Below are 71,656 nucleotides of genomic sequence, written 5' to 3'. Positions count from 1 at the left end.
GGGGGTAGGGTTTTCATACTCGAACAAGACATCTGATTACAATACAAGAGGAGATGGAAACACAGCCCAAGATAACTATGTTTTCTTGGTCAATTGGTTGGAGAGATTCCCAGAATACAAGACCAGGGATTTCTATATAGCTGGAGAGAGCTATGCTGGCCACTAAGTTCCTCAACTTGCTCATACCATTCTGCTGCATAACAAGATTGCACCAAACAACACCATCAATCTCAAAGGGATCATGGTACTCTCTCTCTCTCAGACAAATATTCTTAATATTCTTGTGGGTTATTACGACACAAGTAGTATATACTATATAGTAGGGCTGTCAATTGGACAGGATTTGGTCCAATCTGGTCCAGTCCAATATTGATCCATTTATAAATGGGCTGAACCAAATCTAATCCAAACCTCATACAAACCGGATCTAGTCCAATCCAATTAAAATGTAAATGGACCGGATTGGATCTAATCCAGTCCATATTAAATGTTTTCCCTACTCACAGTCCGTAAGAGTCCACAGCGGTCACTATGAAATAATAACTACAATCAACGGATGGCAGCCTCTCAACACGTACGTGTCGTCTTTTCATTGGTTAAGAGTTTTGGTAAAGCAACATTCCTTCCAAACCACGTAAGACCCTGGAAGGCTGAAAACTTTGCCCCCTACCCGATAATATCCCGTCATCCATCCTTACAAATTTGGAGAAATCTCAGCCGTAGCCTATGGCATCGCTTATTATAAAGCGAAGCCCTCAGACCTCTAGCTCCAGCTCCCCACCTCCTTAAATCCGACAAGGACCACAACTGAAAGCTCCCAATCTCACAAACACAACAACCACCTTCTCTTTGTTTCTCTCTCTGGTTTCTCTGGTTTTCACAGAAATGGTAACGATAATTGCACATCAAATTGGTGCCCTGTCTGTGACGCCTGTAGCTTCATCACAAACCAGGAAAGTGTCAGGTGATCAGCCTGCTGTTGTAGTGCATCGACTCTTTGGAAGACACCCTCACGGCCTACGAACCTACGGCCTAGAACTCAGAAAAAAGGGCCAGTGGTCGGAAGAGAGGTGGAGGCCAGCCTGTCAGTGGAGTGTCAGGTGGTAGTGGCGGAGACGGCGGTGGTGGAGTGCATAGATGGAGAGGTGGGAGGTGTGCAGGTTAAGGGCGAGAGGAAGATCGCTGAAGAGAGGGAAATGCCGCCAGAGTTCGTCCGAAGCTTCAAACAAAATACCACCGGCAAGACTTTGAGATGGAGCGATGGAGGCACCGAACTAGCCTTCGAAAGTTTCCATGCTTCAAGCCTTCAACGTTCAAAATTCAAACAAAAATGAACGGACCAGCGGGCTTGTTCGAACTTTTGGCCTTGTCCACTTTTGGTCCATTCTATGAATGGATGATTCATGTTCGGACCGGTCTGAGTCCATATCAATTTTAGGACTTATGTTTGGACCCATGCTCTATCTTCCGATGAAACCAACAACGCAATCAACACATACTGCGATTTCAATGCCACCAAATTGAGTGAAAAATGCTTGAACAGTCTCATTGAAGCTGAGATGAATGTGGGCTTTATTGATATCTACAACATCTATGGTCCCCTGTGTTTCTCTTCCAATCTAACAGAAAAACCCAAAATGGCCTCGGTAAGATTGGTTGTACTTGTACAACAGTCTTCGTTGTTATATATCCAAATTATAAATTAATAGCAGAGAAGAGTTGGTACTTGGTTGTTAGTTCCTTTGAACAATATTTGAAAAGACAATTAAACAGACTGCTTGTTTTAATTTGCAGCTCATGAAATTCGATCCATGCAGCGATTATTATGTGATTGCTTACTTAAACCATCCAGATGTCCAAGAGGCTCTTCATGCCAATATCACCAAACTCAAATACAAATGGCGACCCTGCAAGTAAGTAACAGAAAGGAAACCAGTACTTAATTGTGCTGATCATTTGTTCTTCTCTTTCTTCTTTCCACAACTTGAGCTTTTTAACGGAATTCAGAAAAACCGCAGCCACGAAATATACAGCAACTGGTCAGACAGTGCATCAACAGTTCTTCCCCTCTTACAGGAGCTTATGGCTGAAGGAATTCGGGTTTTGGTTTTCAGGTAAAGAAGAAGTTTCCTTAGGCTCAGTTTGGAAGGAGTATAAATGCAAAATGTAAATATATACTGTGCAAATACATATTTGCTTTTATACTCCTTCCAAACTGAGCCTTATTTTCTTTAAAAATTAATAAGATCTAAGCAATTTTGACGATCGATCTGGGTCCAATTGATGTGTCTTCAACTTGTCTCCTAGATCTATATCAAAAGGGTTCCACTTGATTCTTCATGAAGGTCCAAACAGAACAAGATGAATTACTGAAGCCTATAATAAATAAGAAATAATAGGTTTTGCACTGTAGGTATTTGTATTTCTATTCCTTCCAAACTCAGTTTGGGAAGAGTAATAATACAAATATGTACGATATAAATACAGGTTTAGAAAATACAAAATACAAAGCTTTAAACTGTACATAATCATACTGTCAAAGTACCTAATATCGAACGCTCTGAAGATGGTGGGCGTTGTGCAAATATAAAAAAAATGTTGGATCATAAGAATTCTGAATTAAACTGTATATCTATAATAATTCAAAATTATAAATGCCTTCACCTATAATATTCATATTTGTCCGTAAATTAACATCAATTCCGAGCTAGCACCTACACCCAATTGTACGGTGAAATTATAATTTCTAAGGGTAAACTGAACAATAAAAACCCTTGATCTTTAGAAGTATAATCGAACTTTATTTAAGTCCAGTCTAGATGAATAGGCACAATGTTGTAAGCATGTTAATTGAAAATTTACTGACACATGTCATTTAAAATATTCTCATTCTACCTTTTGTCAGAATATTTCTTAAGTTCTCAGTATATTTATTGCAGTGGCGACGTAGATGGTAGAGTTCCTGTAACTTCAACCAAGTATTCTCTGAATAAGCTTCAACTTCTAGTAAATACGTCATGGTATCCTTGGTACACAAACAATGAGGTAATGTTTTCTTAATCCTCTTATAATGGGCTTGATTTATTATATATCCCACTTTCCTCTTTTGTTCAAGGAATTAATAACCTACTAATCAGATCTTCTAGCCCCATAATGACCATCTTTTGGATGGTTCAAATCAGATAGCTTGAATTAGGATTGTGATCTCGGTCCAAATTCGGATGGGATTTGGCAACATCAGAATTTGATCGGTACATAAACTTGTTATTTTTGCTAAATTTGGAGTTAAGGGCAGCTTAATAATTTATGAAGTCAAGTGGTCGAGAGTCCCACTTGCAAAGACCCAAAAGACATTAAAGGCCCTCGGAGTAGCCTTAGGAGTGAGAATTCCGATGATCAAGTTAGCCGAAGGTTATAAGATAGTTGAGGTCATAGTAAGAGAGTAAAAGAAGAGAACGTGAGTAGTGTGTAAGAGTCTGTACCTTTGGCTATGATGCCCTTTTATAGTCGGAGTTGCCCAGGGGCCTAGCAGTGGGCGAAAGGTAACGATCCTATGAATCAAGGTTATGAATGCAATGGTTACTCGGGCGAGATCCTAGTTGATGAGGGCAGATTTGGCCCTCCAGTGAAATTGCGACACGTGGCACTTCGTAACAACTAGACAAACACCCAGGCAACAACTTACCAAGTTGGTGACCCACCTGAGCACCGGTTCGGTCGGCCTGCACGCGGCCTGGCGCGACCTGAGCGCGGCTTGCGCGACCTGGCGCGACCTGAGCATGGCCTGTGCGACCTGGCCGACCTAGATCAACTTAGCACATGATCCGACTTAGCCGCCCAGAAGACACCCACTGATAAACTCGGCATGCATACCCCACGAGTTCGGTAGCTCACCAAAGAGCTCGCCAAAGAGCCAGGCAGCTCCGCAGAGCTCGCCACAAGCAGTTCGTCATAGCTCCCCCGGGCAACTCGCCACTTGTACGGTAGCTCGGTACAGGAGTAGTTTGGCGTATCTCAGGAAGATCTCCTGCCTGACAACCTGGCCTCGACACGACCTGCCGATTGACACAGGTGCCGACCTGACAACCTAGCCCAGATATCGACCCGCCGCCTGACACAAGCGCCAGTCTGACGACCTCAAGGAGTTCACCACCGTACCCCGGTTCTGACGGGATGTGACAAGTCTTACCTTTTGGAGGCTTTTCAACCACCTAACCCGCGAGGACTCGGGTATATAAAGACCTCACCCCCCAAAGGATGGGGGATGGGAAAAAAGGGAGGTAATCTTTGCTCTCTCTCTTTCTCATTTCTCCAGTATCATCTTCAAAGCTCTCTACAATCAGAATGCTAACTTAAGCGTCGGAGAATCCCCGCTGGGAAAATACCCCCGGGTCCTCTGATTCAGTTCTCGCAGGTCCCTCAGCTCTTGCCGTGTACAAAGGAGGAGGGAAAAAAGGATGTTCTCGCAGGTCCCTCAGCTCCCGCCGCCTACAAAGGAGAGGAAATCACCTCATGCAGGGGGTAGTCGGGTTGCGCTGCACCAGGGAGCCCCACCGTCTGAGTTGCAGGCCGCCTAGGAGCAGGTCGAACGACGAGCTCGCCACCAGGGAGCTCGCCACTAGGCAGTTCGCCACCAGGGAGCTCGCCACCAGGCAGTTCGCCACCAAGGAGCTCGCCACCAGGGAGCTCGCCACCAAGCAGTTCGCCACCAGGCAACTCCACTAGAGAGTTCGCCACCAAGTAGCTCATCACCAAGGCACGTCACCACCGGATCAAATAACGAGGTACTTAGCCAAAAAATTTATATCACAAAAAATGGTACGTGACCAGAAACGATTACATCACTAGTGGCTGAGCGTTACTCCATAATTAATACGTGGGAAGAGACTTCAGCTGAGATCATAACGCTTATAGTAAATGTCGTTACAGTAATGACCCCAAAAGGTTACAGTGTTGCCCTTAGGTGAGGTCGAGGTGACGAGATTATCTTTAGGGTGTGTCACGTGTCATCATCCAATGGGGTGATCAATTATGCCTATATCACTTATATACATAATATAAAATATCTGTATATTTATGTATAATTATATAAATTTTATATAATATAAAATAATGGAATTAGAAAGCAGAGTTTCAGACATTGTTGACTGCAGGTTCCATGAAGTTCGGAGATCTCATACTAAATCAGTAAATTATTGTCTGGAAAATTCTCAAACCAAACTAAACTATTTTATGACGGTTTGATGTCATTTCTAATATAGTTTGGACAATTTTATGATTCTATTGGGCTTTTAATACAGTTTAGAACATTTTATGATTCTATTGGGCTGGACCCAATTAGAAAGCCCAAATAACACCACCCCAACTTTTCAAACTAGCATCTTCAGAGGTTAGAGAGAAGAGAGTTATTTTATTATAAAATAAGAGACTGTTTTGAAATGCAAACCGAACCAAATTGCATGTAAGTTCAGTTTGATTCAGTTCGATTATGCGGTTTGGACTGTACAATGAACACCCTTATTTGAGTGACTTTTGAACTTGGAGATCTCTTATCTAGAATTGGCATTTCACTTGTTGGTCATAGGTTGGTGGATACACTGTCGTGTACAAGGGTGGCCTAACATTTTCTACAGTAAGAGGAGCAGGTCATGAGGTCCCAAGCTACCAGCCACTGAGGGCACTTGACCTTGTTAAGTACTTCCTCCATGGAAAGCCCCTTCCCCCACTTTAAAGCATTTCCCTAAAGCACCTTAGAAGAAATGGAGCCAATAAAAACCAAGTATTTGAAATGATGTAACAGAGACACAAGTAATCAAAGCATGTTGTTGTGATGGATCTGTTGCATTTTATAATGTTGTAGTGATGAATGCGTTGATGCATGACTAAAATAAAATATTGTCCAACTGTTCATGGCAAGTATTTCAAAAATTTATCCAAAAAAAAAACTAAATACCTAATTTCAGATCTTCTTTTGTTTATTAGTGTCTCTCGGCATGCAATTGAATTCGATAGCCAGATTGATTAACATGTGATCTTGACAAACTTTTTAGTTTGTTTAACTTTCAGCCCATACCACCTCTTGTGAAAAAGCTCACTTGTTGAACCACTAATCAATTTGACTGGGATACATTAATTCTCTTTTTTTATTTTCTTTGTATTTTTAGCCATTTTGATTATTAATAACATTAATTCTCATTTTTTCTCATATATTTTCAATATTGTAAGATTTGGATTGGACATGAAACTGGAATGCCTTCTAAGTCATGGGTTAAATGGCAGGCCTAACCATTGGTTCAACCTGATGACCCGTCACATTATATACAAAAATTGGTCGGATGTTTTATAATTTACAATAAATTAATGACTTGGACTGGTCATCCAAAACTGGTGGATCATTGAAACCTATATGGTTTCCAATGGTTCAAACCAGTTCTTGAACAAGTCATCCATTTTTTCAAAAATTTGAAAAACTAATGTTAAAAAAATAATGCATATCAGTTCTCAAATTTCAACAGATCATCCAATTTTTTAGAAATTTGAAAAACTGGGGTTCTAAAAAACCAAAATATCCACTAGCTCCTGATTTTCATGGTCCAGCCATCCGGCCAAATCTAAGTGTTAGTACCTGGATGGAAAACCTATTTTCTTTTAGATTTATTTTAAATTTTGCATTCTATTTCTTTCATTAAAAGACAGCTTTTTTTTATATTTATTTTTATTTAATATGATGAATATGCAATATTATAAATTTGTCCAAATATTTTTTACAAAATTTCTATACCTTTCTCTATGTTTGCATTTCTAACTTTCTATTTTTTTAAATATGTATTATTTTATCATGAAATCGTGGGTTTACCCATTTGACCCAAATGGTTGAACTACTAACCCACCATCCAATAAGAAAATGGTTGCATTCCCAGTTCAGTTTTAAATTTTGTATTCTATTTTCATGATTAATAAAAATACTTCTTATTTATCATACATACTTTTGTTTATTATGATGAGTATACAATACTTAAAGATGAGTTTAAAATTTTCTTTATTTTTTGTAACTTTTTATATTTTTATTTATTTATTTGTGGGGTTCAACTATTCTATTGGAAAGTCATGATATCCCAAAAAACTTGTGACCAATCAACAGATATCATAAAGTGTTTATCAATTAGATGGTATTTACCAAAATTCATTCATCATTTTGATTGGTCAAAGTTCTTCCAGTATGATATCTTTCTAGCATCATAGATTTTTTCATAATTATGACATCAAGGTTTGACCCATTTAAATTAAATAGGTTAAAATGCTTTTGTTTTCAAGTTAGATTTAAAAATATGGGTTTTATACCATTAAAATTATTATGTATGGATTTAACTAGTGAATTTACTGATGAAAACAAAAAACACCTCAAATATAGGATTCAATGAGAAAGAATGAGGATTAATACCTTAAATATGAAACTTAATGATTGGGAGTTGAATCAACTGAAAAGTAGCATTCAAATTACATTTCCTATCCTCACAAAAGAGAGGGACCGAATTCAAAAAGAGAAGTATTTTAGTTAAGAAAAAATCCAAAACTCTCAAACTTCATTTCCACTTTTAATAGTAGCCTAAATATAAATAAAAACTATAGAGAGAATGAGAGTTAATAACTCAAATATAAAACTTAATGGCAGGTAATTGAATGAACTTAAAAGTAGCATCCCAATTATATTTTCTATCCTCACAAAAGAGAAGGAACAAATTCGAAAAGATAGGTATTTTGATTAAGAAAAAGTCCAAAACTCTCAAATACCCCATTCCCACTTTTAATAATAGCTTGAATATAAATAAAAATTATGGAAGAGAGCGCAATCTTTGCCATTACCTTTGCAGTATCTTTTTTTCTTTTTACCTCTATATCCAAAATGTTATCCTCAATAATAATTGGTCATTCAATCAATGTTATCATACCAGCGGCCGAATTGTTATAAACAGGTTTGTGTAAAATTGTTCTCACTCATAATTAGTCAAGAGAGGTCGATTGTATCCTATTCTCTATTTACAACAATATATAAATAGACTTTTAGTAATAACGTATGTTCTATATGCATAATGGTCGAAGATGTGAGCTCTCATGGACTCTATTGGAGTGTTCTAATTAAGTAGTTAGAGTATCCTTAACATCCCCCTCAAGTTGATAAAGGCAGAAGTAACAGACTAACAGTCAATCTTGTAATGGAAAATGGCAAAATGATCATAATTGAGACATTTGGTAAGGATGTTTGCAACCCAGTTTTTGGTAGACATAAATCGAACCTGAAGAAGCTTGTTAGTCACACCTTCGCAAATAAAAACCCATCACGACCCATTGGGTGCCCGTGACCCATCCCACCCTGACCCTCTTTTCCTGACCCTATTGGATAATTTGACCCATATGACCCATTCCTGAAATGGGTGGATTTTGAAGCGGGTGGTTGGATGGATCAAAAGGGTCAGGGTCAAGATTGCCACCCCTACTATTGGTACATGGGAAATCTGCATAAGAGTGCTGACATGGCACCCTGCAATTGAGAGTGCAGTAAGTTATGCAGGAGTCCTGCCTGAAATAAAGCCTGAATATTCGGCCTAAGTAGTCACAGTCACGCGAAAGCAGAAGCCCACTCATGGCACCTATCACATTTGACTCGTTCCTGACATTAGAGGTGATATAGAAATCTGGTGCACTATTATAAGTTTGGATTTGACAAGAAGCGCCTCTTCATGGTTCATACAAAGAGATGCGTTTCCATTCTGCTAGTTGCCAAGTTCTCTTCCAGATACGGCAATGGGGTTCATTTGAAAACCTGAAGGTATGGATGTCTATTGAATTGGATTTGGTCCAATTTAATCCGATCCAATATGAATTCATTACAGATAAATCGGGTTCAATCAAATTCGATGAAAATTTTGGATCAATTTAATGTATGGATCATCCAATTTATTCAAATTAGTTTTATTTTAGATCGGTTTCAAGTTCCAAACTTAGCACATTGACTGGAGGCCTTTCTTCTTTGGTCTTGCCGTTGGTTTTTGATGAAGACCAAAGCTCTATTGCTCCAGTTTAGTTCATTTTCTACCTGTCATGTAAATAGGAACTTCAATATTCCTGCTCATCTCATAGCTCAGAGGGCAAAAACTTCTACCCAAGACTATAAATCTTTTGCCATAATAATATAGTTTATTTACCTAGCAATAATAATAAAAATAAAAAAAAAAAAAAACTTAGCCCGAGACTTATATTCTTATCTTCTATAATGGATTACGGATGGATCAGGTCGAATCCAATCCAATAAACATTTTGGACCTTAAGGCCGAACTGGTATGATTCAATAATCCATCCAAATTGATTTTGATTTAAATGACCCAAAATCGATCCATTGACACCCCTGCAAGAAAAAAGAGAATCAAGAGGTTAATATCTCTTTTATCTTATTTTAGCAAAAATTGTGAGGCTTTGGAATTCTGCACCACTCTTTAGCGGTGATAGACAACTCCATAGCATCATCACAGCCACAGGTCAAAAAGGGCAATAATCTAGGCCCAGCAGAATAGGAATGGTCCCAGCATGTCCACCAGGCCGTGGACCTTCCTGAGCTAGGCTATGCCTTTAAATTGGCCCGTACTCTTTTAAGCGAGTTGATTGTTTTAAAAGTGAAACCCACTCTCTAATCTCTATATGGAAGCTTTCAAGCTGCATTTTTCATTTTTATTCCACAAAACCTTATAGTTTATATCATTTTATATGTATTTGCACTGTTTGGAAGGAATATAAATACAAATATGAAAAGGGTAAAACATTGTACTTATATTATTTTATATGTATTTATATTGTATATATTAGAAATTATACCCTTTTTAAACTGAGCCTCAAGTTAAAAAAAAAAAAAAGTAAGTGAGAACCAAAATGGGATTAATTTCTGGGATTGAAATTATTTTTCTCCCCTTTTTTAGAGTGAGAGAGGCCTAACCATTGTGAAGCCCTCCGGTAAGAGAAGGATTGATTCTGGCTCTCTGGATAATAAACAGAACATACTACCATGTTGTCATACCATCAAAAGCAGACAAGTACCAAACTACCTACGCAATGTCCAACTATTTTGTCGCTGAGACACGGGCCTTTACACGCCTAGCCTAACTTGACCCATCTGTAGATGGGCGTGGATGTGGGCCAGGTAGGCTAGGCAAACTGTTTCCACACCCATCAAATGTGAATATGGATCCAATTATAGAGTTGTACCTGAAAAGTGAAAATCAACATTATTTGGCCCCTCAAAACAAAATGGGGCCAAACAAGATTGTTTTGTTCTTATGATACTACTGGCATAAGGACATTATTTACAAGCTTCCAAGAAAACGAAATGGCCTCTTGGATATGAGACGTGCCTCTTTCCATAATTTACTAATTTAGGGATGCCAACAGGCCGGATTTTGCTACATGCTTTGCTCAACCTGAAACCAATCCAAAAGCCACTCCAAGCAGAAAAACCTGACCCAATCTGATAAAACAAATTGGGAGTAGGACTGCAACTTAACGGCTTGAGCGCGAAAGATTGCGGAGAAAGCAAGTGAGGGCTAGGGCGCCTGAACTTGCTGCCCAAACGGGAGTTTTGCACAAGTTGAGCCTGTGCATGTCAGACTGCTGAACACTCGGACCTCACTTAAATTTGGGTTGACACCTTGGGTGGTTCGAGTTTGATTCTAACCCGGATCAATCCAATCCAAGCTTGTTCAAATACATACATAAATACATGTATTTTATTTATATATTTTTTTCTAATTATATACATGTATATATATATATATACATATATTTGTGTATATTTTCAATCAATTTTATTCCTATATTGGGCTATAAAACCCAATAAAATGGATAAAAATCATATTCATAAATTCTTTTAAATCCAACCGTGTGACTAAGCCCAACCTTACTTGTGTTCACCTTCAACCCGACCCAATCTTCCCAAGTTGCACCTCCGATTGGGGTACCAAACCTGTGCCTACCTCATTCCATTAATGATATTGATACCTTTATATTCAGTAAATTCTTTTTATTTACAAATGTTTCGGTGGCATTACATAAATGGGATGGATTTAGTGCAGATCAACCTCCAGCCAACCCGACCCAATCCAACATTGTTAGTTGGGTCAAGGCGGGTTTATCACTTAACCCGACCCACTAACATCACTAAAACCAAATTGTAGAAAGAACTGAAGACATGGTCAGGTTTATAATCGTAAGAGAACTGTTGTTTCATTTATTTATCTATAGAACTTACGTATGAGAACAGATATATACAACATCAAGAAGGATTCATAAAGATCAAACAAAACTTTAAATCAATCCCAATAAAAGAAAAGAAGTTGGTTTATTAATTAATGTAGAGGAGTGGAGTGATGACTGGAAGAGGTTGCAATGTCATATTCCCATATTTTTGTTCAACCTTTATGATTGACATCTTGATTTGTAGTGTGCCCACCAGAAAAGCTAGGAAATAAAAAAACAGAATCCACTAAAAAGATGAAATATAAAATCAAAGTTTTTAAAATTGAATAGGATAATGAATCGATCAGAAGTGTGGTCTTTGGGTCGAACAGTCTGGTCGTTCGAATTGAATGAATAGCCCGTTCTGACAAAAAATAAAAACTTTCAAAACCACTGGACATTTTGAATTGTTTGATCACTTGGATCAGCGATTTACTAATCAAGTCAATAGTTTTTGACAAAATAACGATTTTGGGGTAAAACAGAACCGATCACCTGACCGATTCCCAATTTTTCCAGTCCAGTCCGATTTTAAAAACCCTGCATAAAACTGAACATCAGATCAAAAAACATCTTTTTCTCTCAGCTATGTCAATAAATTGCAAAGATCATGCTTTAATTTTGGCCTGTATTTTATTTGTAATGAACATAAGCATTAATTTTAGGGGGGAGGAGAGAGATTAAATGGTGGGTCATATCCTCTCTTTAACATGTGACCAACTCCATTTGTCCCCGATTAGTGCCAACTTCCAAACCAAAGAGCTCCTTTCCTGGAAGGAGCAGTATTGTAATGGGAGGACAGTCATGATATACAGCGCCTATGATGTGAACTTCAAACGGCCACACATTCCATGTCAAGGATTGGTATCCACCATTAATGGGTCCAATTAAAATAGCATATAGCACATGACTTTAACCATCTTCCTCATACTAATCATGGAGCTATGGTATGATCCATTTAACAAAGAGAGAGAGAGAGAGATTGGTGCATCCATGAATGAGCCATTATATTGGGTGCCCTCTCAAATTTCATGTTATCCATGTATAGAGCATCAGACAAGGCACTAATTAAGTCCAGCTTAAGGGACAAATGGATCAATTGTGGAGCTCTAAACATTTCATGTGAATTATTATTGATGTTGAGGAGAAATTGATAATTTTTGTTGTCTGGATTTTCAAGCCAAACAAGTAATAGAAGAATGGGTTCTTACCCTGAGGACAGTGCCATCTCGTCAGCACTCTTCCCATTCTATCAAATCTGGTCTTTCTGCAACTCCCAATGGGAATGACACAAACTTTACCAAAGAAGAAATGTAATTCAAAATTCTGCCACAATAAGAAGTCATCCTCTTTGAAGCAACCAGATCAAGAATTATAAATGGTATATGTGATGGTAATTCTGAGCTGTTGAAATTCAAAGAGCAAGTGTGCCTTGCAAAGAAATACCAGGAAAAGTCCATTACCCAGTTTGTCATTTTCCAAAGAATTCCTGAACCGGGACCTGGGTTTTTCCAAAACAAATGAATTGATAAAGTGATAAATTTGTGGATTGAACCAAAACAAGCAAACATCAGACACATGTAAAGAAAAGTCATTGGAAATAGACCTCTCTGTTCATGCCAAACTAACATGAGTGGTTTCTCTAAATCTAGCAAATTTCTTTGAGTTTTTAGAATTTTGATGAGAAGATCTGCAACTCTTTTTCTCTATTAATTGAAATTGGAATTATACGCTCCATAACAGCTACGAGGTATTTCACAGATCCGGCCAAACCCCCAAAACAGATCGGATATCACTGCCCCTTCCATAACCAACCCTGGGAATTGGGCCCCAAGACCATGCTTTTGAGGAATTTATCATCAAGTCATCAACTACCTGTTCAATGGGCCCCCACCAAAAACCTCTTCTTCACGAGCATAGGTCCATCCATTGTAAAAGAAGTCAAATAATTGGGTTGGATTAAGATTTTAACAAGTAACAGCCTAGACTTGGGCTCAGGTTTTTTGCCATCTCTCATGCTTGCTTAATGGATCCACCGAGCAGGATTTTGGTGGGGGCCCAAAACATGCTTTTGGTTAAAGATTTATCTGCGGTGGGGGTCATAAAACCGACTAAATTATTATTATAAGAATGAAATATTGCTGCAGGCTCATGGCTAAAAGATTAGGGTTGTTTACTAGAACATTCTTTATAGTTTGAAATGGATTTATTTAATGGGTTTTTCATTAGATGATAGTGAAAAATAATGGTTTTGATCTTGAATAAATTTAATCAAAATAAAACAAAGATAAAAATATCATTTTTGTCCCTAATAAGACATAAACAACCACTCTATTTAATTTTATTTGGTCACTTTTGTTTACTATTAAAAGAAGTGTTAGGGATACTTTTGGAATAAATAAATATGGGTTCATGGCTTTAAACATTTTCAAGTCAGCTTAGCTGTTTAGGTGATGATGTTGTTATTTTCAGATGGCAAAACAAAAACTTTTTAATAATAGATTGCCAACTACAAGGGTGTTTCAGTAAAATAAAAATTATAGCATAGGTTTAAGTAAATCCGTGAAATTATAGGGGTGCTTAAATGATCCTAATGATTATTATTTGCCACATGGCAATTCATAGGTCACAAAGGATACGGAAAATCATGGAATCTTTTACTCTTGAGGTTGTTGGACTCCGCATGAAGACACATTCAGAGACATGGCTGTTGTTAGCTTGTTGCTTGCTTCTTATAATATAGAGTTGGCATGGATGAGGAGTGTTCCAAGTAACCAGTTTGTAGTTAATCTCTTGTGTCAGTCATCCAATCACGTTACACAACATCAGATCTGTAAAAAGGTCCCACATGACTGGCTGATGCTCTGGCTCATGATTGGTCCAGTATCCTCCGGTTACTGTAGAGGATTTGAAATAGGAAACCCCTGATAAGTAAGAGGGAGGCAGTTACAGCGACTAGAAATGTGCTAACTTTACAGTTTTGACCCCACTGGGAAGCTCAATTTCGGTTCGTTTTGGTCTCTATCCATTGGGTGAGACATTCGACCCGACCCGACCCGTTTGCACTGAATATGGACAAACAATTTGGTTCAACGGTTCAACGAATCGGAACTTTTAGTGGGAAAGATTGTGAAATTTAACAGCTAAATTTTATCAAGATTAGTTGTGAGGAAGACTGAGATATATAAATAGTTGTCTTCTGTGATGAAACTTGTCTCATATTGAAGCTTGTGAGAAGAGAATAGCAGATGAAGAAGGTTGATCTTGTTATTTGCTTTCTTCTCTCTCTCTCATGCTATGTTGCTCAAAGCCATGGAAGGCAAGCAGATGCTCTTGCCCGTCTCTATCAGGCGAAGCTTCAGAACAAAGCTGGAATCGACCTGACCAGTAGTTATGAAATGAAGATGACCCAAATCATAAATGAAGCTGAAGTCCTTCCACAGGAAGGATTGAAGGAGAAGGATATGATCGAGAGGTTGCCCAGACAGCCTCCTGTTGGGTTCAAGCAGTATGGAGGTTATGTCACGGTCGATGAATCAGCTGGTCGGGCTCTTTTCTATTACTTTGTTGAAGCTCAGTATCCCAAATCCAAACCTCTACTTCTTTGGCTTAATGGAGGTACTTTGATCGATCTCAATCTTCTGCTTCACTTTCTTCCTTTCTTAATTCCCTTCTTTCTTTGAAATGGGTTTTTCATTTCTGTGTGGTCCATTTTTCCTACCAGTAGGTCTAAAACTTATAATACATGAAAATGACTGCAATGGGGGCTCTTCATGTGTGCGTGGGGACTGATGAGGGGTCCCTCATTTCATGTCAAAACGAGGTGGGGAGTGGGGCCCCTCTTTGAACCAACCTTGCTTTTCTATGTGAAAAGAATGTGAACCATTTCTTTAACAATCAATCATTCTTGTTATTATTATTGTATTGATACTTCTTTGGTAGTTCAAAAATGCTGATGGTTAGTTCATCTGTTTTCATGTCCTCAATCTTCTATGATTAATAAGTAATGATTTAAAAATAATGGCTTTTGTTGTTAATTCTAGTAGTAATTAGTAGTCAAAATCAGAGTGATTTGAACGTTTTTGGTGTTTCATCTCTTTCAAGGTCCCGGGTGTTCTTCACTTGGGTATGGAGCAATGGAGGAGCTTGGTCCATTCAGAGTTCACAGTGATGGCAAAACACTCTACGAAAATCGATATTCATGGAATAGAGGTTGCGAATGTTTCAATCTTTTTTCCCTTGATAGAGGTTGAGTCATTCACAATGATCTTAATTTCCTCTCTTCTTTCTTGTTTTTAATAGTGGCCAATGTTTTGTTCTTGGAGTCTCCTGCTGGTGTAGGCTTTTCTTACTCAAACAGAACATCTGATTATGCTACAAGAGGAGATCAAAGTACAGCTGAAGATAACTATGTCTTCTTGGTAAATTGGTTAGAGAGATTTCCTGAGTACAAGACTAGAGATTTCTATATAGCTGGAGAGAGCTATGCCGGCCATTATGTTCCCCAATTTGCTCATACCATTCTTCAGCATAACAAGATTGAACAGAACAACATCATCAATCTCAAAGGGATCATGGTACTCTCTCTCTCTCTCTCAGACTGGGTTACACAAGTATCATTCAGAGCCATTAAAGAATCAATTTACATCTTTACATATTTTGTTGTCTATGCATATATTGCAGATTGGCAATGCAGTGATCAATGACGAAACTGACCAGAAGGGCATGTATGATTATGCTTGGACCCATGCTCTGTCTTCAGATGAAACCAACATAGCAATTAACAAATACTGCAATTTCAGTGAGAGTGAGCTTGAATGGAGTGACGAATGCATTAACAGTACTAATGAAGCTTTTATGAATGAGGTCTTAATAGATATCTACAACATCTATGGCTCCCAGTGCTTCTCCTCCAACCTGACAGAGAAACCCAAAAAGGCCTCGGTAAGATTAGCTTTATAAAATAACAGCTGAATTGGTGGTTAGTTCCTTGGAACAAAATTTGAAAAGGCAATTAAACAACGATGATTTCTCAAAAGAATTTCATCTCTTTAAGAATCTTATATGAAAGTTTTACTGACTCAGACAGATTGCTTGTTGTTTTGCAGCTCATGAACTTCGATCCATGCAGCGATAATTATGTCGTTGCTTACTTAAACCAGCCAGATGTCCAAGAAGCTCTTCATGCCAATATCACCAAGCTCAAATATGATTGGCAACCCTGCAGGTAAGTAACAGGAAGGAACCCCTCTACTTAGCTTGCATGTTTTCATCATTCTTCTCACAACTTCGGCATTTTAATAGAATTCATAAAAATCGCAGCGATGTACTCACTAAATGGGATGACAGTCCATCAACAGTTGTTTACCTTCTACAGGAGTTTATGGATAATGGAATTCGCGTTTTGGTGTTCAGGTCAAGTAGTTTCCTATTTTTCCATTGAAAACCATTAGGATCTAATCATGAACAGAACATATATAGCATGAATTTTGAGGATTTGAATCAAATTGACTGGGCCTCATCTTAATTATAACCTATATCCTCTAAATCAAAAATGGCTTCACTTGATTCTTCATGAGAATTCAAATGGAACTGGATGAATTACCACTGAATGTCTGAAACCATGTATCCGATAAAGATTGGCATACTAAAGCATTGGTCTAGACCTTCGGTTTTTGTATTTTTGTGAACCATCAATGATGTCACAATTTAAGAAACATAACCCACTAAACTCAGTTGATCATTCCTGCTAAAATGGTATTTGCATCACTTAACATGGTTCTCACTGTATGAATTGCAGTGGCGACGTAGATGGTAGAGTTCCTGTAACTTCAACCAGATATTCTCTGAATAAGCTTCAACTTCAAGTAAATACGTCATGGTATCCTTGGTACACAAAACGTGAGGTAATGTTTTCCTAATCACCTTATAATAGACTCTCTCTCTCTCTCTCTCTCTCTCTCTCTCTCTCTCTCTCTCTCTCTCTCTCTATATATATATATATATATATATATATATATATATATATATATATGTCTGTTTATTAATTAATTCTTATCTTCATGCAAATTAAAAGGACCTGAGCCAGCTCATTAGCTAGGCCAGGTTTTCAAGCGCACTGAGTGTTGGGCTTGAGCCCAAACACAAATGAGTATCTTTAGACATTATCCAGGACTATTGGGCCATAGAAAACTTTCTCATGAATTAATGTACACCACCAAGCAGATCTTCTAGCCCTCACAAAGCCATCTTTTTGGATGGTTCAGATCAGATCACTTGATTGACTTCTGGGCTTGGACATCTCTGGCGGCAAATCATCTTCTTATAATGGGAATATGTGGATTTAATTACTGAAATCCACCCCTCAGTTTTCAACTTTTCATGTAAAACCAAAACCATATATATGATGATATATGTAGATGTGGCATTTCACTTGGTGGTAACAGGTTGGTGGATACACTGTTGTGTACAAGGGTGGCTTAACGTTCGCTACAGTGAGAGGAGCAGGTCACGAGGTCCCAAGCTACCAGCCACTGAGAGCACTTACACTTGTTAGCTACTTCCTTCATGGAAAGCCCCTCCCCCGCAATGCCTGAAGCACCTTATAGAAAGCAAAGAAGCCAAAACTACCCAAATATTATTTGAAATCATGAATATATTATTTGTAGTGTCCTCAATTATACTTTTGCCATTTAATCAATGTTATCTCAGCAGAGGTCGGATGGTTAGACCGTCCAGTCAGTCCAGTTCAACCATTACCAATTCATCCAGAATTTTCCATTTTATGTCTTGCCGGCATTATAGATTTTTCTTTCATTTAATAACTAATAATCATGGTGATGCATAGGTTAAGTACTTCCGATTCACAATTAATTAAGAATCCTCATTTCACCTCCAAAACATTGATAACAAGAGGGACCCTGACTTAATTTCAAATTTGGCTTGTTTCAACACAATGAGAGAATTGCAGATTATGAGTAAAAGAAAGGAACAAGTGGTCTCAACTTACATACAGGGGCGGAGTCAGAAATTTTTTATACAAAAATGAATCGGAGAGAGGAGGGGGGAATAAATATAGATGGCCATAAGAAGACCAACCCATTAGAATGGGAAATGGGGGAAGGAAAATTTTATATACAAAAAATATTTATAAATAGTGATTTCTGGAGTATAGGGGGCCAATGGGCCATGGCTCCCTGGGTCCCCCTGGCTACTCCCTTCCAACATAAGGTCTGAACAACCGGTTCCAACAGCCATTGCTTCTGTTCTGTGCATTGAGAACAGCCCTTGTCCGGTTCCACTTGTTTTGAATTCGCATGGGCTTCCCACAAAACATGCCTTGTACACATTTAGTTCCTTTTCTATATTCTTGTAAAGCGGTTGGTATAGTAGCGGCTGTTTCTGAAACCGGTGACGAGGGCCAACCATTCAGTACTGAGTCCTACGTGGGGCTGGGAGATTAATTGGTTCATAAATGAACTTGATTTTCTTATCCTAAACGTGTTCTCTAAGCAAACATTTGATGGCGATTGGACGTCCAATTTCAAATTTTGGAAGTTGGAACCTCTCAAGGTGTGAGGCATTAATCAATCAGATTATCTAAACAATAGTGGACCACGTATATCCCTTAATATTTTCTCACTCTCGGTGGATCATTTCATCTCTAGATGGGATTCATCCAAATCCAATAATGGGTCTGATCTTTCAAAGGTCTGCTACTTAACGTACCCGAAACCACAATTATAGCAATCTGGCATCCTCAATCCAATCCCTTCAATAAACAACATCATATTCCAACCAGTATTCTTGTCTTAGTATTAGGATAAATTATTGAAGCATCCCCTCAAGTTTTTTATGGTTGTTGAAACCTTCTTGCAAACATCTTTCTGAACTTTCTGATAAATAGTTACAAATAGATCGTCTTCTTTGTTAGAATCCTCTAACAACAGTTACAAAAATGTCCAAAATACTCATAAAGTTAATATTGGGATTCGTTTTCATGGAAAAAAATAATACAAATTTATAAACAATAAGAAAAAGATAATTTAAAATTGTAGTTTTCAAAAAAGAGATAAGGGTTTGAGGTAGTGAATCATATGAAGAGAAAATTTAGAAAATAAATATTTTTGTCAAAAGTAATTGAGTGGGTATTTTGGACATTTTCATGACTCTTTTTAGAAGATTCTACTAGAGGGGGTCTACTTGCAACTATGTCAGAAAGTTCAGGGCTGGTGATTGCAAAATAAAATTTTCATTTATTAAGAATTTGGATTTGCTCCAAACAAAAAACGGTTTCAATACATTCCAACGTAATATGTGTGCGTACATCTATACTACTATAAAAATTACGAATAGCTTCAAAAATTTATGGGATTTTTATTGACTAAAATACCCCTTTTTTGAAATACAATCCCTTTGTTGTGAGGGTAGAAAATGTAATTTGAATATTATTATTCCATTCAGTACCTTCTCGTTACATCTCACATTTAATGTATTCTCTCATTTACCCTCATTGAATCATATATTTAAAGCATTAATTTATTCTCGTCACTAAATTCTACTAATTAAATCCATACATAATAAATTAATAATTCTAATAACAAAAAAACTTACACTTTTGAAAGCTACATGGAAAATAGTATTTTTCATCTAGGTGGTGGTAAGAAATTAAACCATTTTGGGTCAAATGGGTCAATTCTTGTTGCCACAATTATACAATAAAAGTAAAAAAATAGATAAAATGAAAACATTTTTAGCATCATATATTTAACATATTAAACAATAATAAGGGTATGAAACTTTCTTTTTTACTAAACTACCCCAATATTTGAACTTAGTCCTTTAATTGTGAGGGGTCAATTGGGTGAATCCATGATGTCATAGTTAAATAATAAAATATTTAAAATAGAAGCAAATTCACAAAGTAGAAAAATAGGTCATCTCTTTGATATTTTATATTAATCATATTAAATAGTCGTAAAGAAGAATTATTTTTATTGATAATGGAAATGAAATACAAATTTTAAAACCAACCAAAAAATGAAATTGATTTCCTATTCGGTCAAGGTCAATAGTTCAACTTTTAGGTCATGTGTCAATATTTAATGTCATAATTAAATAATAAAAATAAAGAAAATGAAAAAAATAAAAAACACATCAATTTTGCAATAAAAACATTTGGGTGCATCTCTAATATCGTATGTTCATCATATTAAACAAAACTAAGTGTGATAAATAAGAATTATTTTGATACAAATGAAAATATAAAAATTGTCATAAATGTAATTTGAATTTAGTCACTTTTTAATTGTAAGGGCAAAAAATGTAATTCGAACTATTATTTTTTACCTCGTTCAAATCCCTCACATTAAGTCATATATTTGATGTGCTAATGTTCATTCTCTCTTATTAAATCCTAAATTTAAGTTATTTTTTCACTAATAAATGCTATTAATTAGGTATATGTCCAATACTTTTAAGAATATAAAACCATAATCCAAGTGATGACTAAGCAATTCAACCATCATATTAAACAAAATGCGTTTTCTGAAAAAACACTTGAACCATGGGCATACCTCGTAAATCGGGACCCCACTGATACATGAAACGTCAAATTTGGCATTTCATGCATCAGTGAACCATTGCCCCCAATGGTTGACTGATTGGCAATTACGTGTATCCTATGTGCTGCTTACCTGTCAGCACATACATGAAAAATAGTGATGAAAATCACCTTACCAAACAGCATAGTGTTGCTCACTGCATATGTGGCTGAAACACTCCCAAGCAAAATCAAGGCATTTTTTTTGTGAAAAACGGGTCTTGGGAGCATGGGCGTTTTTTCTTGAAAACCAGTCCCAGAAAAGACCCACGCTTCCAAACACCATCTAAGTTTATAAGTGATAAGTTTCAGTGTTTAAGCATTAAATAAAATAATGCCTAATCAACTAATGATTATAAACATTTTATATTTGATGTTAAATTCTCAAATTATTCAAATGGTCAATTTAAAAGAAAGAAAACACAAGAAGAATCATCCATATAATTGATATTTGATTTATGATTATCCAATAGTTTAGAAGAAAGGAAATAACTTAGTTAATGTGAAAAACAATAAAAAGAAAAAGATTCATTAGGAAAAGAAATGGCAAAAATAATAAACTAGAGATGTTATATTTAGAATAATAGGTAAAGTTGATTTATTCAAGAGAAATTAAGAACTTGATTGGCCCTTTTTGCATTGGATTCTCCTAAAACACTAAGAGAACTAATAAAGTTTATTTGTCTTAATGATTTTTTCATTTTTATTCTTTTTATTTGGCCCTTAATTATTGAAGTGCTTATTCCATGTATTTTAAGCTATAAAAATGCATAAAATATATATTTTTTTGCTTACACCTTTTTACCCCTCTAGCTACAACTAACGCCTTGAGGCTTGAGGCTAGCTTATGCCTCATTCTGACAAACACTAGGAGTGTTCACGAGTCAGGTTGGATCGGTTTGAGTAATTTTCTTCAACCGACTCGACCTAGTTGGTTTACTTTTTGACTAAACCGAAACCGACCAAACCTTAAGCAAAACCGACCCAAACATGAAGGACCGGTTTGGGTCGATTGATATATATATATATATATATATATATATATATATATATATATATATATATATATATAACCAAAATATCTATTTATGTTTAAGTTTATTTCTTTTTATTTTTTATGCAAAATCAAAGTATATATTTAAATTTATTAGTTTTTTATACAAAACTGAATTAAATATTGTACCATTGTATTACATTTGTATTGGTTTTACTTTTTAGTTTTTATCATAAATAACCAATATTTTCAAAGTTCAAACAAAACGCAAATAAAATATATCAAAATTTAACATATAGGGTAGAGACTAATTAATAATTACTTAAACAAATATAGGATCAGTTCGGTTCGGTATGAAAACCGAAACCGAACTGAGTTGTCAGTTTATTTTCTCATCAAAATCGAAACTGACTGATGGTTTTGAAAAACCAACCTCCTCGAATTGGGTCAGGCCGGTTTAGTCGGTTTAACATTTAATGTGAACACCCCTAACAAACACTTAATTCTTACATCAAGTTGTGAAGCTTAAGCCTTAAGACAAAATCTATGTGTCTCGCCCCTTATGTCTCAAAGCTTAAGCTTTTTAAAACAATGTTGACACATATCATGTTTGAACAATTTTAAACAGACTTTGTTGGGTGCATATCTGGTTTTGTTTCCTAAGCTCATTTCCCATGAAACTATCAATGACCCTCTACTATGTTGCTAATTGTTGGAAACATGTAATTAATGATGCAAGTATCATTTAGAGCAAATCAGGGGTTAAGTTCCAATACATGACTAACTTTGACAGTGTTGCCAAATGTATGGTTTGGATTGCTAGTTTAGTTCATCATTATGATGGTCTTTCTATTATATTTCTATCATAAAAAAAAAAACAATTATTCTTTGTCACACTTATTTTTCTTTAATATTTAATATGGTTAATTAATAAAGGATTCAATGAGAGAATGGGAGTTAATACCCTGAATTTACTTAATGAGAGGAAATTGAATGAGGAGATATGTAGTATAAATTACATTTTGTGCCTTCACAGTTAAAGAGAAATCAAGTTAAAAAAATTGGGGTATTTTATTCGAACAAAAGTTCCACACTCTCATTCGCACTTTTAATAGTAGTATAAATATAAATATTAATATAAATATTATATTAAACAAAAAGAAGTGTGACGGATGAATATAAATTATTTTTATTAATGATGAAAATGGAATATAAAAATTTTAAAAAGCAAAGAGAATTAAAATGCAACATGTGATATGTTGACCAGGCTAAACAAATTCAACCAATTTTATTTTTTAAATTGATCAAGTCAACAATTTTTTTGCAAGCAATAAAATTTGGTAGTGAAATGGATACAAAACCCTACTCGGGTGAAAGGTCAACCGTTTCAATCCACAAGTTGAAAATATTAACAAAAACAATTGGAATTTTATTTCCTTGTAGGTAGTGAGTCAACCGTTCAACCATTGAAACAAATATTAATTTCTGTTAATATATATTATTTTTATTATCAGCTTAATCACTTAATTAACTTTTTAAGTTACGAATTAAGCTAAGCTCTCAATTATGTTAATTAATTAATTAAGTTAATTTTATTAAATTTACTATTGTTAAGTAATTTCTATTAATTTTTAATATTCTTATATAAACTTAAATTGATTTTATTTTTTGTTAACTATTTTATTTTTTTAGTTTCTGTTAGAAGAGTTTGTTTTACATTTCACTAATTTGTATTAATATTATTATTTTATAATAGATTTTAAATTAATAAAAATTAATTCGAAAAATAATATTTGTTGAAGTTTGTTAATAAAGTTGCATTAATTCATATTAGATTCTATTATTTTTATTGAAGGGAAATTGTGTAAAACTCACCATGAGTTTTCAGCATTTCTCTTAAACTCACAACTTTTCAAAATGTTTAAAGCTCACCATGTCACTAACTTGATGTTAAACAGACTAATGGGTTTAATATATTACCATTTTAACCTTCATAGAACAATATAAAATATATACAAATTAAATTAACGGGTGTTAATATATTACCATTTTAATATTTAGACATGAAGAAAGAAAAAAGTTCAAAAAATATTTTCAAATATAAAATACATAAAAACAAAAAAATTACAAAAAAAATATATAAAAAATTATATAAATTGAAAACAAAATAAAAATTATTTTCAAATTATAGAAAATGAAAAACAAAATTAGAAAATAAGAATCAAAGAAAAACACCAAAAAATATAGAAAACACACAGAAATTACAAATAAATAACAAAAAATACAGGGAATTTTATAGATTATAGAAAATAGAAAATGTAAAAAAAAAAACAGAAATTATAAAAACATTGGAAAGTATAACAAAACACTAAAAATGCAAAAAAAAAACAAGGAAATTGAAAAATAAAAAAGACCATTTTCCCTCTAAGTCGCCATTCAAGGGTAATTTGGTCATGAAAGTTGTTACTTATGCTAACATGGACAGCTTTGTTAAGAAGCATTAACGGTGCGCTAATGGAAGGTAAGTTTTGGAAAATAAAAACTTACTGACATGGTGAATTTTATACATTTTGAAAAGTTGTGGTGAGTTTAAGGGAAATATTGAAAACTCAAGGTGAGTGTTAGACAATTTAAATTTAATTAAATGCTTACCTTAATTAATTAAGTTATTAAACTTCCTAATAAAAGTGGGCATTATCCAGATAGATGAAAAAAGTGGGCATTATCCAGATAGATGAAACCAAATTCAAGATGGAAAGTAATTAAGGTAGAGTTGTATGGAGTATTGGAGTTCTTTTTTTTTTTCTAAAAAGTCGGTTAAAAATCCCTAGAATTTTGATAGGGTAGGGAAGTAATACGAGAGAGAGAGAGAGAGAGAGAGAGAGTAAACTGACGTGAACAACTGCGTTTTATATACATAGATAAATCTTTTGTTTTTACGTTATTTACGACTTATCTCTTATCTTCTGATTTAGTAGATCCATTTATGGTACATCTTTCGAATTGACACGCGACCCGATCCCTTTCCAATCTGGACGAAAATATTGCGTTCATTCAATAATTTGAAGAACGTCACTGAAATATAGAAGAAACTGAGTATATCCTTTCACAGAGCTTGGTTCTATAAATTGTTCTCCTCGTATCGAAATCCTTCCATTCGAGAGGATTGAGGAGAGAAGGAAGGATCGAGGAGAGATGAAGAAGCCCAGTCTCGTTATTTGTTTCCTTTTCTGCCTCTCTTGCTTTATTGCTCAAACTAATGGAAGGCAAGCAGAAGTTCTTGGCCGTTTCCGTATGGCGAAGTTGCAGAGGAAAGTCGCAATCGATAGGAGCTTTGATGAGAAGATCGAAATCATGGATGAAGCTCGAGTGCTCCCGCAGGAAGGGTTGAAGGAGAAGGATAGGATCAAAAGATTGCCCGGGCAACCCCCTGTTCGGTTCTCTCAATATGGAGGCTATGTCACTGTGGATGAATCGGCTGGTCGAGCTCTTTATTACTACTTTGCTGAATCTCACTACAATAAGAAGTCAAAACCTCTCCTTCTCTGGCTTAACGGAGGTATTGATATTCTGTTGAACTGAATGATGTTTATTAGTTTTATCTTTTAGTTTTATTATAAATTTTTGTGGGTGTGCATCTAATTCACTAATTCTTGTTACATCCACTCCAATGGGTTTTATGTCGTTTACTTAAGTTGGTTGCTCCATTCCATTGGGCCTTTTAGTCAATGCACGTCGGAAAAGGACAATATGCCAGGGGCAGTTTGGTCAAAATCTGGTTGGTGTTTTGTCCTTTTGCTCAGCTGTTCTGTAGATGTAGAACTCTAGGTGGGGTCTGGGTATCCAGTTGATTCCAGTCTGAAAGTGGACCTTCTAAGGAAGATTCCAAAACTTTGTCATGTGACGATAATGATATTGAAGGTGATCAATCAATTTCTTCCAGCAAATTGATTGTTGTCCTTACCATGTTAATGGGTCAATGTTTATATTTAGTTCATGTAATGCCTACAGGGGTATAAGAGCTAATTTGCCCTTATATTTAAACAATAATTGTTGTCCTTACCATGTTAATGGGTCAATGTTTATATTTAGTTCATGTAATGCCTACAGGGGTATAAGAGCTAATTTGCCCTTATATTTAAACAATAATTTCTTCCAGCAAAAATTAATGGGTCAATGTTTATATTTAGTTCATGTAATGCCTACAGGGGTATAAGAGCTAATTTGCCCTTATATTTAAACAATAATTTCTTCCAGCAAATTGATTGTTGTCCTTACCATGTTAATGCTAAATATTATTGTTTATATATAAGGGAAAATTAGCTCTTATACCCCTGTAGGCATTACATGAACTAAATATAAACATTGACCCATTAATTTTTCATCATCTTATTGGCAATTGATGAGCAAAGAAATTTGGGTACTCATGTTTGGTTTGATATCTGTTCTCTAAGGTCCTGGTTGTTCTTCACTTGGGTATGGAGAAATGGAGGAGCTTGGACCATTTCGAGTGAAGAGTGATGGCAAGACACTCTACGAAAATCCATTTGCATGGAACAAAGGTTGATCTTGGCTGCTTATTGCATTCATTTTTTGTTTTTTGTTATCTTTTGATTCAACCAAGCTTCTATTATTGGCTGATTAATTTGTTCTTGTTGTGGTCTCAGTGGCCAATGTTTTGTTCTTGGAGTCTCCTGCTGGTGTAGGCTTTTCCTACTCCAACAGAACATCTGATTATGCTACAAGAGGAGATCGAAATACAGCTAAAGATAACTATGTCTTCTTGGTAAATTGGTTAGAGAGATTTCCTGAGTACAAGACTAGAGATTTCTATATAGCTGGAGAGAGCTATGCTGGCCATTATGTGCCCCAACTTGCTCATACCATTCTTCAGCATAACAAGATTTCACAGAAGAACATCATCAATCTCAAAGGGATCATGGTACTCTCTCTCTCTCTCTCTCTCTCTCTCTCTCTCTCTCTCTCTCTGTGGGAAATCAATTACAAGTCTACTCAATCTGTTGTCTGTGTTGCAGATAGGAAATGCAGTGATAAATGATGAAACTGACACCAAGGGAATGCTTGATTATTTCTGGACCCATGCTTTAACTTCTGATGAAGACAAATTTGCAATCGACAAGTACTGTGATTTCTCTCCTGGTGCTAACATAACTGACAAGTGCTTTGAAGCTGTCAATGAAGATTATGAAGATATTGATCCCATCGACATGTATAACATTTATTCCCCACTTTGCCACTCTTCCAACCTCACAGAAAAGCCCAAGTTGGCCTCGGTAAGATTATTTGCTCAACATTATTTTCTTGAATGCTCCCTGTATTGATTTATTGCAATGTCTATTCTTGGCTCTGTTCTAGAATCTGAATTCATATTTTGAGAGATTTTGTTTTATTTTTTATTTTGTTACAGATTGAGGAATTCGATCCATGCACCGATTATTATGTATATGCATACTTGAACCGTCCAGATGTGCAAAATGCCCTCCATGCCAATGTCACCAAACTCAAGTATGACTGGCAACCCTGCAGGTAAGAAGGGAAATCCAATCCTCTGTTTGTGCAGATTACTTGTTTATGTTTTCTTTCCCTCTGTAAATTTAAGAGTTTAATCAAAATCCCATGATTCACAGCGACGTACTCAATAACTGGACAGACAGCCCGTCAACCATTCTTCCTCTCTTACAGGAATTCATGGCCAACGGACTTCGTGTCTGGGTGTATAGGTATATGTATATTCATTTCTGGCTTCCTAATTTCTTTCTTAACGTTGGTTGCATTCTGTAGTCTGAACGATGGAATTTGGAGAAAGGAATCATGAAATGGGGTTTCCTCAATTTGGATGGATTTTAAGTCATTTGATTTGTTATTCATTAAAAAAAAAAAAAACATAAATGGGTGGAATTTAAAATGATCAAAACTTCATTGTTGATTCAGTAGAGATGGACTTTTAGTAATTTATTAAATGAAATATGATATGTGAGATTAAATATTTGATTCATTGGTCGTAATGCAGTGGCGACGTAGATGCTAGAGTTCCTGTAACTTCAACCAGATATTCTCTTAATAAGCTTCAACTTGCGGTGAATACTTCCTGGTATCCTTGGGCCCTGTCAAATGAGGTAATTTCTTCTTAACCAACTTATCATATGTATGCATGTATGGATGAATTAAACAAGTAGCCTAATTGGGCCAAAATTTTCCATGTTGCCTACATGGAAGATCCCGGGCCGTTTATAATTGTCCAATGAAACCCTATGCATGGGCCAAATTTCAGATGTGGGTAGAACCCAAGTATCATACGCTATCATTTCTTGTACTCCTTAGTCCTTACAAATCCATCTTACACCATACAACTGGAATATTGTGACGGGACCCACTAGTATTAACGAATTGGGACCCACTTGAAACGACAGAATGTTCCAGATTAGTGGTATGTATTGGGTGCATTAACGTGTAATGGTTAAACCCATCCTCATTCATCTACTGAATGGTATTGATTATGCTTGTCACAGGTGGGAGGATACAGCGTTGTGTACAAAGGCAACTTAACATTTGCCACAGTGAGAGGAGCAGGTCATGAAGTCCCAAGCTACCAGCCTCGCAGAGGGCTTGCACTAATTTATTATTACCTCCAAGGGGGACCCCTACCCAAAATGAAAATATCTAATTAGTTTTTACCCCTTTCTCTCCCAATTCCTAGTGAAATTCTTATTTTGTCTTTGTTTCTTTTACATACAACAATGATGTCCAAAAGCATTTATAGTCAGGTCAATTGATTGTACCTTACCATTAATATCAATTGAAAATTTATTAGCTTATCATTAAGAATTTCTTTTTCTTTTCTTTTTTAAGCTCTAATGCTGATTCTATTCAACGACAGAATTTATACATCTCTCCCTGACAGATTTTCAACGAAAGCAAGGGAGATGACCAATAAATGGAGATATAGAATCCAGCGCACTCAAGGGATTTTATCTGAATTATCCCTTGACTCTTGATAAGGAAAGCAACGCCGGGTGGCATGAATTAAAACTTAAAAATCGCTAAAGCAATTAATAGCCAAATAATAAAAATAGAAAGCTGCTAAAGCAATTTATACTACTGAAAAATGTATTGCACCATAATGTAGAATTCTGAATTCCACTGCAACCCTATATAATTTAAAATGACAAATACTCTCACTCTAAAATATCAGTACCTGCCTTCCCCAATTATATGGTAGGTAAATAAGGCTAAGAACTCTTAGGGTGTGCTGACAGTCATTCTCTCCGAGTTATTTATATAAAGTTGTATGACAAAAGTTACTTTTAACTGATCATGTCAACATCAATCAATCTTCTTCATTGGATCGATGGACTTAGTATAAGTACAACCAATTTCATCAATTGGTTGTTCCTACCCAATTTTGGGTCCTCAATTATGACAAGTAGGTTTCGGATCTTCTTTTACAGTTGCTGAAATAGCTGAACTGAATCACTAACTGCTGTCTTTTAGTGAATAAGCTGTTAAAAAGGATGTGAACTCCTCAATGACTGAAACTAAAGTTGGGTTGATTACAACGGCCCTGGATGTGGTGATGGTTGAGGTAAAGAGAGGTCAAGAGAGATCAAGAAAGACCATCCAACAATCTCAGTCTCCTATTTGTCCAACCAACCAACTTTCAAATTTAGATGATATAAGCTCCCTACATTCTTAACGAACCCCAGAATTTGATATTTTGTTAGGATGGCTAGTTCTTCTAAAGCTTTTTATAAAATCTAACAACACAAACACAAACACAAACAGATGGAAATGACTTTTCTCATTTGAAATTTGAAAAAGATTGATGAAGAATTATTACATTCTTTCCTTCTTTCCTTACCTTGTTTCGTTATTTCTTACATTGAATAGCCATGGCTTACACGGGGATACTCCTGCTAAGCAAGCAGATGCTCCTAGACGGATTATCGAGGCACAGCCAGAGATGTGTTTTGTCAATGGCGTCTCCAACCTGGCCACAAATAAAGATATTAACGTCAAAGTTGAAGTTCTATCTCTGGAAGGATTTAAAGAGCAATGTAGGATTACAGAGCTACGAGGACAACCTCAGAAACTAAATTTCGCCGAAGCGGATGGACCCAAGGATTCCTTGCCGCTCATCCTCTGGTTTAATGGAGGTTCATTCAATCCCGATACTGCTTTGTAGCGTTAGAAAGGTGAGTTTTGGCTTATTGTAGTTGTTCAATACAGGTCCTGGTCCTGGTTGTTCTTCTTTGGATGTTGGAGCAACTGAGAAACTCGGACAGTTTCGTGTGATCAGCAGCGACTGGAAAATGCTTTATGAGAATGAAAATGCGTGGAACAAAGGTAGGATTATGTTCGCTTGGTCTTGGGTTTAGATTCTCCTTTCAGTTTTACACAGAGAAAGCAGAAAGTGAGTGAAGAAACAATCTTATTGCTCTTGTTCATTTACGGTTCTGCAGGTCAAATGTTTTGTTCTTGGAGTCACCTGCAGCAAGGATGGGGATAACATTTCATAATTCATACAGTCAGAGGTGCATGTCGATCATGAGGTCCTGAGCTACAAGCCCCGCTGAGCACTTGAATTTATCAAAGAACTTCGTGGAAGAGAAGCCATTTCCCATATTTTTAGGAGAATAGAGAATCTTTGATCACTCTAGTTTAATTTCATTCTATTTGTAATCAATATTTTTGGTATTTGATCGTTCTTTTCTTTTCTGAAATGTGCTACAGTGAGAGTAGCAGGTCATGAAGACCCAAGCTACGAGCTACCGAGAGCATTTAATTTATCATCAAAGACTTCCTCAATGAGAAGCCCTTCCCCAACTTAAAAGAAATTAGTGAACCTTTGTTCACTTTAATTTCTTTTCATTTGTAAATTGCCTGTATATGCTACGCTTTTTTCTTAATGCATGATAATTAATAATTCTGCTGAAAATTAAAGTAAAATATGACTCTATTATAAATTGGTCTTTGGTTGGTTCTCTCATTTTCTTGTTTAACCAAAGTGTATGTGGATCCATGTTCTCAAAACCAGAAACCAAAACAAAAAATTGTAGCCAATTTAACTGCCTGCTGGATGAATTCGGATTTGGTTCTCACAAGACTGTCATCACACCATCCTCACATCCCCTGCAGTAATTGGAGTATCTTCCTATGAATAAAAATATATAAATATGAAGATGTTTCCGATGCATGACTGCAAAAGACTGTAAAGACTGTGTGAAGACAATTTTGTGAAGACCAAATCTGGTCTCATGTTGGATGGTCCAACTACCTAAGATGTTTCTTGGACCTGTTAAGGTGTGTATAGTCCAACAGCTCGGGTTCAAATATTTCTAAAGCAGGCCTAGGTCCAAATTTGGAACCAATTTTCAAGAGTTCTAAACCATGGACCCGACCTGGGCCAATGTTTTTTGGAATTAATCTTGGATCACCTAGGGCCCTACTATGAGGACTGGGTAATCAGATAGCCATTACTGACATCATACTAGTTATATGGATTAACTAAAATGGGGGTACTTCAACTAACCTGTGTTTGGTTTAATAGAAAATAAGAGATAAAGAGAAATTCCTGAAAAACTTTACTTCAACTTTCTTGTTTCTCTGTTATTTTCTATCAAACAAAGCATAACCTTTGTACGATTTATCTTCCAATGTATAAATACTGGATGAGATCTCATAACCTTGTATGGTAACTGGCAAGGCATTTCGTTGTATTTGGGAGAACTCATGAATTCGAATTTTCTCCTCATAGAAGATGCCTCAGACCAACCTCAGCCGTGCATTGGGAAAATCTCCCCATGAATGATGATACGGCTAAAACAAACCATTAGCCAGAAACTGCTAAGTGGCAGCATGCTGGGGCGGGGCAAAGTAGTTAATTGATCATGCTGAGCATACTTGAATTAGACGAGATGACCTGGTACCAGCTCATAACAGGTACACAAGTAACACGTGGTGAACTTATCAGAACATCAATGTTAATGCATTCTATGCAAGCCCACTAATTACCATGTTCATAAAACTTGTATACAACATTTATACAACGTATCAAGGGCATGACAAATGGACCAAGCTCTGACCATGTGTGAACGATGTATCGGTTCTTGGATGAAGCCCGTCTCCTACAAATAGGTGATCCCCTCATTCATTTGGACACACAACACAACAGTATTATGCTACTATGCACAAGACATGTTAGACACCTCCATACACACATCATTGAGCTCTCCATCTCACTCCACCAATCTCTCCAACTCTCTAGCTTTCCAGTTCACTTCACTGAGCTTTTTAACTCTCTCACGAGATTTCACCTCATTTTACTAAGTTCTTTGGCTCACCTTCTCTTCTTTTGGCATTACTAACTTAACCATTGGAGTCTACGCTCTTGAGATATCACCTTGGGGCCTTTAATGTATTTTCTAATTGTAGGTCTCCCTTAGAACCAAGATTCCAAGCCGATGTGACACTCTACTCCAACAACTTTTCATCTTCACCCTTATAGCCAATTTCAACGTCAACAAATGATAATTTACAAATACTGAGCAAACGAGTTTCATGTCAAAATGCATAAAACCATTGCCTCTCTAAAATGTATCATATGAATTTCAATTGGCGATGGCACCAAAACACAGCCTATACTATTGGGGTTTGACTATGATACTGGAAAATCTTGTAACCAATGAAGGGGCGTCATACAACAATCACGTAGTATCATGTCTCTCTGGCAGTATAGATTTTACCAAATTATTATACTCATACGCCTTCATTCAAGATTAAGAAAACTTGGGCTGATGATATAAGCTCTTCTCACCATAAATCATTATCTAAGGGAGTGTTCTACAAAATGAATAATCTTTCCATTTATTTTTGAAATTACCACATCAATAAAAAGCATGTTATTAAGCTGTGTTTTTATTTTGAAAATATGAAACAAGCTAGTTTTGTTTGAGAAAGCAATTCATGTTTTTGAAACCATGAAACTGATAGTTTTAAAGACAGAAAACAATTTTATAGTAGAGAAATTATATGATTTATGGAAAATGATCTTAATAATCAGATGAAAACATGCTCTTTAAACAAAAATTTCAAGAAATTAAACGTTTTTTAAACATGTTAAATATGTTTCTCTTTGAAGAGCCAATTTATTTTCAAACCAGATACGGCTTTTGTTTATTTTTGGATCTCACAACAATAAATACAACACATTGAAGAATACCCTAAAAGAGATAGAGAGGGGAGCTATTTTTTGAATTTTGAATGAAAGACAACACAAATGCCAAGTTATTTTATTTTTCAAATGAAATAAAGCCATCATCTTGATCAATTTAATCATATGAGGCTCCACAAATAAGAGAAAGCTTGATTGTGAATGATGATGATGATGATGATGATGTTGATACACCTATCCATGTTATATGTAGCACCCATTAAGCATTAAGAAATTATTCCTAAATCCTAATCTTCTATATAAAAACAAATTATGTAATTAGTAATAAATTAGTACATGATTAATCATACCAAGGTATCATTAGTTTAATGAAGCTTTAGTTTTCCACAATAACGTATAGGAGACAAAAGTGGAACCTCCTCAAGCACACCCCTATTTCCCCATTGCCCATCATTATCATGTTCCCAACCACCTACTGCCTCAACAAACTCAATCCAACGGTCAGGATTGCTGGGTTTGTTGCGTTGTGCAATACAAATTTGTTGGATCGTTGTCAAGCCTCAAGAATCTATATGGCTCCAACCCATGAACCCGTTTTCATTCTTCCCAAGTTTTAGGTCTAGGTTTTACATGTGAGCCGCAGATCTCATGAGATATATCTCACGGATTGGACGGTTCAGGTTAAAGATGCCTTTAGATAGTGGCCCCACTAACCTTGATGTCACTTTGCAGTTTGCACGACCGAATGTTGTCTCTCTAGGGTGGTTCTTCATTACCATATATCTCCATAGTCTCCCTTTATATTGGCAGTCTCTCACCACCATCATCACCTTGTCGGCCGCTTTACCCATTTCTAGCTCCACACTACTCTTCCTCCTCCAAAGTCCACAGTTCACTTCTCTCTCTCTCTCTCTCTCTCTCTCTCTCTCTCTCTCTCTCTCTCTCTCTCTCTGCGAATAGAGCACCATTACCACCAAAATCCTCTATCTCCTCTTTGTCTGTGTGTTTACATCAGACCACCATTCCCAACAGAGGCTCTTTCTCTTTCTGTGTGGGTGTTAGGAGTGTGTGGGGGTGTCCGTGCGCGTGCGCATGTCTGCATTCAGCAGGAATAGACTACCACTACCACCAGTTCTCGCTTTCTTTCTCAACTAGATTTCTCCTTAACAGTTTATAGAGCCCGCTTGTCTCTCTTACAGTAATCATCTCGTCAAGCTACAATGCAACCAGCTGAGGAGATCGGCCTTCGGAGAAGCAGCAGTAGCTGCAGAAGCACCCGAAGGATTCTTCCATCCAACTACACAAGATCAACATCATCACCTCCAGCAGACACCGACGACGTTCCCGAAAAGCCGCTCGTCAGAAGGAATAACTCGGCTTTCAGCCTTCAACGACAAAACAAAACTCGAAGCATGGCAGCCATCATCAGATCACTTCTCGGCGTGATCTCTCTCCCCACCTTACTTCCTTCATGCCGGTGGCTCAGCATCCCTTCCCGTCTTTCACCATCACCATCGTTAGGGCGTAAAGTCACTGGAACTCTCTTCGGGCACAAGAAGGGCCATGTCAGCTTTGCAGTGCAAGATGACCCACGGTCTGAACCTGTTCTATTGCTGGAGTTGGCCACCTCGACGTCTTCTCTGGTGAAGGAGATGTCGTCCGGCTTGGTCCGAATCGCGCTTGAATGCGAGAAGGGATCGGCTGCCAGTGGCCGGCCGGTGAAGCTGTTCCAGGAGCCCATGTGGACTATGTACTGTAATGGCCGGAAGTGTGGCTATAGTATGTCCCGCACGTGCGGGGAACCCGATTGGCAAGTGCTGAATACCGTGCAGACTGTTTCAGTCGGTGCCGGTGTAATTCCGGCTGAGAAGGATCAAAATAATAACACGGCAGAAGGGGAGCTTATGTATATGCGAGCAAGGTTTGAACGAGTCGTCGGTAGTCGTGACTCGGAAGCTTTTTATATGATGAACCCGGACGGTAATGGCGGGCCGGAACTCAGCATCTTCCTGCTTAGAATTTGAGATACTCATCTTTCGATTGTTTCGCCTTAAATCTTAACAAGCTGGGCTATATGATTGCTTTCTGTAAGAATGTAACTTTGTAATGTTTATGTTGCAATTGTGTATTTCTGTATGACTGTATCATCTCCTCTCAAATCTTTTTTTTTTTTTCGTTCATGGTGAATTGGTTCGACTTCGACCTGCTCTCTCAAACGCGTACACTTACACCCACACGTGCACCGTTCACATGCGGCAAGCGGCAAACCTCTCTCTCATCCAATGCATTTCCTCCAATTAAGACATCCATCCTAACGGGTCGGATCGTTGTTCGGACCATGTAGCTCAGACCCGGTTGGCTGTTGTATGCATCTATTAGTCAAGCCTTGTCCACGTACAAAATTAAGAAAATATGAAAATTCAAAATTATATTTACGATATGCACATTAATTAACCTTGGTCCTATTCAATGAGTCAGGCCTTGTCCACGTCAGGAGATCCGGTCCCGACCCCAATAAGTAAATGTGCAAAACCAGTTTCGAGTCAAACCATATAGGGTCTGTAATTGGGATCATTAGGTCTGACCCGATTATATTTGATAGCTGTACTTTTAATCTATAACTTAATAATAAACCTATTTATTTGTTAAATTAACACACTTAGACATCAAAAGATGATAATTTGAGAATATTATAACTAGATCATGAAAAAAGTAGGCATCAGATTGAGGTCTCCTTCTAATGACTCCATATATATACACATATTTTACATTATTAGACATATTCGCAGTTTTGGGTTCGGGCTTCGGGCCCAGTCCATTAGAATTTTGACAAAAAGTCAAAAATCAAGCTTGAACGGCTGAACCTGACTCGTGAACAAATCTAGGAGATTAAAAGGTTAGACCAGAGCACGGTGTACATGAGATCCATTGGACTTATCATAAAGAACCTACACTTATGTAGAATCCAACCCATTCGGCCACATCTATAGTAAAAGTAAGTAAGTAACCATCTCAACTACCGGGTCATCATCCAATCCAATCACAATTGGGATAATACAATGCAGACCCAAACCCATATTATTGGGTTGGTTCAGTTCAATTCTGTCCGCCGGTTTGTCCAAGCGAATGACAACCCTACTTGCATGTGAGATAAAGTGGGATGTCTGGGGCTGTTATGATTGCCTTGCGGTGCACGGGGACTGTAAAAATGTAAATTAATCGATAAATATAAAATAAAGAATAAAAAAGCAGGAAAAGAATATGAAGTAAGGCAGCCATGACCATGAGGAACAAGGAAGAAGGAAAGAAAGCCAAAATGAGGTGCGCGAGAGTACCAATGCAAGAGATGCGTTATATCATTTATTAAATTCTATATATATATATATATACTGGTTTAGCTCGTGGGATCAAAGAGACAAGATCCTGCCATGGAAGATCTGGACAATTTTTTTTAGAGGCTCCATGAAACAATGTTTTTTTGGCACCTTATATGTGGATGGCTTCAAAGCAATCTCCATCGGTATAGGCAATCCACGTTGAAAGAAAATAATGCACCAAGTGTTTGTGTAATTTAAAAGCTTGGTTTTGGGGACAGACAGTTTGGCAGTTTGGGGCTGGGGGCTGGGGGCCCTGCGGGTTTGTCACATGTCCTTCACAACTGGACTGATACAATTGGGACCCACTATTCAATTGGGCCTACTACTCAATCCCAACTGATCCTTTTCTTGGGTTTCACTGAAAAGCAAGGCCCAGTCGAAATAGCAGCTCAGGAATCGGATTCCAACAACCAGGTTATGAATGTCTTTTATGCCGGCCATACCAGCTTGACACATCCATGAATTCCCCATAATTCATCAGCCTGGCCATTAGTAGCCCTTTCAATAAGATAAAAGAAGAATCAATCATCCATTGTCCCACTTGATTTCTTATGAAACTTCCAGTGGTATTTCCATATTGGGCTAGTGCATTGTCTGCTCTTTCAAATCATCCAAATGATACATAGGAAGTATGTGGCCCATTTCTCTAGATGTCTTCATACACATTCCAAGTCCCTGAACATACATTCTTAAATTATATTCTAGTTGGGTATTGGGAGTTATAAAATTGTTTACGTCTGTCTCTCCCCAGACCCTGTATTGTATTGATAGAAACCTTGTGCATTGGGATTCCCTTTATAGTTTATACTTTTAGCTGAGAGTTGCATTTAAAATGAGCATAAATGATTTAGGTTAGGGATGACAGAGTTCAGCCTTGATTTAGGTTTTGAGCTCTGGGTTGGGTTTTGGTTAAAGTGTTAAACTAAAGGCTCTTCTTATGGGTGTTACTGTCCTTGGAACATTATTGTTTGGTTGTTAAACTAGAGAAAAGACGATAAAATTTAAGAAAAGAGCGATATAGCCCATTGCCTATCCCTTCGCATGTGTTGCTTCCTCTTAAATTGAAATTGGTCAAGTACCATTAAAATTTTTGCAAGAGAGTTAATATATAAAAAGGAAAATGATAATTGGCTTGATCTAATTAAATGGCCCACTCCAGGTTACATATGGTATTTACTTTGGAATGCTATCTTCCTAAAACAAAAATAGACAGTAATTTCAAATTAAACATAACACAACTAAATTCAGGATTTTACAAAACAAATGAGCAAATGACTTAAAGATACAAATGATACAAGTTGCATCTATTATAATTTCAAATTTAATAGAAATATTACCTTGTACGTTGACAGATAATATAAGGCCATCGTCAGATGGTCCCAGCTATTTAGGATTTAGGGAGTGAGTGATAGATTGGGTATGATTTAATTTTTGGCATTTTTTGCCACCCTCATACTCCAGCCCGTGTTCTCATGGATGCCAACCCAAAATTTTACCAAGAGGGGACTAGTCAATTCATGCTTATTATATTGGATTAAGGCCAAACCACTATAATACAAAAAAACCTAGATCATACTCTTTCTTGAGGGAAAGTGGAAGTTCCAAAGTCTCTATTAATGCTGGAGATAGGAAAAGTTTTTTGTCACTCAAATATATATTCCAACTTGTATAATTGCAGATTTTGAAATACTTTTGGAATCTTTATTTAGGCATAAAATGCACAATTTGTTGAAAGAAAAAAGTGCTTTTGTTGCTTTGACGATTAGATACACTACCCACAAGAGGTTCTCTTTTGTCTTTCCATCTGAGGGATGCTCTATTGGTCGATGTTAGAAAGTTGTCAAATCACTTTTTTTAAAACATTTTTAGGTGGTTGTTTGGTTCTATTTTTGTTTTTTTCATTATGTTTTCTTAGAAAATGGCAATGCAATGATTCTTTCCATCTGAGGGATGCTCTATTGGTCGATGTTAGAAAGTTGTCAAATCACTTTTTTTAAAACATTTTTAGGTGGTTGTTTGGTTCTATTTTTGTTTTTTTCATTATGTTTTCTTAGAAAATGGCAATGCAATGATCTAGTGTTTTCTTAGAAACTGGCAATGTTGGAGGAATTTGGATAGCTGAATGCTTTAGCTGCTGTTCAGCAGGTCGTGGAACCAATGAAGAGTTTCTACATCAGTAATAAATTTATGGGCTCAACGTAAAAAATGCGGGCCCCATATATTAAATACTGGCATGGAATCTTACCATTGGTTGAGCAGCTAAAGAGTTCGGAGGTATTAGATTCCATTGCAGTTTTCTAAGGCATAACGTCAAATCCACAACAGTTATCATGTCTTGCAACAGTTGCCCAATGTAGGAAATATTTTATGTTGGCCCAATTTTTGGGAAAATGACAGTTCAATACAGCTTTAGAATTCATAGGTCCAACTTACAGTTGGAGTAGTGCCAATTCACAGGTGGGCATTAGTGTATAAGGTGAAGATTAACATTTTGAAATGTTGCAAATCTACAATGGAAATTAGAATTGAGTTCACATTTGTGCCCTACAATGTCCCACAGTACATCCTCATCTTGTATTGGGAACATTTCCCAATAATGTCTCATCATCTCCCGTACTTATCATTCGGAGATGTTCCCAATACAAGGTAGAAATGTGATGTGGGGGCATTGTGGTTATACAATGAAATGCACTTTTCCACCAATTTTTTAGAACAATTGCATACTAAACAGTAGATTTATTAGACAATTGAAAACCAATCACTGATGTGGCTCCAACGCAGCACATGAACACCCTAATTGTCAAAATTAGGAGGTAGTCAATTCACTTTCTATGTTTGAATTGAAGATTAACTGTAGGCAACCAGTTTATCAAATTAGGAGGTAATCGGATCTACTTTTTTACATTTGTTTTAATACAGTTGAAGTTGTAAGGCTATGTTTGAATCTTAAATGGTAATTTAGTTTGTAATTGGAAGAACTATGGAAGTATGGATAGATCGAAGATAACATGGGTAGAAGCAAGATTCAAATTATGGATGTGTATTGGTACTAAAAACCATGCTCTTTTATATGCTTTTAGTTTTTTTTTTCAAAATTAGTTTTTATATATTTTTTTATTAAAAAAGAAAGGGTTTCTAAAACATCGATGTATAGGTGTTTTGGAATCTAAAAAATATGATATGATACATTCGATATATAGATAGGTAAAAGTATTAAGAATGATTTAAGCACTAATAATTTAATGGTGGATCATATGATTTTAAATATAACAGATTGGTGAAACAAGATTTATGTAGTCGATCCCATATAATTGTGATAAAGTTTGGATGATGATGATGAATTAGAAGATTACGCCTGACTACATTTTGAGTAGGACTATAAAGCAATCTTATTTTTCAACATCAATTAAAATCATCCTTCCTATTAGGGGTGTTAGTGACTTTGGTTGAGTTGTAACCCCACACTGGTTGGACCCCATCGTATATAGCTTCAACCAGAGTTATTGAACCATCATTGGCCCAAACAATCAAACCGTTCAGCCTAGAAACCGTCTAGGCAACCAGTTCTGTTTCACCCTTAACCCGTTCTTGGGCCAAAAATTGTTGACTTGGTCAGAAAACTGCTGACCTGGGTAGTCAAATCGTCGATCTGAACAGCAGTTCTCAGTGTAATAAAGGATGCAGAGTATATTAGAGAGGGGAGGAACTGAGACAAGACCAATCTCAGATCTGAAATCACTAGATCCTAGAGAGAGAGAGAGAGAGAGAGAAAAGGAATAAGAAACAAGATTTGCAAAGGTTGGAGAGAAATCAGATATCAGATCTGATATCTCAGTTCTTAGATCTCAGATCTAAGATCTATAACTATTGCCGCTATGTCTGTTGTCAGCGTCGTTGCTGTTACCGTTGCCGTCGCCGTTGCCATCGTCATCGTCGCCCGGTGAACATCAGATCCTCCTCTTCTCTTTCCCTCCTTCTTTCCTTTCCCTAATTTCCTTTTTTTCCTTTCTCTCATTTCTTTATTTCCTTCTTTTCTTCTTTCTTTATTTCTTTTTCAGTCGATAACTAGATAGTCTCTCTTTTCTCATACTGATAAAAGCTTAAAATTGCCCTAATAATCCAAACCACTTGAACTGTTTGACCACTGGTGGCCACAGCAGTTTCATTTCTAGGTTGGTTTTTAAAACCTTGGCTTCAACTGTATTTTGATCAATTGGATTCAGGTTGAGGTAAACCCATGCTAAACCTGACCCATTAACATTGCAACATTGAAATGTACATGCAAACATAGGCTCTCGGTTGATTATAGAATATAGATATACTATATCTATATATATATATATAGATATAGATATAATATATAGAATATAGATATAATATATGGGTCAGGTAGTCAGGTTGACGGTGCTTCAAGTCATGTTCAAGTTGAGCCAAACCGGATCCATTTAAATGGTGATCCCGACTTTTACATAGCAACCAACATTTGTTTTCCATCATTCACCAAAATCATTACATGTATCTTTTAACCTCCTTTGCCTGGATTACTTCAGTTGAGGTGATTTGGTTACATGGTCATTCATGTCTTCATCCTAAAGCTTTACAGATTCCTTCTCGCCAACCATTTTTATATCTATCTATTTGAAAATAATATTATACTCATAGAAAAATGCATCAACTTTCTGGGATATATTTATGTTGGTGCATGGAATATTTAGAGAACAATATATAAGTTCATGCTTCGCCCCATGGACATGGCAGCACCCATGAAAATGATGAAAACACATACTACACTATGAATTGAAACACAATGTATTATGGTATGTCTTTTCAAGGTCCCACCTTATTGCAGATGCAGAAAGTAGAGTTGCACAAACTTATTATTTCCTATATGACACCTCTTTAATTGCTCTCAATTATATTGTTTCATCACTTTCGGTGCTTTGGTGATCAGTCCTAGAACAGATCCTATGATGATCAATTAATAACCAACCCCAGCAGTGTACAGGAATGTTGCACTTGTTTAAAGCAAAAACCCACTCATCAGGTAAAAGAAAAACCTTTAATTTTTCCTTGTTACTGCATTCTAGTTTTAAATGCTCTCAGACACACATATATCTCAGCAGTTAGCTCTATTTGCGCCACAAGAATTTCTAGATTTCTATATTTTATCATTGAAGTTTTAAAGTTAGAAATCTTTTGCCGAAAAAAGAGAGCTATAATGGTAAGACATCCTCCTGGCTTCTGGCACAGAAAATAATAGAAGAGAAGCTAAACCTGACAGCCAATAATCTAAATATCATACCACCAAAAAATTGATATTAACACACTATCAACAGCCTGGCATCAAACTATAAAACATATAAATAAATAAATAATGTATCATACGAGTGCTTATACTGTAGTCTTTTAGAATAAAAATTAAAAATTCAAATCCAATGCTTTAGAGGGCGTTCTTCAATGTAAATTGTCTATCTTATCTTGTTGTGAATTTCAGAAACAAATTAAAGCTATCTAGTTTGAAAATAAATTAATTTTTAAAATAAAAAAATACAGAAAACATGTTATTGATTATATATGTGTTTTATTTGGTTTCCAAAACTAATATAATGGGAGCTTTCATGAAGCTTAGGTCCTCCATTAAAAGATGAAACTGTAGCAAAACATAAATGGATGTAGAAGGGCAAAGAGGGGAAACCCAAGAAAGGAGGAGAAGAAAGCCCTTTGAAGAGGTGCTTGATTGGATATAACCTAGTTTCAACTTTCAATAGTTTGGTAGTCCCTTAACCTACCAACTATCTAATGGAAACCTACTATGGCATTTATATTATAATTTAATTTATCTTTATTCCCATTGTTCCAAAGCTAGTAAAAGATGATATTTTTATTTTGTAAATAACCTTTGTAGTAAAGATGATATTCATGTTTTGTAAATAACCTTTTGTTGGGGAACATACACTATAGTAGCAGAAATGAATTTAAAGAACAATCCCATGACAGCAAAAACTTTCCCCTAAGTTTCTATTTTAAAATGGCTTTGTCAACAACACACAGTTGAGCCAAATAACAGAAAAATACAAATAGCAGTCATAACACAATAGAACACTAGAATTTTTATGTGGAAAACCTCAAAATTGGGGAAAAACCACATGACCTATAGTCCGTAAAAGTTTTCCACTAATTTAGAAATTAATGGGTACAACAGTCATCTCTAATTGCAATTAGAGGTTTACAAACATCAAGGAAATCATCATTGGCTAACAAATATAACATTAACACCACTAAATATAAGGTGGATACAACAAAAACAGAGGTTTAAATCTCACCAAGTTGCTGTAAATCTGAACTAAGAAGTGGAAGAATGAAGAATCAATAAATTTATACTAGACTGGGATTCTTAATTCTAGCACTTAATCTCATCAAGAACAAGCTTGAAACACCTTCAAACTTAACCTTGAATGGAGCAGAAAAACCAACTCTCTTCTCTTCTTCTCTTCTTCACAAACTGAAAACCCAAAAAACCCTCCTTCTTTCCTCCATTTTCTTCTCTCTTTTCTCACTTTGGTAGTTACGAAAAGGAAGCAGCACACTAAAACAAAAAGGTGGGAGCTTCTTGGTTTCCACATATGGCTCCTTTTGGGAGCATGAAAAGGTGGGGTGGGCCCCTCATATGGGCTGGACCCACACCCAACACCTTTTAAATTATTATTTTTCTGTCTAAGGTTCATGAAAGGGCTCTCGGCTCTCATTAAGCCTAATCTAATCCCCTAATAACTCAAATAAAAAATTCTGGCCTAAATGTTTCATTATTTATCATGTCGATAATGGGTTTGCTTTCAAAAAGAAATTAACCAAAAACATGTTATTGGATTTCTAGTTTAAAGAACATGTTTTCATTTGGTTATTCAATATATGTCATGTCCCATAAATTATAATATATATATATATATATATATATAAATGGTTTCTATACACTTTTTTTGGTTTTAAAAACCATCACCTATTATTTCAATTTGAAATAAAACCATATTCTTTTTGTTTTTCAAAACAAAAACACAATTCAAGAACATGTCTTTTTTTCTCATCCATGTTGTAGAGTTCTCCATTGATAAGGAAACACAAGAAAACCTTGTCACTTTTCCGTTAGTAAATCATTACAAAAATCACAGTTCAAAACATGTGTCTTTTTACTTTTGCAACAGTAAATCATTTTTTGAATGGTAAAAAATACTTAAACAATCTAATATCTAATCAGTTTGATTTTAAAATATAAACCCCATATACTTAAAATTTTGTATTGTATCTATTAGTAAAATTGGCTTGAATTTTACACTTTTGCTAAAGAGTTATATGTTCATAAGTCTTAAGTGATTATCATTTTATTTTGTTCATGAAATACAATATTAGTCATTTTTAGTTTATTTCATTAATATATAGCATTCAGATAAATTTTAAATTTAATTTATTGATACTATTAAATGTCTTTATGCAAAAAAAAATGTTATTTAATATCCAATTATAATCTGAATTTGATATAAATCTCATGGATAAAATATTTTTTTATTTAAATTTACCAGCTAATGGTGGCTCAAATCGAGAATGACTCTCCATATTAAGTATGGCACTGACAAGGTTCAAAGAATTTTGTGTATTGGCAAAGGTGTATCGATACTAAAAACAATGTGCTTTTATATTTTATTTTTAAAAATTGGTCTTTAGATAGTTTTTTTATATATTTTTTACTAAAAAAAGAGGGGTCCCAAAAAAACCTATAAACAAGTGTTTCGGGACCTAAAACATACAATATAATACACTCGATAGGCGGTGTATTTTATCAAAATTTTGATCATTGGATGCCAATATTCTAATAGTTTTTTTATTAATATATTCTAATAAATTTTGTTTGACACTGATGTTTTATGTTATAAATTTAGATTATTAATTTATTTGATGTATAAATCTATTATTTAATTAATTTAAGAGATTAAATAAAGTTTATTTTGATATAATAACTCACTTTATAAAGCCTATTTCGAATAATTTTTTGCTTTTGTTATTATTATGTTTTTGGTGAAGGTAACAAGAGTATAGATGGCACTTGTAGAAGGGCCAATTGATGGTGGCTCAGTTGGTAGGTTCTCTGATTCGTCGAAGTAGACACCTGGGATCAAATCCTGCTACCACTAGGGGTTGGGGGGTGGGGTGGGTTAAGGGAAAGGGAATGGGCTACCCCTTGTTGTGTAGCCCCATGAATAAAAAAAAAAAAAATTGATGGCACTTGTAGAAGGAAGAAGCCACTTAGGCTCTGTTTGGTTTTTGGGAATATTTTAAAAATATTTCATTTTCTTTCATTTGTTTTGAGGGAAAGAGAGGGATGGGACGAGAAATATGTGGGATGTCATATCCCAAAATCATGGATTTGGAGTCGCATGCTATTTTGAGAAAGAGGAGGGAGTGAGGAAAGGTTTGTGTGGAAAATACAGAAGAGGAGCTGAGTGACAATGACGTTCGAACCCAGAAGTAGGAGTTGGAGGGGTCGCACCAAAACCATTGGCAATTTGCTACCTCCCCTTCCTTAAGGACGATCACCAGGTGACGTTCTCTGCCGACGCCCCTCGAAGTGAGAATCTTTCAATTCCACAGAGAAGCGATGCTGAAGCTGAAATACAGAGTGATAATAACCAGTTGAGGCTAAAGTTGAGATTAATAGGTCCAATGATACTGAAGCTGAGATTAATCAGCTGAAATCTAGCGATACTGAACACTGAAGCTGAGATTAACTAGTGATACTGAAGCTAATAGTAACTGTAACCACATTCCAAATGCCAGTGAACTATCATCTGCGAATTAAACCCAATGGTCGCTTTTGCTGGGGAGATGCTTTCGAGGGATCTACGGGCGTGCACGTTTCTACTGCATGGAAATGTAATCGTGTACAACAATGCGACCGTGTGGTAGGTAGTGAAAGACTGGGAGAAGCATTATTCATCATCTGCAATGGCACTATCTGAAGGTAGAAGATGATAAATAGTATTTTTCCAATTATTTTCCCAATATAAAATCAAACAAAAAAATGTATGAAATTTTCCCCTTTCCCATCCCATTCCATCCCACTTAAATTTTCCACAAACCAAACGGAGCCTTAACGCGACCAGAAAGAGGCTAAGAGACTATGGGAAGCCCATCCCCATCCCCATCCCCATCCCCGAATCGGACGCATATTGCGATCGTAGCAGAGGGATTTCGATCTTCGAAGTTAGAACGAGCAAACGACCGTACCAACTGAACCATCCATCAGCTGGTAATAAAGTTTAGATCTATGTCCCACTCGGTCAGATTAATTTGCAACCCTAGATCTTAATGATGAGTTTATTTATTTGTTCCTAAGCTCCTTTCAACGGTGGATATTACAACCACGTCACATTATCCGTTTTCTCACGTGAAGAGGAGCATTTCCTCCTCTACGAAAGGAGCGAAAATTTTTGGTTGACGAGCCATGGCCATATCCTATATGATGTTTTGATCCTGTGATATGTGTGCTACATGTAACGCCATGAGAGTTCGACAAGCCGCGCACAATCTTAGGTGTCATCAAACAGACAACGTAACCATGGAAGCACAAAGGGGCGTACATGTGTTCTAGCTTTTCTCTTTCCGCTCGGCCGGAAGATACCGATGGAAGCCAACCGGCCGTTTTCTACGAAAAGGAGCTCACGGACTTCCATTCAGTCTCTTGACTCCAATATTCTCTGTTTGATCTTCGCATTTCTCGACTGGTTCGATCTCGCTCGCTGCTCCGCTGTCTGCACATTCTGGTTTGTCTTTCTCTACCTACCTATCATGCCTTTCTTACTTCCAAAGTTCCAATTAATAATCGAATTTAAATGTTTCCTTTTCTTTCTTCACTATAGACATATAAGTAGGTCACAGAGGAGTACGAATCCTAGGAAAAAAATGAACTCCCGAGTTCTTGATTTTGTAGATAACTAATTGAAAAGAAATATTCTGATATCCAAAGGGGACTTAATTTTCAAGTTGAGTTGGATAGTACTTGTAAAAATTCAAAAATTTTCTGTGTTTTACACTACTGCTAAATAGCTTTGGGATCGATTAAATTTCAAGCGGAGTTGATGCTGTTTGACCCATCTACCTTTGCTTTACCGAAGAAGAGGGAAAGAGTAATGTGGAGGTACACTAGAGCAGCAGTGGTATGGACATTGTGGGAAGAGAGAAATGCCAGAATCTTCCAAGAGAAAGAAATGAGCAAACGACAACTTGTGGAGTGTGTAATGACTAGGGTTATACACTGCTACAAACGGTGGAACTATTAAAAAAGTTCACATTTGATGATATTTGGAGGAATTGGCCTTTAGTGGCTTCTAGCTCATTGCAGAAGGTTAAGGTAAGGTTGGCTTGGGCTCCTCCCATTGAAGGATTTCTGAAATTAAACTTCGATGGGAATAGTCAAGGCAACCCAGGCCCAGCTGGAATAGGAGGGGTCATCAGAGACAAGGAAGGAAACTTAAGAGCACTCTTCTCAGGACCAGTGGGGAATGGAGACTCTTTAAAGGCAGAATTGTACGCAGCCCTACAAGGTGTACAGATTGCAAGAGAGTTAGGATTGGAAAAGTTGGTGATAGAAGGGGACTCCAAGGTGGTGGTGGGTTGGCTAGAATACCCAGATTCAATGATCTGGGTTTATAGAAATGAAATGAATAAATTCAAATGGTTAACTCAGCAGATGGAGGTAACTATACAATGGGTGGGGAGGGAGGCAAATGCTTTTGCTGATTCTCTAGCTAAACAAGGGGTAACTAGGGAACAGTTGTACTGGGCCCAATTGTAACTTTATGATGTTTCTGCATTAATGAGTGAGGCTGCACCTCGCACCTCATATTGGGATGCTTGTAACGAACTATTTATCATTTGTTTCTAATGAAATCAATTGAATTTTTATCTATCAAAACAAATGTTAATTCGGAGTAATGTCCAAGAAGGATTGTTTTATTAATGCAATGAATAGATTTGTTTATTTTTCTGCTTAATTAAATGAATGCTTTTGGAAAAATTGATTAAGACTTTTGCTAATTTGAGAACTTTGTGGTTGCTTCAGGTTAGAAAATAATTACTAAGGTGTTTAAAATGAAAAGGAGAATCCAAAGTTAATAAAGGAAGCCCACTTCTGGGTCTAATCCTTATGCTGCAACCTAAGTGAACTTTCCAAGAAGAACAAGCTATAAATTCCTAAAAAAAGACTTTTACATTTCTGTTCTTGGATAGGCTTTTCATATCAGTCTTAAATAAGCCCAACAGCTATCTTTGATTTGCAGAGTGGAATCAGATAAACTCCTAGTAAATCTTAAATTAGAAGTATTTTGGTCCTAATCAACAAAAATAATACATTAACAGCTTTTTGGATTTTTCCAAACATAGCAAGGCTATGTTACCATATAGTTTGCTGTTTATTTTGCAGATATATTATGGCCAACTGATTTGAGATCCTCCTATCAACTAAAACTTGGATCCAAGTGAACTGCGATTGGGCTCAGTAGTATACTGCATTCTTCAAATGACAACTTTCTTAAAAGATTAAAGTCATAGATTGAGATACATAAGTGAACAGGAGAATTCACTTAGTTCACTGGTTTAAACTGGTTAATACTAGTTCTTTGGGAGCTTGTTTAACTCCTGGAGCTGGAAATATCATCATCATCATGATCCATGCCTTATCCCAACTATATGGGGTCGGCTACGTAAATACTGTTTCACCAATCCGTTCTATTTAAAACCATATCCACTGTTAAACTATTAGTGCATAAATCATCTCTTACTACTTTTACCCATGTCTGGAGCTGGAAATATGAGATACTTATTTTCATTTCGCACAGGAAATTTCAGTAGCTTGTAAAATTGTAATTAAATCAATTTAAAGGAAATTTGGTTGTTTCTTTCTTTTCTTTTAAAGATGACATCCTCTAGCTTTCTCTTTTTTGTTCATTTCCCTAAGATCTTTACATGTGTCATTTCCTTTTCTCAGGTATAATGTCATCCATAAATGTAATTTGTGGAAAAAGCAATATTACAAGCAGCAAAGAGGTTCTGCATGCCTTCCTGATATATCAGATTTTTCTGAAACATCATGGAAGATGTATTATGAGGGTCTTGCTATGGAGCAGCATAGATTGTCCCTGCAGGATGGTTCTGTTTGCATTGATCAATGGAAGGGTCATTCTGTTGGGTACTTTCATTGACACTTGATTGTCATACCTCTTTTTAGTCTTATTAGTGTGTGATACAAGGTCTATAATGTGCTAACCATATGTATTATTCTGATAAGGTCTGTGCTTAATATTTGCAATTATTGCTGGCTTTATTATGTGGACATAGGTATAAGTGTCTGAATCTGACAGGGGTATGGGTGTCAGATTCAACAAGCCCAAGCTGGTATAGTTTAATTTTAGTTTTTTGTTATATGGATTGTGAAATAATTATTGGGAAAGAAAACAGACCAAGTAGGAGGATCTGGTGGTGCTTGAAGAACCTGTTTGTGGTACAGTTGATGGAGATATTGTATCGACAAGTGGAAAAGATAACTAAGATAATGAGGAAAATAAAGAGGTGTTTCATGGGGGAAAGCAAAAGGTTGAGATTGAAGGGCTCGAAAGTGGGAAGTTAGAGGAAGAAGAAAAGAACACAGTAGGTCCTTGTTCAAAGACTTCCAAGAGAGAAAGAAAAAGAAATTACAGAATATTTCCAGCTCTAGAGCAGAATGAGAATGCAGCTGTAGAAGAGAAAGAGGAGAAGAGGAGGAAGAAAATGATGGTGTTTCAAGTGGCAAGGAGATTGCTTTGGATGAAACACATGAAATTGAAAAATCAATTGATCTGGAAAAGATTGTGAATGTAGAAGCTGAAGTTTGTATATGGGTTTAATTATCCTAGGGGTGAGGGTTGCATTAGGAAGATGCTCAGAGAGTTGGAAGAAAAACATCCTATGCCAGTTATGGAAAATGAGGTTGGCTCTGAAGAGAATTACTCAATTGCAGAAGTCATGATGATCAGAGATTGTCTAGTTTGATAAAATCTGTCAGGAAAAAGAATGAGATCTCTGATGCAAGCCATTTTTGAGAAGAATTCGGTGTTAGAACAGGAAAGAATTAATGAGGAATTTAAGGACGTAAAGTTGATTAGGGAGACCTCCCTAGTAGTTAACAGATTTAGAAGGAGGAAGCACCGAGATGTCTTGGTTTTAAATGTTTCTGATAGACCCGAAGAAAAGGCCCATTTGGGATTGGGCCAAATAGGAAGTTGCTGAAGCCTAGGAGGATTGTGAAAAAGAAGTAGAGAGCTCATGGTCTGCCTTTTTTGGGTGGTTGGTGGTTTGTCTGGTTCGTTGTTGCTTTTTGGGTTTATGGAAGTGGGATTTTTGTTCAAATTGGGGTTGGTTTTTCTTGGAGTTCATCTGTTTTGTTGTGGTTGTTTTAATATTTCGTTGGGTGGGAGTTTTGACTTTGTTATGTTTTCCTGGGTTGACTGTTTGTTGTCAGGGTGAGGTGGGTGGGGGCTGGAGTTTTTCTTTTCTGACAGGTGATCTCTGGTCACCTTCCTTGTATAATTTTGGGAGAATGACGGTTCAGCCAGGGTCAGAATTTTTAGGCCCGAAGTACAGTTGGGGTGGGTGCCAGCTTGGAATTGATGCCAATTCATGGGCGGGAAATGGTTTGTAGAGTGGGGGGTTTTTGTCATTTTGAATGTTTATAGCTCTGTAGTGGAAATCAGAAATCTGCATTGGGCCTGTCTGTACTTCTCCGTATAATTTATCTATTTTCTTTTTTATTTTAATAAATTTTATTTTATTACCAAAAAAATAAAACAAACTAAGTAGAGGCATAGATCAACAAAAGGTCAAAAGCAACATAAAGAATTAGAATAATATCTAGTTTATTACACTAAATTATTGGGTATTATGGATAAACAGATTAATGCCTGAATTTTAGCCCCTGAGTGTGAAGTTCTTTACATATTATTGACTTGACAAATAGAAGAGTCTCCTTAAGTCCCTTGATTGTTGTGATGGTGTTGATGGCCACATGTCTCCAACATGGGTATGGTCCATTTTGAAGCATTTCATATAATATAGATTTCTAGCATGGTCATGCAATGTGAAATGTATACTTATTTTCCATTTGGTCTAGGCACATTTCTATGAGATCTAAACATCTTACTTATAACAACCTAATAGCTTGTAGGTAAAGGGGTGTGATCCCTATTATTAATTGTGAGGTCTAGGGGTATAGGGCCTATAACTAGTGAGACACCCCCACAACTAGGGAAATTGCAGTTTCAGAACTTTAGGGTGGATAATCAATCCTGGGCTCCTAGTGATGGAACAATTAGCTTAGGGATGAAAAGATAAAATTTTCACTCCTTTAGATCAAATTGATTTGTGTGGGGATGCACTAATGATGATATTTCTATGCTTTTCTAAATAGTTTATATATATTAAATATGTGGAAATGAAATAATTTATACACAACATATTTGAACTTGGTCCAGCCATTTGCCATTTTAATATCCCTTTCGGATTGTCTTGCCAATTTCATCCTTGTGTTTCTTTGTAAGTTTCTGTAGTTGTTATCTTGATGTCTTATTATGAATTTCTCCTTTCTTTATCCATTTCATTTTTCATTTCTTAGTTTAATGGTTGTTGCATGATGTGTGGTCTATATGCGGTTTAAAATGAGGCAAGATATGCAAATCTACATTAACATTACTAAACAAGAATTCTTGTATAATTAAAATATTTAATGATGATAGCTTAAATTATTAACTAGTTCCTATATATGTAAGATGGATCCAATGTAGATACTGCTACATGTTGTTATGACATGGTCACTTTGGAAAACTATGTCTATAGAGTATAATTTATAGATTTTCATATTTGTGTCTATACTAAAAATATAAAATGATGTGTCTCTATACTGAGTTGGTTCATCTAGTATGCATTTTAACAAAAGAAATTATGCATGGAAGAAAAGACGGATGTAAATGATCAAAAAAGAAAAAAAAAACTGGTATACCTAAGAAACAGTTAGAGATGTATACAAATGGTTTAAGTTGATTGTTACATGAACATGACGTATCGACTTCTTGCTAAACATAAGCATTGGCATACTTATATCATATGCCTATGACAAGGTGTACAATACTGCCAATTTTCTTTTGGTCAACACAACTTAATTTAAGAACATGAAATTTACCATATTGACTTGACTTATCTATTTGTCTTGTGTATTCTGATATGTTGATCTTACTCATTTATGCTAGCTTTGTTTCTATTTAGTGTTCATCAGTGCTGGATGAAGATGGGCTTGATTCTTACTGGTGGCAGGGACAAGGTATGAGGTTTTTCTTTAAACTATTCATCCTTGGATTGTGTTTGTGTATTTGATATCCTTTCCTTTATTTCTCTTATTCCTAAGAATCCAGATGCAGTTCATCCAAGTTAATTTAGACCCATCAATTTGGTGAATAGTCTCTACAAGATAATGGCCAAGGTTCTTACTTGAAGAATTAGAGAAGTGCTTCGTTCCTTAATATCCTTGAATCAAGGAACCTTTGTTGGGGATAGGCAAATCATTGATCAAATCCTAATAGCCAATAAGAGCTTGGAGGATTACAGAAGTAGAAAGAAGGGGTTGGTGTGTAAACTTCATTTGGAAAAGGTGTATGATTTAGTGGATTGGTCTTTCCTTTTGGAGGTTTTGAGGAATTTTGGATTTGGTGAGAATTTGATTCCCTCCCACCTGACCCCCCTTAGGTCCTCCTTCCACCACTCCTTAACTCTCTGAACAAAATCTGGGTGAGTCAACCACATATTTTCAAATATAAAGGGAATGGGACTATTTAGAAAAATTTCTGATCCTATTCTAATGGGTGGTGATCCGAAGTGACTTCAGATCATTGATACTGTGAGTTTATAGCGGCAGAAAAGGGAAAATAATTGATGGGCAATGATAATGTACTATTAATACTTGAGTATGCTGAACAGGATATGGAGATGTTACAATACCATTTATACTGATTAAAACCGAGGAATTTTGTGGCATCCTAATATTCCATTGTATATTTTATCCCTTTGAGCAGAAACCAGTATGTATCAGTTGATGCATATCAATATTTATATTCTACTATAACAAGTCTAGGTTGTAAGAGAAGAGAGGAGAGAAATAACAGCACAGAAGAAAGAATATTTTGGCAAAAGATGTCGGTGGCAGTTCCCAAACTGACTTATATATTAGGGCGTTTAAACATAAGAGAAAATTACAGAAGTACAAGTATCCCTAGTTACAACTTATTAGAAAAAACAGTCCTAACAACAATAAGGATCATTCTACACTTTGTAAACCGAAATGTCCAAGAAAATGGAGCATAGTATGTAGTTCTACTTGACTTTTCTTTTTAGCTAATTGGCTCATGGTTTCCATCTGAAGATGATATGATTTAATTGGGAAAGAAGTATTTCAGACATTCTTTTGAATGTCCATGGCGCTTGTAGTTCCCTGGGTGGGTTCCAGGTTTTTTACTCCTGTTTGTTTGTACATCTTCTCATGTACATCCCTTCTTCTTTTGATGAAATGATAGTTACCTTTTTCAAGAATTTAGTTTGTCTAATGTGTTTCATAATGTAATTATCCCTGAGATGATTTTGAAATGTTAATTGCTACCTGGGATAATCTCTTTTTTGTTTCTTCCTTAATTGGAGATGCCATATTGTCCATCTCTTACTTATTTTGATTAAAATGATGCTAGGTTATGCGCATTTGGTCATCTAAAAGCTATAAATGTTTGGAAGAATATTCTGTTCCAGATGTGGGCCATTTGGTTGATTTTGGTTTTGATGAAAATAAGGTAATATTGAAATAGAATGAATTTCTTGTCCAAGAAGATGAGCATATGCTGATATGGAATTGTACCTTTTCTTCTGAATGTGATACTGATGTTTGATTATGGTATTGCACATAGTTTTATACATGATATCTTCTGATTAGCACGACATAAATTAACAAGACTGGCATATATGATATATGCCTTTTTCCCCTAAGTTGACTAATTGTATGTATATTTCAATGGATACTTGCATGTTCTGCATTATGGTATAAGATACTTTTTGCTCAAAAGAAAAACTAAAAACTAAAGAATAAAAATAGAAAAAAAAGAACAAGAGTCATCAGTTCCTTAGTTGATGGATCACCCATTTTTGTTGGGGTTGTGATGTATGGGGGTTCATTCCTTTAAGGGCCTACTCTTTTGGTTATATGTAGTTATATTATCCTTGATTACAATATTAAGGCCACCATAGCAGCTAATATAAGAACAACAACGAAAAGTAAAATACATAGGATTCCTCCAATACAAACTTCTGGAAGGTCCTATCATTTTGGCCCTGGCAAGTATGGTCCTTAGTCTGCAAGAATGATTCATTGGGTTGAAGTCACAACACCATGCTTTTTAGGAGTTTGTGAAGGTAACAAAATGCTTCTTGCAAATGGTGGTTAGAATCATGAAATCATGCTTTTATTTCCACATTTGTGTACTTATTAATCTGAATGCTGTTTTAAATAAGAAACCATATACAACTAGATCTTTTTGTCATTAATAAACTTTTTTTTTTTGGTTTTTGGGGGGGTTTATTTCATTTTTATGGTAAGATAACAGAGATAGCTGTAAACTGAGTCCATGTCTACATAATTTGAGGAGTTTGCATGTGGTATGTTGGACTATTATAATAATTTTCTTTCGGTCAATTAGATGGTTTATTTCTATGGTGTGCTTTATGTATAACATGATTCATAATTATGTGATAAGCTCAGCTTCTTAATCTTGAATAGCTATAATCTATGATACTTGTGTTAGGATGTTATGTCATATTGGAGACTTTGAATTTTAGTATAAATTATGTATCCGACACTATGCCCATCTGTATCCTTGCCACATTTGGATAACATAGCCTATAAGTTAAAATTTAAATGCATTCCTGATGTATGCAAGCTTATACTCTTTTGACACATATCAACTTGTATGAATGGCCCATATGTTTTTCTTCTTGATGATCATCAAATCAAGATTTTTAGAAAGGTTAACCTTTATATTTTTTCTTAAGATCCACAGTCTTAAAGTTCTCTATCTTATATATAGATTGTTGGGCTGGTTGGAACTCGTGTGTGCATCTGGAGGCGTCATGGGGAAAGAAGTATATTTCCTGCACGTGAAGGAACATTTTCAAGGGGGTTATGCATGCGGTTTGTTGTCAAATGATTCCATAATTCATAGAAAAATGTTTTATTGTTAATTTTTTGGAATTAATTTCATATTTATTGCTCATAATTCAATATAGTGCATTACCTTTTATTCAGTTATTGTTTGAGGCTAAAAATATTATGGAATAAAACAATATTCTTGGATATGTACCTGAATTAACTGAAGGATAATGTATAAGTAATTACCAATAAAAAAGGATAATGTACACATAAAAGTTTGATTTCTGCTGAGCTGTCAGTGGATCAAATTTGGTCCAATTCGGTTCTAAACCAATAACAATCCAATTCATAATATCCAAATCCAATCCCATCTGACACCTGAAATTTGAGATCCAATCCAATTCATTATCTATAAATTGATTGAAAATTAACTTTTAGGTAATAATTAGCGATTAAAGATAGTTCAAGTATGTCTCGCAGGAAAACTATGTTCATATGAACTGATTACCACTTTCCAATTACCACCATGATATCTAGCTGGAGTCATGATGTAACATATACCATGTTGGCCGTGATATCTAGCTGGAAACCATTCATTCCAAATATGACAGAGCAAAGGAAGTTGGATTGGATTTTTATTGCACTGGAGTCACTGGACTGGGATATATCCAAACTAATCCAACTAGAAAAGGATTTGTTTACTTCAATCCAATTCGATCCATTAAATCCTTAACAGATATCTGCATCTGAAGTTACTAGTTTTGAGATTTGAGTTGGATTGGAATTGATTAAAATCCAATCCATTGACAGTCTTAATGTTGATTATATTTTTGAAAAATAAAGTAAAATGCATTCCACCAAAAATGTGCAGAATATAGAGGTGCAGCTTGTGGTGGTCAGTGGCTGTACAGAGGATCTTTATCCCTGATAAAAAAAAGAAGTATATACTTATTAGAAAAAAAAGCAAAAAGTATTCTATCTTTGGACAAATAGTTTAACATGAGAGAAATATAGGTCGTGTGAAACATCCTGAAATCATTTTGAACTGATTGCCATGAGAATTCTGTTTCCATTGCTTTCCTAAGAATTTCCTCTTCTGTGGGGGTTGTGGTGTGAAAGGAATGCAAGATTATTGAAGGAGAAAAATAAATCAGTTGAAGAGGTGTTAGAGATTACATTGGTAAGGGTGGCACATTGGGTACTAGTGACTAAGGAATTTAAGGGAGTGTCCATCATTGACTTGTTAAGAGGATGGAAAACAGTGGATGGATTCCAGATTAGCAAACAGCAGAGACTGCTGGATTGGTATCCTCCTGAAGCAGGTTTGATTAAGTTCAAACTTTGATTGGTATTGCCTTGGGAACCCAAGGCCTTCTTGTATGTGTGTGTGTGTGGGGGGGGGGGGTGTTGTAAGAGGTCAGTGCGGCAATATTATCCTCAGCTTTACAGGTCCAGCGGGACAGGGTAATTCATTAAGGTTAAGTGCAGGATTATTAGTGTTGATTCAAGGTTTAAAACTGATGCAGCAGCAGGGGTGGAGAGATGTGATAGTAGAGGGAGACTGTGAAACTGTGATTTGTTGGATAAAAGCACAAGATCATCTACCGTGGGAGTTTAGGCAGTTGGTGAGGGTGGCAGTTGTAACTTGGACTTTGTTGAATGCCTCATTCAATTGGGTTCCTAGAAGTTCAAATATGCTGGTAGATTCATTAGCAAAAGCAGGGGTGGGGAACGAGGTGTTAGATTGGGGTTGCCCAGGCCCAAGCTGTACTTTGTAAAGTTTCTGTTTGTGGCTTTTTTTGTAGTTCTTTGGTTCCTTCTACTCTGTACTTTGCAGGCCTGCTGTTCTCTATTGAGCAGTTATGTGTTTCTCTTTCTATCAAAAAAATAAAATAAAATAAAATAAAAAAAAGAAAAGAAAAGAAAAGAATTTCCTCTTCTAAAGCTGATTGTCATAGAAGGTCCTTGCATTTCTTTCAGTTCATATCATCAGATTATAACAGGAATATGCTTCAGGCAACTTTACCCTTCTTGTTTAATCTGCTTAACTTCCAAGTTGCTAGCTTGTCTATTAAAGTTCTTGGGCAACACTCAACAGTAGCTTATGTTAAAAAGGAGACAAATGGTCCACAGTTTGCAATAATAGGACAGTGGAAAAATCTGGCCTTTTCAACTCATGGGAAAAAAAATAATAGATGTGATACTTATACCACATTGTGCATACTTATTTCTTGTGAGACATTTTCTCAAGGCTGCTATCCACACTCCATACCATGAAGAAAACTTTTTTATAGGGACTGGGGACTCCCACATATTTTTGCAAGGAAAGAAGTAAAGAGTCTATTATTGAAAGTATCACAGTGAAGGTTGCACATTGGTTAAAAAAATTGGATTTGTTTTCAGACTTCACCATGGATGATTTCTTCAAAATTGGAGTGCAATTTTAACCTCCTCTTTTAAGAAACCAAAGCTGAAAAAGAAGTGGCCACCACCAGCTAGGGGATGGAAGAAGTTGAACTTTGATGGAAGCAGTGTGGGAACCCAGATCCATCTGGGATAGGGGGATTAATAAGAGAATGGGATTATGCTTGCTTTGTACTCAGGTCCAATAGGTGGAGGAGATTCAATCAGGGGGGAACTAAGGGCAGCAGTGGTTGGGGTGCAAAAGGCAAAGGAAATGGGGATTGACATGTTGGTCATTGAAGGAGATTCAAAAGTGATTATAAGCTGGTTATCAAAGATCACTACAGAAAACTGGAATTACAGGAATGGAATAAGATGCTTTGATGGGATTTCTAGAGACATGCGGTTGAAAATACAATGGGTACACAGGTCAGCCAACAGTTTGGCTAGTGGGTTGGCTAAACAAGGGTTTACTAGGCAACAATTGTATTTAGCTAAATGTAATAAACTATGATTAGGAGTGAGATAGCAGGGGCTATGCTCGTTTATTCATTTCTTCTAACTGATTTGTAATCTCACAACCTCTTGTTATACATGCTTCTTTTTAATTAATGAATTCTTTCAACTCCTTCCTACACTAAACACCCATAGGATGTAGCTACAATACCTGGGTCCAAATTTGGATTTTTGGTGCAGAAGTTTTCCTCAGTTATCCTTCTCCATAGGCTATCAGGTTCTCTACTGAAATGCTGAAGCCTACCTGGGCAGAGTTAGCCATCTTGAGGTGCCACGAGTCCAGGCATCCAGCAGATTAGAACACCTTCTCCTAATCTACCAAATGGAACTTGGCATCATTTATCCATCTCTTCCATAGAGAACCCCTTTGAGGCTGTTCCAATTTGTTTTCCTCTGATACCATAATGGAAAAGACAATTTTTTTTTTTATCAAATAATGGAAAAGACAATTAAAAAATATGGGCAGGTTTTTATAATGTGTTTTGAATCAAAGCTATTTAACCTTCCCCGAAGTACTGCTACATTCCCAAATGGTTTTAAATGTGTATTTAGCATGGAGCATCCGACCCAAATACTTAGATGGAAGCAAACATACCTTATATCCCAAAGCAATTGCTGAATCAGCAATATCTTCTACCTCCTCAACTGGCATCACTTCAATGTTTGATAAATTTATACATAGGTCAGACAGCACCTTGGACCACCTTAGGACACACCAGAGGTAAAGCCGTAAAGGAACTACTCCTGTGAAGCACAACTAAAAAAAAGTGCCATATGCAAATTGTAATAATGTAAATTTTAACTACCCCCTCTTTGATCAAGAAACCATCAATGAAACCTCCTACTTTTCTTGTCAATCTGCTTAGAGCTTCCATCATGCATGTGAATAGAAGTGGTCATAACAACTCTCCCTTGAAGATGCCCCTAGAGCTAGCTTTTAAGGAAACATGTGGATGAAAGATTTTTTGGAAGAGGTGACATGGCTGCATATCTCGCTACACATGTTTTGAAAGATCCAATCATTCAATGTTTTGGAATGTTCTCAACATCATCATCATCATCTAACCCTTGACCCAATTATTTGGGTGGCTACATGAATCCTTTTTTTTGTATTCCATTCTGTTCAGTGCTATATCCATCATTAAATTATGAGTGCACATCCTAGCATGAGAAGACAAATCAGGATCCATGACCATGAGAGTTATTAAACTTTCATTTTTTACCAACAAAGAAAAGAAAAAAAAATATCATCCACCATTTTGAAGTATTGTGCATCTTTTTTGCTTTCAGCCAAAATGACCATAATATTTATATGCAGTTACATTGATCCAGAGGCTGTGGTTGGTTGCGAGGATGGAACAGTTCGCATATTTGACATGTACAGTAGACAATGTTCTCACATTATTAGGTACAGATGATAACCTATGCTACTCATCAACCTGGTATTAGTAATTAAAGTGGATGTTTATTGCATTAGTTGTCAAATTGACAATTACATATGGATGCTTTACTTTTTATTTAATCAATAACAAAGAATTTTGTTTGGCTGGATCCTTCTTGTTTAAGTCTTGTATATAATTCCTTATGTTTTCTTTGTCTTGATGTATGGTTATGATGGATATGGATTGCGCCTTGTCCTCTCTCTCTCTCTCTCTCAAGTAACCAAGTACTTGTTTATTGTTTGTGGTTTCTATGAAATTACCAGAATGACTTACAAATTTGCACTCCCAATGATTTTAAAACCAAGATTATTTTAGTTCTGTCAATGTCCAAAAAATGCTGCATCAGATCATCCTATTGTATGTTCACCTTACATGTCTATTATCTTGACATTACAAGCTTTCATATCAGTTACTTCAGAGATTCTCCACTGGTATGCTTTTACAGCCTTTCTTCATCTTGTTCTATAATTACTTAATGAGTGGCTGACCTGAAGCTAGTTGATGTTTCCTAGTGTTTTTTTCCTCTCCCTTTTTTTTTTTTTGTTTCACTATTCTTGGATGCCAATTGGATGATTAATATCATATTTGTTAAACTCATCAAAAAAATTAACATGATATTTACTAAATAAATAGCGTGAGTTATTGTAAGGACTAAGGTATGACAGAAGAATGTGAGAGTGGGAAATCTGGAAAAATTTCAGTTAAAACCTTCTATAATTTCATTTCCTGGTTGGAGGTGTAATGAATCCCAGTCAAGATTGTTTGGTGCAAGAATGTGCCTACAAAGGTAGCTTTTTTTACTTTGGACTGCATACCTAAACAGAATCCTTATTAGGGATAACTTGGTAAGGAAGGGTATGCAATTGGCTTCCACAAACTGTATACTATGTGAGTAACAGGAGGAGTCTGAATCATTTGCTACATTGCAGTTTTTCTGCCAAGGTATAGTCCAAAATTTGGAAGCTTTTTGAGACAAAAATTTTCTGTCCAGAATTGGTAATGGAGTTTGTGAAAGGTTAAGTATAGGAGGATCATCCAACATGGATCCAGCAGCAACCCTTTAGAGAAACGCAAGAATTTATTTTTTGATCAATTGAAATGCAAGAATATTCAAGAATAAAGTAGCTCTACTGATTCAGTTCCTCAGGAAATTGTGGGCAAAATGTGTTGTTGGCTCTCTGTAAACAAGTTGGTTAAGGATAGAATTAACACTTTTTTGTATATGGTAATCTTTTTGTAAAACAGGGCTGTGGAGTATAGTATACTTTACCTGTTCTAAAAAAATGGTGTGAAGCACATCAAAGAAAAAGTAGACATTGCATCAGAGCTGATGTGCTATCCTATAAATTACTCTGACAAGAGAAGAATCACAAATGTTCATGGATTTTCTTACTATGATTGACTGTTTGAGTGCCATTCCAATAGAGAGAACTAGACAGAGAAGCCAAACATTTAACTTCTTTTTATAATGAGTTTGCATCTAATCTTATCTTCTATATGATATAGCTAGGATTACATATGATGGTGATGGAAGTTGTGCATTATGCAAATATTCTTTAAGATTTTTTTCTTTTTTATTTTTTTTGGAGAAGAGATTAGGTATCATTTCATTAGAAAAAAAACAAGTACAACCAGTGGCTGTACAAAGGAAAATACAAAGCAAATTAGACCATTTTTTCATTTGGAGATACAAAAAAGGTTTTCAAATTCCAAAGAGAACAAATGGCAGATCCTTCTAAATTTAACTTTCTGATGCCCATGGCAGATCCTTTAGGAGTTTATTAGGGGCTTGTTAAATTCTTTTTTATCATAAAACAATGTGTAGGAAGGATCAACTCCAATCAATGTCATATCATTAGATGACCTTGAACCAAAACACAGTAATAAAACATGAAGCAGGGGATAAGGAAATGGTATGTATAGGTATTCACCGAAATTGATTGTCAATCATCTTATGGTCTAGACACAGTCTAAAGATAGAATCAACTATGCAAATAAAAGATTGTCAGGTATGGGATATGTTAAAAGTTTAGTGATTGGTCATATGATGTCTTTAAGAAAGTCTTTTATCATGTCCTCTTTTTTAAAAGTAATGCACTTTGCCTTTCTTATAAGTATGGTTGGTTATTTCAATAGAGTGGAACCCCCTTATAGTTGGCCTAATGCTAGTTTAACTTAATGATGCTGAATCGTTGATATCACATACATATTCAGTGGATCTTCATGGTGTTGGTTATTGTTCTCACTAACCTTCTGGTTCATTGTTTGCATTGCTTTCATGCATGTAGGATGCGTTCTGGGCCTGTAACATGCTTGGCTCTAACTGATAATCAGATGATTCTTAGTGGCTCTTCTCTTGGCAGTATAACAATGGCAGGCCTTTCATCTGATCAACGGGTAGCTTCTTTAAAGTCAACTGATTGCACAGGTTATCTTCATATGCTTGATCTATAAACAATATCTAGAGATTCAATTTGTTGGCAGAAGCACAGTTATTTCTTATTTTACTTTTCTTCTTCAATATGTTTTTCTAAGGTTACGGTGATGCTTGTGACATGCCTTTTTCCCTTTCCAGTATTTGTGTGAATATCTTTATGCCTTCTTTTGTTGTATTTTTCCTGTTGTGATTGCTTTTGGGAAAGGGATGGTTTTTGACTTCCTAATGGCAGAACATGTAAATGAAATAGTGATCTAATTCCTTCAAGCCTACTCCGATAGGTTGAGTAGATATAACTTGCAGGCTTGATGAAGAGTATGCTAATGGAATGCTAGACAGAAACTTTTTTTTTTTTTTGATAAATGAATAATGATTTTATTATTAAAAGTAGGAAGTATACATTCACCTTAAGAGGAGGCATGAGATGTTACCTCCCTGTAGAGATGAGAAGATAACCATACTCTTAACAGGATACAATCATAAGGTAGGCCCAAAATAATTCATCCCTTGCGACCCCTTGTTTAGCCAAAGAATCAGTCATAGCATTTTTCGATCTGCTAACCCACTGAAAACTGACTGACATGTTCCTTGCGAACTGTTGAGCAGAAGAAGAAGAAGAAGAAGAAATGAAGGAAGAAGAAGAAGAAGAGAGAAGAGGCTACTGACTTAAGGCCTCAAAAGAACGGCTTCATGTGAGTGAAGCATTTGTATTTATACTATACTGGCCGTACAACACAAGAGGTCTACAAAAAATTACAAAAATACCCCTGCGGGTACAAAACTTGTGTATAGTACATACACTACATCTGTCAACACTCCCCCCCAAGTTGGGGCATAGATATCAATCATGCCCAACTTGTCACAGAGATCTTGGTGTTTGGAATAGTTTAGCCCTTTTGTAAAGATGTCTGCTAGTTGGTCTTCAGAGCTGATGTATGGAGTGCATACTTCGCCTGTGATGATTTTCTCTCTAATAAAGTGCTTGTCAACTTCAATGTGCTTTGTTCTATCATGTAGTATCGGGTTAGCAGCGATACTTACAGCTGCCTTGTTGTCACAGAGTGTAGAGTCATGGGTTTGTCCACTGGAAAACCCAACTCTCCCAATAGATTCTTTATCCACATACCTTTGGCTACTCTGTGTGCCATTGCACGTTTCTCAGCTTCAGCACTGGATCTAGCTACCACGGTTTGCTTCTTACTCCTCCAAGTAATAAGGTTCCCTCCAACAAAGGTGCAGTAACCACTAGTAGACCTTTTGTCACTTTGAGATCCAGCCCAATCCGCATCTATGCAAATTTTAACTCTCAAATGTCCATGTTTTTGGAATAGTAAGCCAACACCTGGGAACTTCTTAAGATACTGTAGTATTCTCTCCGTTGCTTCAAGATGAGTGGACCTGGGTGCATGCATGAACTGGCTGAAGACACCAACAACATATGCTATGTCTGGACGAGTCATAGAGAGGTACAACAATCTTCCTACAAGCCTTTGAAATTTCTTCACATCCTTAAGAGGTTCACCTTGGTTGTCACTTAACTTATGGTTGGGGTCAATGGGAGAGTCAGTTGGTTTAACCCCAATCTTTCCAGTGTCCTTAAGCAAGTTTAGGAGATATTTCCTTTGGGAGATGAAGATACCATTTTTTGATCGGGCAACCTCAATTCCAAGGAAGTATTTGGCGGGTTCTAGATCTTTCACTTCGAACTGAGTAGCAAGGAAGCCCTTCAAACTTTGAATTTCATCCTCCCAGTCACCAGTAACAATTATGTCATCCACATATACTATTAGGGCAGCCATTTTACCTTCTACCCTTTTTACAAACAGTGTGTGGTCTGACTGACATTGCTTGTATCCCCTCTGCTGAACCGCAATATGAAATCTGCTAAACCAAGCTCTTGGTGATTGTTTCAGCCCATATAAAGACTTCTTTAACTTGCACCCTTTCTGTTCACTTCCTTGAGCCAAAAAACCGGGGGGTTGAACCATTTAAACTTACTCTTCAAGGTCACCATTCAAGAAGGCATTCTTGATGTCGAGCTGATGTAGATCCCAATTCAGATTTGCAGCAAGAGAGAAAAGTACTCTAATAGAGTTCATTTTGGCAATAGGGTCAAAGGTTTCTGCATAATCAACTCCATATACTTGAGTAAAACCCTTTGCCACTAAACGACCTTTATACCTCTCCACAGTTCCATCAGCCCCATGCTTAACAGTGAACACCCATTTACATCCAACTAGATCCTTTCCCTTAGGGAGATCAACAAATTCCCACGTGCCATTCTTATGAAGGGCATCAATTTCTTCCTTCATGGAATTTGTCCATTTTGGTACTGAGAGAGCTTCTGCCACATTCTTGGGAATAGGGATACTGTCAATGGAGGTAAGGAAGGCACGAAATGAAGGTGAGATGTTCTCATAGGAAACAAAGTTGGAAATTGGGTGTTTAGTGGTGCACAACCTAACACCTTTCCTGTGGGCAATAGGAAGGTCAAGATCATTAGCAACAGGGAGGTCAAGACCATCATTGGGACTTTGGGAGTCAAGTTACCTGATTGAGAATGATCTTCCCCCGAGGAGTTTGATGGCACTTGAGGTACAACTTCTGGATTCTCCACAGCTCTTGAGCTTGGTTGGCCTTTATGACGACGAGGAAAAACATGGAAAGGTGGAGGATCAGGAAGAGAAGGGGGAGAAGGAGAAGGATTAGGAAGAGGAGGAAGCTGAACCAGTTTCTCCTCATGCCTACACTCCCCCTGAGGAGAAACAGGAAAGAAGGGCTCATCTTTAAAGAAGGTAACATCCATGGAGACATAGAATCTCTGAGAAACATGATTAAAGCAACGATACCCTTTTTGAGAGAACGCGTAGCCAAGAAATATGCATGGGATAGCACGAGAGTCCAATTTCCCCCGGGTGGGAGATAGGTTTTGGACAAAGCACCAACAACTAAAAACACAAGGAGGGATAGAAAGAAGAGGGGCCTTAGGAAAGAGAAGCTGATGTGGGGCTTTGTACTCTAACCAACGAGAGGGCATTCGGTTAATGAGGTATGTGGAACAAAGGACAACCTCAAGCCAAAGTCGTTTGGGAACATTCATGTGGAGTAGTAAACCCCGTGCCACTTCAAGGAGGTGTCTGTTTTTCCGTTTAGCCACACCATTTTGTTGTGGTGTACGGGCACAAGAGCTCCAATGAGGTGAGCCATGTGAAACAAAGAACTCCGTGAGGTCACTATGAAAAAACTCTTGCATTGTTTGACTGAAACATGTGGAGTAGTAAACCCCGTGCCACTTCAAGGAGGTGTCTGTTATTCCGTTCAGCCACACCATTTTGTTGTGGCGTACGGGCATAAGAGCACGGATGAAGTGAGCCATGTGAAGCAAAGAACTCCATGAGGTCATTATGAAAAAACTCTTTTGCATTGTCTGACTGAAATATTTGAATCTCAGTCTGAAATTGGGTGAAGACCATCTGCTGAAAGTCTTGGATAATTTTTGGTACTTCCTCACGGGTTCGCATTGAATATACCCAAGTGTATCTAGAATAATTGTCAATGAAGGTAATGAAGTACTTGTAGCCACTCTCAGAAGGTAAAGTAACAGGGCCCCACGCATCGGAATGCACAATGTGAAAAGGAAACTCAATTTTACTTTTTCTTTGAGGAAATTGAGTTCTACAATGCTTGCTTAACTAACACGTTTGACAAGAAAAATTGGAAACAGACACTGACTTACACAGTTTTGGGAAAACAACTTTCAAGGTCTCAAAAGACAAATGACCCAAACGACAGTGCCACAAATACATTTTACTCTTTCTGAACTGACTCAGACTCTGTAACATGAAGGCCAGCCGTATTCTCTAGCATGTAGAGACCATCAACCATACGTCCCCTACCAATCGTCCTTCCCGAGGCCAGATCCTGAATCACACAATAGGTAGGGAAAAAAGTCACAGAACAATTTAAGGAATTTGTAACACTACTGACTGAGAACAAATTCATAGGAACTTTTGGAACATGAAGAACATCAGGAAGAGTAAGGCTGAGGGGAAGAGAGAGAGTTCCTTGACCAGCTATGAAAGTGTATGATCCATCAGCTAGTCTCACTTTATCTCTTCCGGAAAGAGGGTGATAAGTTTGAAAGTAAGAGGACATACCAGTCATGTGTTTTGATGCTCCAGAATCAATGATCCATGGAGAGGCAAGGTTGTGAGAAGCAACATGGAAAGCTGTGGTAGGATTACCTGATGTGGATGTAAAAGAGGTGGTGGGAGGAGCATCCATCTGGCGAATTGCTCTACCATAAAGCTCCAAATGGTCATGGAAGGAGTTTACAATATCCTCCCTTGGGTCACAAATACATTTTAATATTTCTGAACTGACTCATAGACTCTGTAACATGAAGGCAAGCCGTATTCTCTAGCATGTAGAGACCATCAACCATACGTCCCCTACCAATCGTCCTTCCCGTGGCTAGATCCTGAATCACACAATAGGTAGGGAAAAAAGTCACAGAACAATTTAAGGAATTTGTAACACTACTGACTGAGAACAAATTCATAGGAACTTTTGGAACATGAAGAACATCAGGAAGAGTAAGGCCGAGGGGAAGAGAGAGAGTTCCTTGACTAGCTATGGAAGTGTATGATCCATTAGCTAGTCTCACTTTATCTCTTCCGGAAAGAGGGTGATAAGTTTGAAAGTAAGAGGACATACCAGTCATGTGTTTTGATGCTCCAGAATCAATGATCCATGGAGAGGCAAGGTTGTGAGAAGCAACATGGAAAGCTGTGGTAGGATTACCTAATGTGGATGCAAAAGAGGTGGTGGGAGGAGCATCCATCTAGCAAATTGCTCTACCATAAAGCTCCAAATGGTCATGGAAGGAGTTTACAATATCCTTCCTTGGGTCAGATCCAGAGTAGCTATGTTGACAATGTGGTGTTTGAGTCACAGTAGAAGTGGAGGGCTGATTCTCACGAGTAACCATGTTGGCCATGTGGTGTTTCTTGGTACCTTGTTGCCCAGGCCTTCTAATTACATCCGAGTCTTGCTTCTTAGGTAGATCCTGAGCCTACTTTGGTTTCCCATGGAGATCCCAACAAGTATCTTTGGTGTGCTAGGGCTTTTGACAATTAGTGCACCACAATTTTTTCTTATTCATGATTCTAGGTTTAGAAGTACACAAAACCAAAGGCACACTGCCTTACAGAGCTGCTACAGCCCACAACAAGGCACTTGATGATTTTCGGTTTCACAGAGAACCAAACACAAACACTGCAGCTGCAGTACGAGGTTGTATGACCTACACTTTGTAGGAGTCCACAGAACAATATACGAACACTGCACTTGCAGTGTAACCAGGTCTGAATGACCTACAGTTTTACAACTTTAAAGCATCTTCTCAGTTGAAAAAAAAATCTCAGCAGGAACAGCAATACGAGTGGTGGTTCACCACACTTAATTGGCTGATATCCACTTTCCAGTGCAGCCGAACAGTCACTTAGGGTTTAGGGTTCATCAACAGTCCCTTAGAGAGCTGAATATAGCAACACACAATCGGAGGAAGGGGGACAGTCCCTATTCAGATTTTAGGACATTGACAGTCCATCGAAAGAGTGCAAGAAGAGAACCATTAACAGAAAAAATTTCAGTTCAGTACCTAGGTCACCCGAACTGTGAATAGGCAGTACACTCATGGACTCAAACTTCTCTTCAGGTCAGAACCTTCCTCCGTACATCTGGGATGGTTTTCTACAGTCTTCTTGGCCGAGCAACTCCAGTGAAGAAAAAAAAACCTTGTAGGAGAACCCTTTTCTGCGCTAGGAAGTTGAACAGTCAGCTTTCTTGTAGCAGAATCCTACTCGGCAGTGGAGACTAACCGCAGCACTAGAGAACCCTCCTTCTTCCTTGTCTTCGAGCATCAGGACTATAGCTTCTATGCAGCAGTGGAGAGAGACTTCAGCTGGTGTTTTCCAGGCCTGGTCGATTCCGCTCTGATATCATGTTGAGCAGAAGAAGAAGAAGAAGAAGAAGAAGAAGAAGAGAGAAGAGGCTACTGACTTAAGGCCTCAAAAGAACTGCTTCATGTGAGTGAAGCATTTGTATTTATACTATACTGGCCGTAGAACACAAGAGGTCTACAAAAATTACAAAAATACCCCTGCGGGTACACCATCTGTCAACACGAACCACTTAACTTTCCTGAGAAGATCCATGTATCCTCAGAACACTATATCTGGATTTGACAGCCAGCCCACTACCACCTTAGAGTCTCCCTTGACTATCAAATTTTTTACTCCTAGTTGGTTGGCAACCTGTATTCCTTTTACTGCAGCCAGTATCTCAGCCCTTGTAGAACCACCAACTCCCACTGGACTTGGAAAAGGGGATAGGATAGTATTGCTGTCCTTATCTTTTAGACAGAAACTCTCAATGAACGGTGTCTTTCTTTTTTAAATTATTTATGGGTAGATTTTTTGCTTATCCATATTTGATGCATCAAATGATGCCTCTTTTAACTCTATTAAGAGGAAACCTTTAGCTTGATCATATGAAGTGTTGGCATCTCTGGAACTTAGGCTGTATTTGGTTGCAATGATTTGAGTGTAAATTCAGACCTATTTTTGTTTTAAATTTTAGCTTATTTTGTTTGATTGCAGTACAAATAAAGTAAATTAAGACAGGAAGCAGAATAAACTAAAACCCAAAACAAAGTTGAATGAGAATTTCCATTTTTTTTTCATTTGCACTCCCATGCTTTTGTACTAATGCAAATAAATTTGCACTGTAACCAAACACAGCTCTAGTGGCATTGGCAATAGTGACTTGATGAATAGTACAATGGAAATGTTGGGCCTCCTCTTTTCTGATTATATGTGGTAGCATAGAGCCTCTTTTCTGATTATATGCAGATGCAACTGAGGTTGTGTGTTAATTGTGCATGCTAATCTAAGCTTAATGTTCACATTTTTAGTTGTACAAGGTTACACTGGGAAGTGGAAACACCATTGGATTGAGAAAATGTTAAGCAAAGGCCCGTGGTTGCTTTTTCACATGCCAAATGATATTAGGGAGCTAAGATCAGCCCTCTCAATTTAGATTAGAAGGATGTTAAGGGAGCAAAATATCAGAGCAGGTGAAATAGTGACAACATGATGCCAAAGTTAACATAGCTTTCGTTTGGACATTAGCTGATATTTTAACAGTAATATATCATGTGCTCCCTTAACTTTTTTTAATCTTAATCAATAACATTAAATTCCAAAAGAAACATCATAATTATGATTATTTTTCAAAATTGTGATGTACTTTATAAGTTATTATTTCCTTAAATTTGATACTTTATCATAACAGGCATAAAGAGCCTATGTTTTAACCCGCGCTCACATTTAGTATTTGCCGGATCAACTTCTGGATGTTCACATTGTTGGGACCTCAGGTATGGAAATAAATCTTTTTACCAAGCTATTGCATGAAAGATGTTTCTGGTGCTATTTATAAAAAAAAAAGATGTTTCTGGTGCCAATGATATCTTATTCACATTAAAATTTGACAATTTCTTGTTCAGTATGCAGTTAGCATTAAGCATATCCCTGCCTATCTTTTTTTTTTTAATGTAACACTTCAGTGAAATTGTTTTTTTTTTTTTTTTCCCTTTTTTCATGTAGTTTTGGTGATCGTTTTTGGGTTTGGATAATATGCCTGTTTTGGGTTATGGGTTTCCAGTCTCCCTCTCTCTGGGAGTCCTATCGGTGTAATTTCCTTCTGAAATTCAGTCCTATAAAAGCTAATGTGGTGGATGACATGGTTGGCTTAAGGGATTATCTGTGAAAGAGAAGATATTGTGTTTTTAACGCATCTACATACTTGCCAACTTTGACAAGTTTTGAGCATCTTATATATTTTTCAGTCATGGTACCTGCCTCACCTACTTGGTGCACAAAATCACAAGCCCTTTATGAAGCATGATTTCCACTGGGTCCGAATGATACTGATTTGTATGTCCTTTTTTTCTTGTCTCGGACATGAATTATTTTCCAGGACTATGAAACCTCTATGGAAAACAAGAGTCAGTCCAAATGTTGTGTATTCCATGCAACATTTGCAGAGTGATAAAACGGCACTGGTTGTTGGTGGGATAGATGGTGTGCTACGTATTCTAAACCAAGACACTGGTCAGCTTCTTTCCAGCTATGTGATGAACGAAGAAACCGGAAAATCAGGTTCTGCTGAAAAGGGATACGGCATCATCGAAAAGAAGAGAGTCAGAAAACTTTCAGAAGACATCCAAATTGACAGCATTCCTAAACTCAGTCGACCTCCCATTACATGCTTGGCTGTTGGGATGAAGAAAGTTGTAACCACACACAATGATAAGCTTATCAGGATGTGGAAATTCAACAAGTAGCTGGGGAAATTTCATTTTTGCCTTGAAATGTCTTTCGGTATTCCATTGAAGAGATGGTGGAGACCAAATGACCAATACTTCTAAATCTGGCTCTCGCATCCGTTCAGAATCTAGGCAAAACTTGCGCTCAAGAGATTTTTGCCTGATTTCCATGGATGAGTGGTTAGCAGAGATTTTAGTAAGGCAATCTGCATGGCCTTTTTTGTATTTATTTATTTGTTCATCGTTTGGAAGTACTGTTCAATTGGAATCTGTACATTATAAATGTGATTGAATGTGTATGTGTATTTTAGCGGATCCATCTAACAATGGGTCCGACACGGTGTTCTTCCATGACAAGAGGGACAATCAGAAATCATGAAAAATCAATAGATATTGATGAAAAAATGGTATGCCTACATCTTCCTGAAAGGTGCACTTGATTATGGTTGGCAGACAATTTTCATCCTTTTGAATTTGGTTATGTCTGCAATTTTGTTGAGGGTAAAAGACCTAAAACATACCCTGAGGTTTGAATGAACTGTTTTAAATGTTAAATAATACTTAAACGGTTAAACAAACCTACCCTTCTCCCACCCCAATATGGTGGGAGGGGTGTATCGATATTTTGAACCTATGTTTAAGTCCAATGGGGGCCACCCATTTAAAATCCTCAAGCTCAAGATATGTTCAAGTCAATTTAAGAAATCTGATGGTATATTCAAGTCTTTTTACTAAGGCTATTGGCACGATCTGTTCTGTTCCAGTTCTGTTCAAGTAGAAGTCATAAATTGATAAATATCAGTTATTTACGTATCAAAATATGGGAACTACTGGGAAAGAATTGGCATAAAAAAGAAAATTGAAAAAAAGGATACATGCCTCCCTGATTGAGACAAGGTTACCTTTTGATTAAAACTTGGGGGTGGTTCTAGAATCTCTTCAGGGCGTCTAATGATGTGAACTTTTTTGCTAATGTCTTCATATTGATTTGTTGGAGCTTAGAAGATGGAATCCCAAATATTTTCAATTATGTTCACTCAGTTCTTACTTGTTACTTGTTAGAGTGATTTTAGGGGAGACTATAGAATGTAGCACTTTGGTAAATGCACCGGGCCTTTCTTAACCCTAGACTTAGGGTTGTATCCTGTTCACCCCTCCAAAGATCTCAGTTACCTGGGACCAACATAGGATAATGACCCTTCAATTATTTTGGTGTTTCATATAGAATCAAGAAATACAGCCTCATCATAATCAACATCTGAGTCTTGTCTGCTGGATTGTATGGAATTGACTAAATGGATCCTGTTCCACCATTCCATTCTGTCAAGTGTTGGAAGTTTCAAGAAAATTACATTTTTTTTAAGAGATTCAATGAGGTTGTAGGGCAGAAAGCATCGATCGTCTCAGATAATGAGAGATATAGATATTGATGTATGAAGGAAATAAAGACATAAATAAGATGTATGAAGCTGAAGGGTTAAAAGGCTTTAAATTTAGTAAATAGTTACATTTGAACGTATAGAGATACCAAAGAAGAAAGAGTAAACAAGCCTGTTGCAGGGTTTGTAGGAACTACTACTGTAAGCTTCATACCAGGCTAGGGATAGGATTGAAACTGCACATAATCGATTCTTTTCTTCTTTATTCAAATAACTGCTATTTAGATAATTTACAGACTCATGCAATGGAGATTCATAAGACAAAACTGCCATCCAAAGAAGAAAATGATGTCGTTAAGTTCTTTGCACTCTTGTGATTTGACATCTC

General features: G+C 36.6%; 4 protein-coding genes and 2 pseudogenes across 7 annotated transcripts in view; all 6 read left to right on the top strand.

Moving 5' to 3' along the window:
* Positions 1-4,826, top strand: part of LOC148844930 (serine carboxypeptidase-like 40) — a 6,305-nt pseudogene extending 1,479 nt beyond the window's left edge. Inside the window, exons 3-8 of the transcript XR_016102133.1 lie at positions 1-302; positions 884-1,100; positions 1,439-1,646; positions 1,795-1,913; positions 2,019-2,114; positions 2,940-4,826. The exon at positions 1-302 is cut by the window's left edge and continues 31 nt beyond it. The product of XR_016102133.1 is annotated as a serine carboxypeptidase-like 40 (transcript). The remainder of the gene's footprint in view (positions 303-883; positions 1,101-1,438; positions 1,647-1,794; positions 1,914-2,018; positions 2,115-2,939) is intronic.
* A 9,221-nt stretch (positions 4,827-14,047) lies between these two features.
* LOC148844929 (serine carboxypeptidase-like 40) lies at positions 14,048-18,065 on the top strand. Its single transcript, XM_088954508.1, has 8 exons — positions 14,048-14,898; positions 15,385-15,492; positions 15,583-15,857; positions 15,964-16,224; positions 16,389-16,507; positions 16,603-16,695; positions 17,081-17,186; positions 17,727-18,065. The coding sequence occupies exons 1-8, from the start codon at positions 14,529-14,531 to the stop codon at positions 17,874-17,876; spliced, it is 1,482 nt and encodes a 493-aa protein (XP_088810634.1). The 5' UTR covers positions 14,048-14,528; the 3' UTR covers positions 17,877-18,065.
* A 6,815-nt stretch (positions 18,066-24,880) lies between these two features.
* Positions 24,881-28,718, top strand: LOC148844928 (serine carboxypeptidase-like 40). The gene is made up of 8 exons (XM_088956057.1): positions 24,881-25,434; positions 26,330-26,437; positions 26,543-26,817; positions 26,912-27,169; positions 27,304-27,422; positions 27,524-27,616; positions 27,907-28,012; positions 28,406-28,718. Exons 1-8 carry the CDS (start codon positions 25,071-25,073, stop codon positions 28,562-28,564), a joined length of 1,482 nt encoding a protein of 493 aa, XP_088812183.1. The 5' UTR covers positions 24,881-25,070; the 3' UTR covers positions 28,565-28,718.
* Positions 28,719-29,671: 953 nt separating this feature from the next.
* LOC148844927 (serine carboxypeptidase-like 36) lies at positions 29,672-30,842 on the top strand. The gene is made up of 3 exons (XM_088953178.1): positions 29,672-30,049; positions 30,123-30,239; positions 30,356-30,842. The coding sequence occupies exons 1-3, from the start codon at positions 29,719-29,721 to the stop codon at positions 30,400-30,402; spliced, it is 495 nt and encodes a 164-aa protein (XP_088809304.1). The 5' UTR covers positions 29,672-29,718; the 3' UTR covers positions 30,403-30,842.
* Positions 30,843-34,005: 3,163 nt separating this feature from the next.
* LOC148844926 (protein MIZU-KUSSEI 1 pseudogene) lies at positions 34,006-35,217 on the top strand (annotated as a pseudogene).
* A 9,644-nt stretch (positions 35,218-44,861) lies between these two features.
* On the top strand, positions 44,862-70,305 carry LOC148844925 (F-box family protein with WD40/YVTN repeat doamin). 3 transcript variants are annotated; one of them, XM_088954223.1, is made up of 10 exons: positions 44,862-45,741; positions 45,829-46,255; positions 48,478-48,678; positions 51,783-51,837; positions 53,252-53,350; positions 54,638-54,741; positions 58,937-59,026; positions 61,349-61,488; positions 68,854-68,938; positions 69,541-70,305. In XM_088954223.1, exons 2-10 carry the CDS (start codon positions 46,116-46,118, stop codon positions 69,905-69,907), a joined length of 1,281 nt encoding a protein of 426 aa, XP_088810349.1. In that variant the 5' UTR covers positions 44,862-45,741; positions 45,829-46,115; the 3' UTR covers positions 69,908-70,305. The 3 variants fall into 3 exon arrangements, with proteins under 3 accessions (XP_088810349.1, XP_088810348.1, XP_088810351.1); XM_088954222.1 differs by having other exon boundaries at positions 44,880-46,255; XM_088954225.1 differs by lacking the exons at positions 44,862-45,741; positions 48,478-48,678 and having other exon boundaries at positions 45,978-46,255.
* The last annotated feature ends 1,351 nt before the right edge of the window (positions 70,306-71,656 follow it).

This window comes from Nelumbo lutea, chromosome 7, assembly GCF_056320005.1.
Source record: "Nelumbo lutea isolate HS-2025 chromosome 7, American lotus-T2T, whole genome shotgun sequence".
In the NCBI taxonomy this organism is placed as follows: domain Eukaryota; kingdom Viridiplantae; phylum Streptophyta; class Magnoliopsida; order Proteales; family Nelumbonaceae; genus Nelumbo; species Nelumbo lutea.
This window is presented reverse-complemented; position numbering and strand designations above follow the sequence as displayed.

What these genes read in the sequence shown, in the direction of transcription:
- LOC148844929 (XM_088954508.1), top strand. Translation starts at nt 14,529, where the DNA reads ATGAAGAAGGTTGATCTTGTTATTTGCTTTCTTCTCTCTCTCTCATGC. An exon ending in ACTTCTTTGGCTTAATGGAG is followed by an intron (nt 14,899 to 15,384) that starts GTACTTTGATCG and finishes ATCTCTTTCAAG; the next exon opens with GTCCCGGGTGTTCTTCACTT. An exon ending in CTTGGTACACAAAACGTGAG is followed by an intron (nt 17,187 to 17,726) that starts GTAATGTTTTCC and finishes TGGTGGTAACAG; the next exon opens with GTTGGTGGATACACTGTTGT.
- LOC148844928 (XM_088956057.1), top strand. Translation starts at nt 25,071, where the DNA reads ATGAAGAAGCCCAGTCTCGTTATTTGTTTCCTTTTCTGCCTCTCTTGC. An exon ending in CCTTCTCTGGCTTAACGGAG is followed by an intron (nt 25,435 to 26,329) that starts GTATTGATATTC and finishes CTGTTCTCTAAG; the next exon opens with GTCCTGGTTGTTCTTCACTT. An exon ending in TCCATTTGCATGGAACAAAG is followed by an intron (nt 26,438 to 26,542) that starts GTTGATCTTGGC and finishes TTGTGGTCTCAG; the next exon opens with TGGCCAATGTTTTGTTCTTG.
- LOC148844927 (XM_088953178.1), top strand. Translation starts at nt 29,719, where the DNA reads ATGAAGAATTATTACATTCTTTCCTTCTTTCCTTACCTTGTTTCGTTA. An exon ending in CATCCTCTGGTTTAATGGAG is followed by an intron (nt 30,050 to 30,122) that starts GTTCATTCAATC and finishes TGTTCAATACAG; the next exon opens with GTCCTGGTCCTGGTTGTTCT. An exon ending in TGAAAATGCGTGGAACAAAG is followed by an intron (nt 30,240 to 30,355) that starts GTAGGATTATGT and finishes ACGGTTCTGCAG; the next exon opens with GTCAAATGTTTTGTTCTTGG.
- LOC148844925 (XM_088954223.1), top strand. Translation starts at nt 46,116, where the DNA reads ATGGAAGCCAACCGGCCGTTTTCTACGAAAAGGAGCTCACGGACTTCC. An exon ending in TCAAGGGGGTTATGCATGCG is followed by an intron (nt 54,742 to 58,936) that starts GTTTGTTGTCAA and finishes ATTTATATGCAG; the next exon opens with TTACATTGATCCAGAGGCTG. An exon ending in AAAGTCAACTGATTGCACAG is followed by an intron (nt 61,489 to 68,853) that starts GTTATCTTCATA and finishes TTATCATAACAG; the next exon opens with GCATAAAGAGCCTATGTTTT.